Source organism: Electrona antarctica (genome assembly GCF_951216825.1).
Source record: "Electrona antarctica genome assembly, chromosome: 16".
Taxonomy (NCBI): domain Eukaryota; kingdom Metazoa; phylum Chordata; class Actinopteri; order Myctophiformes; family Myctophidae; genus Electrona; species Electrona antarctica.
In genome coordinates this window covers 15,691,046-15,763,134 of record NC_136797.1, presented here as the reverse complement: position 1 = coordinate 15,763,134, position 72,089 = coordinate 15,691,046, and the positions used below count along the sequence as shown (strand labels likewise).

The 72,089-nt window shown below is 42.8% G+C and overlaps 3 protein-coding genes across 7 annotated transcripts in view; 2 read left to right on the top strand and 1 right to left on the bottom strand.

The window, feature by feature from the left end:
- Positions 1 to 4,000, top strand: part of rnf208 (ring finger protein 208) — an 18,618-nt gene extending 14,618 nt beyond the window's left edge. Inside the window, exon 2 of the mRNA XM_079524673.1 lies at positions 672 to 4,000. Coding sequence (XP_079380799.1) covers positions 1,771 to 2,592 — 822 coding nt within the window. The 5' untranslated portion in view covers positions 672 to 1,770 and the 3' untranslated portion in view covers positions 2,593 to 4,000. The remainder of the gene's footprint in view (positions 1 to 671) is intronic.
- Positions 4,001 to 12,806: 8,806 nt separating this feature from the next.
- LOC306939317 (uncharacterized protein) lies at positions 12,807 to 17,434 on the bottom strand (the record flags this gene model as incomplete). The annotated part of the gene is made up of 5 exons (XM_079523905.1): positions 12,807 to 12,908; positions 13,161 to 13,240; positions 13,365 to 13,548; positions 13,909 to 14,064; positions 16,325 to 17,434. 5 exons carry the CDS (start codon positions 17,432 to 17,434, stop codon positions 12,807 to 12,809), a joined length of 1,632 nt encoding a protein of 543 aa, XP_079380031.1.
- Positions 17,435 to 35,236: 17,802 nt separating this feature from the next.
- On the top strand, positions 35,237 to 69,878 carry LOC306939955 (kelch-like protein 23). Of its 5 annotated transcripts, XM_079524795.1 has the most exons (22): positions 35,237 to 35,282; positions 39,280 to 39,449; positions 39,548 to 39,679; positions 39,896 to 39,979; positions 40,716 to 40,907; positions 41,085 to 41,219; positions 41,307 to 41,498; positions 42,451 to 42,612; positions 44,179 to 44,347; positions 45,188 to 45,325; positions 48,003 to 48,134; positions 53,545 to 53,745; positions 53,879 to 54,004; positions 55,329 to 55,509; positions 55,609 to 55,759; positions 57,706 to 57,751; positions 58,019 to 58,057; positions 58,950 to 59,027; positions 62,351 to 62,428; positions 63,668 to 63,720; positions 67,327 to 67,420; positions 69,170 to 69,878. In XM_079524795.1, the coding sequence occupies exons 2-22, from the start codon at positions 39,300 to 39,302 to the stop codon at positions 69,268 to 69,270; spliced, it is 2,634 nt and encodes an 877-aa protein (XP_079380921.1). In that variant the 5' UTR covers positions 35,237 to 35,282; positions 39,280 to 39,299; the 3' UTR covers positions 69,271 to 69,878. The 5 variants fall into 5 exon arrangements, with proteins under 5 accessions (XP_079380921.1, XP_079380924.1, XP_079380923.1 ...); XM_079524798.1 differs by lacking the exon at positions 40,716 to 40,907; XM_079524797.1 differs by lacking the exon at positions 45,188 to 45,325.
- The last annotated feature ends 2,211 nt before the right edge of the window (positions 69,879 to 72,089 follow it).

Sequence of the window (72,089 nt, the reverse complement as noted above, 5' to 3'; positions counted from 1 at the left end):
TCTGGTTCTAGACCTGAGGACGATTCTACAAATGTCCTGACAGTTTTCTGAAAAGCCCATGTATGTCAGTCGTTCTCAAACATTTTCATGTCAAGGACCCCCAAAAATATATGTATTTGGCCACCGACCCCCATTTACACAAATCAGTTTACATTCTCCATGAATGAAACAATTCACGGATATTCCCGACCGGCACTTCCGCCGATAGCGTCTGTGCCTTAGGTTGTGACCATGCAGGCTTTTCTCTTTGCAGATGAGTAAGGCTAGGACGGAAGACAGCCAGGTGATTGCCAGCCAGGACATACACCTCCCCACATGCAGAGTGCAGCTCCAACTTACTGGACAAACAAGCAGAAGTTATCAAAGAGACAGGACTGGCCACAGGCCAGCTGCCATGACATCTACTTCTTTCAGATTGGCAGATTGTAAAAGAATTATGTTAGGATCATATGATACATGACGTGGGATATGTATACAAGTTATGAGTTGGATAGCCTACCTATCATGAAATCTTGTTTCCCAACGATAATATAAATGTCGTCCTCAAATCAATCAAGTTCTTCCTCCTCTCTCTCTGTTTGACACTTAAAATGGTGTTCCTGTTTCTTATTGTGTTCATTTGGGACGTTGTGTAATCACTAATCAGTCATCGTTTCTCTCTGTCCCCACAGACTGCAGGCCCGATACATCTGGGCGACATCTGGGTTGCTGACAGTGGCATCCTTCAGACCGTTATCAGCCCTCTTGCTCAAGTGGGAGGACTTGGTCTGAAAGTCAAGCAAACCGGCCTTCACTCCCACCTCCGCGGAGCTGATTGGAGACATCCCAAGAGGTTTCCGTTGCCCCTGGAACATTCTCAAACGCCTCTCCAAAAAAGACCTCCTTCTTAAGTTCTTATCAACAAGTTGCCAAGAGGGGTCATAGGTCACCTGACCATATTGGTACAAAAGCAAAGAGGCGAGGTCGTGGGGGTTGTCTTTCTTGGACACTCAACGCCAGCTCTAACACACGCGTATAAGCTTAAAATAGGAAGGAACTGTTGGTTTCGGCAACCACCATCGACCACGTCGCTCAGTCTGGTTTGAAAAGACAAGAGTTCCCCTTAAGAGGTGTGAGATAATAACTCTTGAACCTTTTTCAACTTCCTGTTTCTTCCCTCCATTCTGTGAACAAAGACCGTTACTATAATATATCTGTATGTGTGAACTTCACTGTATGTGCATTTGAGAATATTTATTGGTGTTATGTCACTGAATGGAAACACGTCTTTGTGCTGAAGTGCTAAAAAAATATTTTGTTGTGTATATATGAACATACATTTCTGAAAATAGTGTGTGTGTCTCTGTGTTAGGCAACAGCAGTCTATATCAGTAACAACAAAAGACTTTATCTAGTTGACGTCACTGGTTGACCATAGCAACCACTAAGCTGAAACTGTTACGTCAGAGTTATTTAGAATAGAAGTTACTACGTGAGGGGCTATAGAAATAGGTGCTATTGCTGCGTCCTTTTGTCTGTCTGCCAAAAAGCATCAACGTCGAGGGGGGGAGGAGGGGGACTCTGAAGGAAACATGGACAGAACCATCCGTCCTCATGTGCCATCGAATGGCTGACTGTGAACACCAGTGCAGCTCCCAACCTTACCGCCCACGTACCCAGAACTAGGAAGGGCTGCCCAGCGCGGACTCCAGCCACAGCCCCCCCCCCCCTCCACTCCCCATCTCTCTCTCTCTCTCTCTATCTCAGACCCCCGGCCTCCTACACAAGCGAATGTCCTGCCTCAGGCGCCAGACCGTGACCATCCCCATGGACACCGTCAAGATCATCCAGTCGGAGAAGTTCCCCAGAGAGTGCCCCGTGCCCGTCACCCAGCCGCGCTATGCCCCGCCCCCCAGAGTGGCGTGGGACGGCGGGGGTGGCGAAGGCGAGATAATCGTCAACCAGGCCTGCAGCGACCTGGCCCTGGAGATGGCGGGGGCAGCCATCGTCCCTCCTCCTTCCTCTCGCGCCATGGTGGTGGTTCCCGCCGCCATGGCGACGGCCCCCGTGACGCGCCGGGAGCAGGGCTTCCTGGCCCAGCGCAAGGCCAGCGCCTCCGACATCTGCTACCACCAGTTCCACTACAAGATGGAGGACGTCATCGTGAACCAGTACGTGCTCCGCTCGTCCTCCACCTCCTCGTCCTCCGCCTCCTCGTGCTCGTCCTCGGGGATGCCCGTCATGCCCTGCGAGCCCCTGGACTGCCCCACGTGCGGCCACGCGTACAACTTCGCCGGGAAGCGCCCGCGCATCCTCTCCTGCCTGCACTCGGTGTGCGAGGAGTGCCTGCAGATCCTGTACGAGTCGTGCCCCAAGTACAAGTTCATCTCGTGCCCGACGTGCCGGCGCGAGACGGTGCTGTTCACGGACTACGGCCTGGCGGCGCTGGCCATCAACACCAGCATCCTGAGCCGCCTGCCCTCCGACCCCAACGGGCCCGTGCAGTGGGGCGTGGAGGCGGACCGCAGCTGCTACCAGACTGTGCGCCAGTACTGCCAGTCGGCCTGCACCTGCCAGATCGCCAACCCCCTGTCCTCCTGCGGCATCATGTAAAGACACAGGGTGATGACGCCCAGTGGTGGACAAAGAAACTTCATTTGCTTCATTATTTATTTTTTGGGTTGTTATTATTATTAATATATATTTTTTTTCTTCACTCACTTTCACTCCGCTACATTTCAAATAGAAATATTGTACTTTTTTGACTTTATCTCCAGGATGAACCTTTTGGGAACCCAAACTTACACAAATATATTTATGAATTAACCACTTATAAGCCATATTTCAAAATTCAAATATAGCCGAGCTACAAGCTCACACCTCATCAAACCTTGAAGCGTTGTGAGCTTGTAGATCTGCTATTTTCACTATTTTGGACATTCTAAATTTCAATAGAGCAATGCATTGATTAAAATAAATGTAGGCCTACTTCCTAATTTGTACTTTTGAATACTTGAGTATTTACTTGAGTATATACTTTGTCCACCACTGGGTCACACTGGCATGAGCGCTACCCCACCCCCCCTTGAGCCTGATAGCAGATCTACAAGCTCACAATGTGTCGCGATGCGACGCATTGTGAGCTTGTAGATCAGCTATGTACTATGTACTATGCTATGCACAATGGTGTCGCACTCCGAAAATAGCCAATCTACAAGCTCACTGTGAGCTTGGCTACTTTAGGCGCGCGGCACCATCGCGCGGCAGATAATAAATTAAGCATTAGCCCCCTCCCCCTCCCACCCTCTTCACCAATTCCTCCATCGCTCACATACATAAATCCACAGAGATGTATATGTATATATTTAATAGCACAGATGGATGCTGTGTGGGACTGAAAATGGATCCTTGACGGACGGGACACTTGCAGATAAAACAGGGAGAAATATAGCAAATAAATGTATTTTATGTATGGACTTGAAATCCTATTCACCCCTCCCTCTTGTTGGGACGTGTTTGTCATTGACATCTCTTTACATGGGAATGCCAGGGGAGCTCCATCCCTTCAACCGGATACAGGGTAGGTGGGCACTGCAGTGCACAGGTGGCATCTGGGCACCTCCATGCAAATATATTGTCTACTTTGTCCAAAATGTTTAGAAAAAATGGTCTTATATTGTAAAGTATACATGATGTGTGAACATGCACGGCAGGCACATCATTATCAGACTTAATTTTAAGCTTAAACTTCTTGTTTATGCCCCAAAAATAACAGCATACTTGTACACAGGTTCTGTAGCAATTTGTAGCAATTGTTGAAATACCGGTATTACTACCTTAATTGTCGAATGTTTCAGCATGTTCCAATCACATATAATTTACTTTATATATTTTTTTACATTTTGGGGGGGGAAAAAAATAGTAAGTTTAACACCGAGGTGCCCACTCCCCCTTGGTGCTCACCTATCCTGTTATACTCTTCAACCTAGGTGAATAAAGATTAATCTAATGATAAAACCTATAGATGTTTGGTCTCGGCTATTATTTGTCTGTTGATTCACAGTCGTGGCATTTGAGATGACTGAGGAGGGCTCCTTTTCAGATTTTGGAGGTTGAACAGAAATATGCTAACAATTATAACCAAAGACAATGAGCATACCAAAGGAACTATGGTTTTCCTTTGGGTATATTATCTCTCTGACAATCTCTCTGTTCACGTAAAGCGACACAAAGCACCATAACAGAATGCTTCTGACAGCCTTCAGCATGAGTCACAGCATTAAGGCACAGGGGCGTGCACAGCATAGACATCAAAGGGGGCTTCAGCCCCTGCCCTTTTACCCGTCTGTAAAACAACTGCCTTTTCCAAACCACGAATGCAGCATTTACTACATGGTGAAAGAAATGCAAATGCCACTCCTTTCCTTCCATGCCATGCCGGAAGGCATGCGCATTCAGGAGAATTGTTTTTTTTCTCCAGAAGTCTCCTGAACTTGAACGCAGTATTTTGCGTTGAACAAATTTGTTTAGAAATCCATGTCGTATATGCACCGCATCTCCACTAGCTAAAGAGTGCTGAGTTGCCCCCCGAAAATAGATCTATAAGCTCTCTTGTGAGCTTGTAGATCTGCTATTTTCGCATTTTTTTGTCCAAAAGTGCCCTCTTACGGGATTTCAGCCCCTGCCCCTCTAACACTCTCTGCACGTCCCTGGCAAAGGCACTTTCATATTAGAGAGAGATCCAGAATGAAAAACCACTGTTATTATATGCAACAAGACTTCGAGTGTTAACCACTCTAGTCTTAGTGAAATGTACCTGAGTTGCAAATGTACCTTTTTCGTTCTACACCAAATCTCTTTGCCAAAAATAGCCAATTGGGACGAGTTGTGAGCTTCTGTGAGCTTCAGATCTGCTATTTTCTCGAACGGTCCCCCCCAGAATAGGCACGCTGCTACTCAAGTGTCATGATGAAAGGCTAATGTATTCTGCATTCAACTACTGTGCTCCAAAAACAGAATATATTTTTCAGTTTAATGTGCGTCATTTTTGCCAAACAATACACTCGTTCCATGAAGTACAAATGAGCCTTTATAACCATGAAGAAAAGTACAAAGACACAAGTTTTTAGTTGTGTGTAGATCCAGCATTATTGTAACCATGGACAATATGTTACAGGGAAAACACAACTAGGCCACTGTAGAAAGTATATACACATTCACATCAATCATTCATTGCCATGCGTGTCATATAGTGTAAACACATACAGTACGCACACACACACACACACACACACACACACACACACACACACACACCACTTAAGTATAAATAAGGCGGGGAAGCATGCGTGCCATCAATAATAATAAATAAATAAGCATGGCAGTAAGTTACATTGCATCAGCAAGGATGGCATTTTTCCACAGTAGCATTACATTACATTACATTACATTACAGTCATTTAGCAGACGCTTTTATCCAAAGCGACTTACAATAAGTGTATTCAACATAGGTAGGGAACAAAAACTACTAATCACCAGAAGTCTTTAGTGCATTTTCTGCAAAAACAAGCAACCAAGAGTATACCTAGCGCTAAGGTAAAAGTGCAATATATCAGCTACCTATTTCCTTAACCGGATGAGACAAAATAGCTAAATCAAATGAGCATGAGCTAAAACAATTAAGTGTATCGACTAAACAAGCTCCAATAAACAATACAACAATAGAAAACAAACGTTCGTACAACTAGTTAACAACAAGTAGGTCAGGCAGAGAGGAAGGGTAGTGTTTCCTGAAGAGGTGGGTTTTCAACCTGCGGCGAAATATGGGCAGTGACTCTGCTGTCCTAACATCAGTGGGGAGTTCATTCCACCACTGTGGGGCCAGAACAGAAAAGAGTCGTGACCGTGTGGATCGGCCAGAAGGACCCTTGAGTGACGAGGCAATCAGTCGCCCCGAGGTGGCAGACCGAAGTGGTCGGGCAGGGGTGTAGGCATCGACCATAGCCCGGAGATAGGAAGGAGCTGTTCCTTTCACTGCCCTATAGGCTAACACCAGGGTTTTGAACTGGATGCGGGCCGCTACGGGGAGCCAGTGTAGAGAACGGAGAAGGATGGTTGTGTGGGAGAACTTGGGGCGGTTGAACACCAGACGAGCCGCAGCTTTCTGAACAAGCTCCAGAGGTCTGATGGCAGATGCCGGAGCACCAGCAAGGAGAGAGTTGCAGTAGTCCAGGCGGGAGATGACGAGAGCCTGGATGAGCACCTGGGCTGCCTTCTCCGTGAGGAAGGGGCGAATCCTCCTGATGTTGTAGAGGAGGAATCTGCAGGACCTTGTCACTGATGCGATGTTTGCCGAGAACGTCAGTTGATCGTCCAGGGTCACACCCAGATTTTTCGCAGTCCGAGTTGAGGTCACCACAGCATTATCAATGGTGATGGCCATGTCTCGGTGCGGACAGCCCTTCCCCGGGAGGAACATCAGCTCGGTCTTGTCCAGGTTGAGCTTCAGGTGGTTTGTCGACATCCACGCCGAGATGTCAGCCAGACAAGCAGCAATGCGTGCCTCCACTTGGGTATCAGAGGGGGGGAATGAGAGGATCAGCTGGGTGTCATCGGCATAGCAGTGGTAGGAAAAGCCATGGGAGTGGATGACAGCACCCAGAGATGTAGTGTAGAGAGAGAAAAGAAGAGGACCCAGAACCGAGCCTTGGGGAACCCCAGTTGTGAGCCTGTGTGGTTCTGACACAGACCCTCTCAGCATCACCTGGTAGGAGCGACCCGTCAGGTAGGATGCAAACAGGGAGAGTGCAGAGCCTGAGACACCCATCCCCTCGAGGGTGGAGAGGAGGATCTGATGGTTCACCGTGTCGAACGCTGCAGACAGGTCCAGGAGTATCAGGACGGAGGAGAGAGAGTTCGCTCTAGCGGCATGGAGCGACTCCGTCACTGCCAGCAGGGCAGTCTCTGTCGAGTGACCCACTTTGAAACCAGACTGGTTGGAGTCCAGGAGGTTGTTCTGGTGGAGATAGGAGGACAGTTGTTTAAAGACAGCACGTTCGAGAGTTTTAGATAGGAAGGATAGAAGGGAAACCGGTCTGTAGTTCTTGATCTCAGAGGGGTCAAGTGTCGGTTTCTTCAGGAGGGGGGTGACTCTGGCAGTCTTGAAAGTAGAGGGAAAGTAGCCAGATGTCAGAGAGGTGTTAATAAGGTGGGTTAAGAAGGGAAGAAGTTCAGGTGCAATAGACTGCAACAGAGTGGATGGGACCGGGTCCAGAGAGCATGAGGTGGGGCGACTAGAGGTAACAAGGAGAAGGACCTCGTTAGGGGAGAGGGGAGAGAAGTGGGATAGAGAGGGGATGGGGGGGGGAAGAGGAGTAGATGAAGGTAGAGAGGGGGGGGTGGCAGGCAGACGGGTGTGGGCAGCGCGCAGGGCACCAGCCGGGGGAGGAGGGAAGGAGGATCGGATATCGTTCACCTTCTTGTCAAAGAAGTTGGCGAAATCGTCAGGGAGGAGGGACGAGGAGGGAGGAGGGGGTGGTGGTTGTAGGAGAGAGGAGAAAGTTTCAAAGAGTTTTTTAGGGTTGGAAGCAGAAGCCTGAATTTTAGTGCAGAAAAAAGCAGCTTTAGCAGCTGATAGAGAGGAGGAAAAAGTAGAAATGAGAGATTGGAAGGTGAGAAGGTCCTCCGGGAGGTTGCCCTTTCTCCATTTGCGCTCAGCCGCTCTCAGGCTCCGTCTCTCAGTCCGCACTGAGTCCGACAACCAGGGGGCAGGTGGAGTTTGGCGTGCAGGCCTGGTGGTGAGGGGACAGAGATGGTCGAGAGAAGAGGATAGAGTAGAGAAAAGAAGATCTGTGGCGGTATCAGGGGATAGAAGAGCAAAGGATTCAGGGGCAGGGAGAGCAGAGAGAACAGAAGAGGAAAGATCAGTGGAGGAAAGTGAGCGAAGATTGTGACGTGAGGAAATCATGTGGGTAGGGAGGGGCTGTGAGGGGGGAGAGGAGAGAGAGAGAGAGTAGGACATGAAGTAGTGATCAGAGAGTTTCTTACCCTTTTCACTGGAAAGAGGAGTGACAGACAGGTTAGCAATAGAGCAGCCTCTGGTGAAGATCAGGTCCAGTTGGTTGCCCGCCTCATGGGTAGGAGGAGATGGGGAAAGAACTAGGTCAAAGGCGGCGAGAAACGAAAGTAGTGGGTCTAGCTGCTTCTCAGTCGGGAGGTTGAAGTCACCCAGAAGGATGAATCCAGAGCCATCGACAGGGAAGTGGGAGACTAGATGGTCCAGCTCCTCCAGGAAGCCACCAGCAGGGCCCGGTGGGCGATAAACAGCTGCAATGGTGAGCTTGACTGGATGAGAAACAGTGACCACATGAAATTCAAATGAGGTAGGAGAGAATAGTGACAGTGAAACAGGAGAGTATTTCCATTTTCTGGAAATGAGCAGACCAACCCCACCACCTGTCCGCACGGCTCTGGGAGTGTGAGAGAAAGAGTACACATCTGACAGAGCCGCGGGCGTAGCAGTGTTTTCTGGTCTGATCCAGGTCTCAGTCAGAGCAAGGAAGTTAAGGGAGAGCAAGGAGGCGTAGGCTGAGATGAAAGCAGATTTGCCTTCCACCACAGCCGAGTGGCAATTCCAAAGCCCTCCCGTTACCACTTGCTCGACGTGAGTTGAAAGAGTAGGATAGATGAGATTAGTTGTGTCGCGACATCTGGGTGTAACCCAGTGTTTGTGCGACCGCCAGGAAGAAGAGAGGACAGGAATAGGAAGAAAACACATTGTAGATCACTAAACATATACTACAATACACTACTATATATGTCACTAATCAATGCTACAGCTTATCGTTCAGAAACGAAGTCGGACTTTGACAAAGTCGCCTGTCGCCTTTGTCCGCCTGGCCTTCGTTTGCTGGCCGCCGCTTAACAGCTGACGCTTTCGGCTGGTGGTATAAGGCCACTCCAACTGATTGCTAATCGTCTGCCAGGAGTGCTGGCTAAAGCACTCACTTCACACTTCACAAGGAAATCAAGTGGCCTATACTACTTCTCAAGTGGCCTATGACAGGGTGAAACTAATTAAACTAGTCTACTAGTCTACTGTTTGAACACAAACAATACAACTATAAACTCTGACTACCACACAAGCTACTAATATAATACTAATACAAAAGTACTTAGAGTAACACTAACAGCAGTTTGCTAAAATACAGAATAATGCTACTTACTCAACTAGACAGGTCAGGAGCTCTGGTCACTTCAAATGTTGGTTATACACTGAAGACAATACTCCCAGCCTGGCTACTTATCACTTGAGTTGTGCTGGCTAAAGCACTCACTTCACACTTCACAAGGACATCAAGTGGCCTATACTACTTCTCAAGTGGCCTATGACAGGGTGAAACTAATTAAACTAGTCTACTAGTCTACTGTTTGAACACAAACAATACAACTATAAACTCTGACTACCACACAAGCTACTAATATAATACTAATACAAAAGTACTTAGAGTAACACTAACAGCAGTTTGCTAAAATACAGAATAATGCTACTTACTCAACTAGACAGGTCAGGAGCTCTGGTCACTTCAAATGTTGGTTATACACTGAAGACAATACTCCCAGCCTGGCTACTTATCACTTGAGTTGTGCTGGCTAAAGCACTCACTTCACACTTCACAAGGAAATCAAGTGGCCTATACTACTTCTCAAGTGGCCTATGACAGGGTGAAACTAATTAAACTAGTCTACTAGTCTACTGTTTGAACACAAACAATACAACTATAAACTCTGACTACCACACAAGCTACTAATATAATACTAATACAAAAGTACTTAGAGTAACACTAACAGCAGTTTGCTAAAATACAGAATAATGCTACTTACTCAACTAGACAGGTCAGGAGCTCTGGTCACTTCAAATGTTGGTTATACACTGAAGTGTCCGGCGTTCTGCCTGCATGTCCATCGCGTGTTTAAAGAAATGCTTTCTGTTCATGAAAGCCGAGTCCAAATAAATGTCCCATAGTTTGTGCAGACGTGACCGACAACAGTGTGGTCCTTTCATGTGGGGATACTTTTCCTTCTCCTCCTGAACAGCTGGCTCAGCCGATGTCTGCTAGCCTTTTTCTGGGATGGCTGCATCTGTTGGCTTCATAGAGGGGGGGAGGGGGGGGGGGGGGGGGGAAACAAGGAAGGGTTCATTAATTTAAAACATAAAACCCTTATATATCGTCGATGACGGGTGGGAAACTTGTACGTCCAAAACTGTTGCTTTTAGTAGGGAATGGGGAAAACACATTATATCTGTGTTCCAATGGATCCAATGTAGTTATTATTTTCAATATTTACAGAACCGACAGCCACACTCAACCACTTTCTTTCCCCCCAAAATAGTAGATCTAAAAGCTCACAACATGTAGACCAGCTATTTTTTGCTACTTTAGCGCGAGCGACACTCTTGTGCAACAAAGTAGGGCACTAATTTAAGAAGAAGAAGAACATGAAAGAACATGAAAAGCTTAAATAGGGAGACATATACAAGGTTTCTGCCCGAAAGGCAACAAATATACTTCATTGATTGGGGTCCCCCAGGGGTCTGGTCCTTTTTGTTTCTCTTTATACCAAATGAGTCTACTTGCCAGCCCCATAGAGCCCCATTGTGAACCCGGACATGTTGAGTACACCAAGGTTTCATGTTAGAAATGTTAAGTATGGCCCGGGCGGTTAGCTCAACCGTCTGGGCACCTAGGCTGCCAAGCCAGCCAGACGGTGTGCCGCGGGTTCGACTCCCGAGCCTGACGGTCTTTGCCGCGTGTCACTCGCCAGCTCTCTCCCCTTTCCTGTCTAATTACTGTACCAATTACTGTTCAATAAAGGCAAAAAAAACACAAAAAAAAAAAATCTTTAGAAATGTTGAGTATGGGTCCCCACCCAGCATGTAGAAACTGCCGGATGCTAACTAACTTGCATATGTTGAGAAATGTTCATACTGGCATAATATGTGACCATATGTGACCCATACTCAACATTTCTAACATAAAACATTGGTGTATACTCAACATGCCTGCAGGGTTCACATTCTGGCAAGTGGACTAAATCTCACAACGCAATGCGTCGCAACACATGGCACATCTTGTAGATCTTCACTGAAACTTCACGTATTTCACGCTTTCTACGCTTCTGGTGGGCTCCATGCTAATTAATGACATGTAGAGTACGGAAGCAGGGGTTCATTTAAGGATAGCATGAGCAGGCCATTTAAGAACATGGCGCTGTAAAATCCTCAACGTTCATTTTACTCAGAGACAGGGCCAAATTAGCCATTGGGCCGGTGGGGCCGTGGCCCAGGGGCCATTCAGGGAAACTGGACCGCGCGGTACTGGGTTTGAGGCCCTGAAAAAGGACACCCGGGGACCTTCATTGGCTGTTGATTGTGTTAAATTTAGGTCAAAGAAATTATTTTAAAAAAACGAACATTTCGTGGGGGTTGGTCCGTCCCTGCTCAGAGTGTGAAAATGCAACCAAATGGAACCGTATAATCAGTATGAAAACTACGAGGAAATTCAGCATAGGGGCCACACAGCAAAATCCTGAGTGTCAATTAAAGTCTGAGTGTAAAAGTAAAGCCCCATAATGGTCAATTTTTACAATCCCCGAGATAAATGAAGGCTCAGTATTTTGCAGTATAAAATAAAGTAACCAATAGTGTTCAGGAGGAACAGATGCTCTCCTATGAGCATACTGTGCATTAACTCTGGACCAGTGATTCAGTAAGGCAGGCCCACTGCCACTATGTATAGTCCAGATTCTATACATAATGTCTTCTACATTTTTCAGTTTTCTGAAAAACCTGTTTCTATGTCAGTGGTGCTCAAACTATTTCATGTCAAGGACCCCAAAAATTATATGTAATTGGCCACCGACCATGCATGCACCATCTGAAAATATGTTGTTCCAGGGACCCCCCAGAAGCAAAGATTAGAGTTAAAAATTTCCGCTCTGAAAGAATATACATTCAAAGATTTTCGCCACATTTTCACGACTTTTCAAAAATAGCAGATCTACAAGCTCGTAGCACGGCACTTGGTGCCGTGCTACGAGCTTGTAGATCTGCTATTTTTCAATAGCTAAAGGGAGAGGTAGTTTATAGAGACCAGGATTACTGCATGTTTTTTGTGGGGGTACCTACTCTAGGGGACACGGGGAGAACATGCAAACTGGGCACTGATGACGCGGAGGAGCACGTCCCCAGTGCCCACAGCGTCCCCAGCAGGAATTTAACCCAGGACCTTCGATAGCTGTGAGGCGACAGCGCTACCGACTGTGCCACCGTGCCCCCATATACTAATCCACTATTAAAAAATATAAATAAAAAGTACTGCTAGACCATACATGGGCAACTGGCGGCCCGGGGGTCACATGCGGCCCCTACCATCACTCCACAGGTTAATATCAGAATTTACTGATACATTATTGATTTCAGCTGTTGATTTCAGTCTATATATATGTAGCTTAATTACTAGTATTAAAATGTTATTGTTGCCTTTTTTTATATCCAATGTATTTGTGTTTAGTTCATAAAGTTAACATAACTATAACTAAATGCATTTTAAATTCAATAAAAAAAGGTTACTTTTCAGGATGCAAATTCAAAAATACCAAAAGATTATTCAGGATTTCAATTCAAATAATATAGCAAAAATAGCTTTTCGCTACGACAGTAATATGCAATGTGGCCCTCTGGAGTGAGTGTGGAAATATAGTGGCCCTCTCCATCGTTTCAGTTGCCCACCCCTGAGATAGACATCACTCATGCAAAGTACTGCATCTCACCAGTTTTTCTCAGAATCTGGCAGCGGAGCCGGAGCGGTCTTATCTCTTCTCTGCGTCTCTATGTTCAGCTTCCTGTGTGTTTGTTTATCGGTTTCCTCCTTTAAGTCACGAAGTGAAACAGAAAGCAAAATATCGTATAAAAAAGACAGGCTGATTATCAGATACATAAAATTAATCCCACTTATGTGAACTGAATACTGTATATTATCAAAGCCATAAACATACCAATCAAGTGATTTTGTGAGTAGTAGATGCATATTGAAGTGAATATGAGAGTCACTGCAAAGTTGTACAAATTGCTAAGGCATACACAACAGTATTGTATGATTATGTAATTGTCAATAAGTTACCTGATTTTCATGGTCTTCTGCCTGTTCAAGCAAGTCATTTATGTTCACATGCTGCCCCCTAGAGTTTGGTTTGACCATTCCTGTAACACATACAAACATTACAAACATTAACTACAAGAGCACTCAATACTTGCCAAAGATAGGCAGCCATGAGGGGATACAATAGGGAAGGAAATTACTAAAATGACAAAATAAGTCACTCACTTAAATGGTGTGCCAGAAGGACATTAGTATCTGATGCCGACCTCCTCCGAAAATCATGGTTTTCATTGTTATTCTGCCACTGTGTTTCTGTGGAAATGTGCTCGTCACTGTTCATTTCACAGGCTTCACTAGAAAGGGGTTCCTCTGCAATAGCTTTGCAATCACAGAAGAGGGATTCTGAAGCCTAAAAGGAAAGGCAATGGCGAGATTGTTTGTAGTAAATAAAATAAATTCACTAACAATGCATTAAAGCCCTATTGTATACTTTGTCATATCACTGTGACCCGTTGTGAGCTTGTAGATCTGCTATTTCTGTTAAAAAACTAAGGTTTTACTTAGTTACATATATAAATATGTATATATTTTAAAAATGTTAAGAGACATGCCACAAAGGTCGTGAACCCTATGATGTACAGTATATATGTGTAGACTTTAGAAAGTAGCTTCCATTTTGTTCAATAATTCATAATCACCTCAAATAGACCTACTGATATGATTGCCGAGACCAAATGGAGTTACGGTAATCTCTGGAATCCTATTTTACCTGGACTGACTGCTTGGACTCCAGGAGGGCATCCATCTCCAGCTGTAATCCACGGTTATCCTTCTGAAGCCTGGCAATTTCCTCCAACATCTGGCATACTCGCTCTAGGTAGCTCAAGCCAGGACTGAGTCCTTCCATCTTCTTGTCACCATGGTTCTGCACAGTGCAAGAAGAGCATGTATGGTTCATATATGGAAATCATTTAAAAGGTGCTTTGACTTTTTTTTTTAAATCTTAGAATTAACAATCAATCAACTATGATGTATTTATGAAAATACAAGTCTGTCTGTCTGTCTGTACGTGTGTAGTACGGCTGTAATGCACGTAACTCAAGAACCGTTCGCCCCACCGACTTCAAATCCGACACACACGTTCCACACCCCCACAGGGTGTGCAGTGCCCGGTGACCCACGGTTGTCCAGAACCGCCACAAAAGGGCTCTTCCCGGGCTCTGGACAGCTAGGGCCCCTGGCCAGGGTTCATATATGGAGCTGGCATGTTCTGACACCCCATACTCTATTTGGGCATGCCTGGCAAAGAACTTCCTTATCTAGGAATATAGGGACAAAAATCTCCATATATGGGCATAAAAGGGACACAGACAGATTGGTGGAAAGGGTACTCTGACACGGGTACAACAGGTATTGCATAGCCGGGTGGGGTATGGATCTCCAACTTCCATCGTTACCTACTCAGTGCTCTACAGCCAATTTTAGAAAACAAACTGTGGGTCTGTGGCTATTTGGGCTGCACTTGCAATCAGGGGGACTGTTGGCAAATTAAATAGAGTAATATATTAATATACATCACGTACAGGATAGCTATAAATATAATTGGATTGGAACTTTAGGCACACACAAAAATTATATATTTCTCCCTGAAAATAAAAGTTTCACAAAATATTTTTAATATTTGTGTGTCTGTCACTACTTACAATATGTTGTGAAGGATGTATTTATATTAATGTATGTATTTATCGGGGTCATTACATCACTCCCACCCACACAAATAGGCACACTGACTGATGGCTCAATTCCTCTCATGCCTTCAGGCTAGAGCGAACCTGAACAGACTGGTTTATGGTCTAAAACACCACAGAGGGACTCATGACAACTCGCTGCCATGAAAGGGATTCTGTCCATGTAATGACATGCCTGTAGTCCTGTAAATGTGAAAGCAGGTTTGTGTGTGTTGCAACCTGCTCAAGGTGGAAAGGGAAATGGAATGAGAGCATGTCTTTCATTCAGTTCTAAAATGTACCATTTAGGGCAGTGGTGGACATTTTCATGTCCCCAAATTTCTATGAATTTGGCCACGGATTCCTGTTAGAATTGTTGTTTTGTGCGAGGGACCTCCCATAGGAGAAGATTTGTCAACTTTTGTCAATATATATAAAAAACAGATTGTATAGCGACATGTCGTGAGCTTGTAGATCGATATAATAAGAAAGAATTCAATAGTGCTTAAGGTTTCAACTGTTCCCCATTTTGCTGCGGCCACCTGGAATAACCCCATGAAGGACCCATGATGGGGGTCCCTTAACCCACTTTGGCACGAGTGACAGTTATGTAAATTGTGACCAGATTTGACTGAGAGCCTGCCATCGTGCAAATTCCAGCTTTTCACCCCCTTTTTTTAAAAATCCAAAATGAGTTAATAGCACAGGCAGACTCATCACATACTAGAGCATGTCTGAAATAAATGTCAGAGCTGAAATCGACATGTAAATATGAAATAAATGCTTAAACATGTAGCAAGGTGAACCTTTCAAGCCTGTTTTCTCAACTCGCTGTTTTCTTCAAGACATTACTCTATAAGCCATATCTCCAAAACTGGTGGGTCAAACTGAACAACAAATATGTCAATTTGAAGCTATGATTCCCTGCTTTCATATGACTAAAAACTCCAATGGCAGTCCCTCAGTCAAATTTGGTCACAAATGCATAGATTCTATAGAAGCAGCCAAAACAACACAAATATTTTCTCAAATAATATTTCACAAATATTCTTTTTTTATTTCAGTATTTCTCTGCTGAGGGGACGTTATAAAGTAAAAATCACACCCATGTGAAGTGAGGGGCACTAATATATTAAAGTCTAACTCATGTTGATTAGGTGATGAAATGGTGATGTAAAACAAACAGTGCCAACACAAACATTAAACGCCATTAACAATAAAGAGACAATATGACGTAAATGACACATTATGACACATATTTTCCCTTCATTGTCAATGCTTTACAAAACAAACATTGAACTAAAGACAAACATTAAACCTGTGTATAGGAGGGGCTAGCGCTAGCGCCCCTCTAAAACTGCCACATAATAGAACTTCTTCTCTTCCAAGTCTGGAAATCAATTTCAGTTCAGTTCAAACAGCATACATCTCCGTCACGGCTGGTCTGTGGTAGCTCACCTTTGTAATGATCTTAGCAGGCAGGGTATGATGCAGGGACAGAGGTCGTCTAATATGTCCAGATGTGTGCTGCTGGCTCGTGCTCTTTCTGCCAAAACTCCCTGTCCTTTGGCTTGTTGTGTGGTCCTCTGTGACCTGTCTGGCCACTAGTGACGAAGACTTCGGACTCTGTCGCCTGAGAACCACTTGAGGTGAGGGGCTTTGCTTCAGACTCTGCGACCTGGGGCCCGTCCTCTGCAACGCCTGCTCCACTTTGCAGTGCAAGGCCACGGAATGCTCGCGGGACGACTGTGCCCCCCTGACGGGACTGGTGCATGGGGAAGGGGAAGAGGCAGAGGATGGTGGCTGGGACAGGACGGGAGTCTGTGATGTCGACAGAGGTGTGAGTCCATCCTCCTCGCATTGTGTTGGAACTACAGGGTCCGTTTCTGGATTCCCCATTGACAGCACCAAGAAGCACGAAGGAGAAGGGAGTGATGTGTCCGAGCTGGTCAGCTCCACCCCAGAGTCCACCGATTCGGAGCGCACACTTATCCCCATGTCAGACACCGGCGTCAGGGTGGATCCTGAGACAGTAGCTGGATCAACGTCGGCTCTTCCAAACCACGGTTCCTCCTGTGTGTGCGAGCGACTCTGCGACCTGGGGCCCGTCCTCTGCAACGCCTGCTCCACTTTGCAGTGCAAGGCCACGGAACGCTCGCGGGACGACTGTGCCCCCCTGACGGGACTAGTGCATGGGGAAGGGGAAGAGGCAGAGGATGGTGGCGGGGACAGGACGGGAGTCTGTGATGTCGACGGAGGTGTGAGTCCATCCTCCTCGCGTTGTGTTGGAACAACAGGGTCCGTTTCTGGATTCCCCATTGACAGCACCAAGAAGCACGAAGGAGAAGGGAGTGATGTGTCCGAGCTGGTCAGCTCCACCCCAGAGTCCACCGATTCGCAGCGCACACTTATCCCCATGTCAGACACCGGCGTCAGGGTGGATCCTGAGACAGTAGCTGGATCAACGTCGGCTCTTCCAAACCACAGTTCCTCCTGTGTGTGCGAGTGAGGCACCCCCTCAGCCACCCAAGTTTCCAAAAGGTTTCCAAAGCTCCTGTATAGATTCATCTTCCTCACGCCTCGTCCACAGACTGAAAAATGGCAAAACGGCGCATAGACTCTCAAGTCGCTTCTCCAGTACAAACAACACACGCAAATGACTCAGGTGAGGTGAGGTGGTGATGGAAAATTCAAAACATCCCTGAATTTCCGCCTGCGCTTGTTCACCACACGCCCCCATGCACTGTCAACACACAGCTATAAGGTGCTGCTTGTGGGTTCTTGCTCATTCTTGTCACTGTAACACGGGGGCGTGGGTGACTCACCTGAACACTATTTGAACCAGCAGGCTTACATCGGTGGAAAGTTTAACAATAAAAAAGAAAAGAAAAGAAAAAGAAAGAAAGAAAGAAATTGCTGGTTTTTTTGTACATCTCAGAGGCAAATTTAGCAATGTCTTTTTTTTCCCTCCAAAACATACATTAACCAAATAATCCTTATATATTTAATACTTCCACAAGCTCAAAGTGCATCGCATTCAGACTGTAGATCTGCCATAGTTTCGAATGTTTGACAAAGATACTTTCGTACTTAAGTTAAATTATGAATACAGGACTTTTACATTGTGGTATTGCTTCTTTTACTTCAGAAAAAACAAAACGGAGCACTTTCCACCCCTGACCAGAGCTGCATAACCCAGGCTACGGCACACAGCAGGGACAAGTCACAACACGGTCAAACTCATAAAACTTACTCTGTGCACACATACAGTGAATTCCTCAGTGTTCATTTTAACTCTGAGTGTACAAATGTAACCAAATGGACCGCTAAGGGTCCAATCGTACCCTCTGAGTTACAAATGGATGAGCCTACAGTACTGTGTCCAGCGGTGGAAAGTATTACTACGTACATTTATTCAAGTACTAAAATTTTGAGGTACCTTTTTTTTAAGATTTGTTTTTGGCTTTTGTGCCTTTATTGATAGTTACGGTCGTCATGAACGGGACTCGAACACGTGACCCGCTGTCAGGCACCTGGACCGCTAGGCCAGTGGGCGCCCGAGGTACTTTTACTTTACTGGAGTATTTCCAATTTTCTATAGCATACTTTTACTCCTACTCCACTACATTTCAGAGGCAATGTTATTGTACTCCACTACAATTATTTGAACACTTCAGTTACTAGTTACTTTGTAGAGTTTCATTATTATTACAAAACATACATTGATCACTTCAGCCCTGAGCCTTTCGGCCATTTGTAAATAGCCGATCTACAAGCTCACAATGCGTTGCGATGTGACGCATTGTGAGCTTGTACTTTTTCCACCACTGCATACTGATGACCGTGGGATCTTCTGTCTTCTGAGTGGCGATGACAGAATGCAGAGAGGGAACAAGATCGGATTCGTGATAATGTGTGTGAGGATATAGAAACACTGTACGCAGAGGCTGAAACACGACACTGCATTTCATAACAAAGAGATGTATCTCTGAGCATCTGGACTTCTGGGAATGTGTAAAATACACATTCCTTTGTGCTGATATGATCAGCATTCCTGTCCCCAGGTGACTAGTGACGGTATACGGCTCATCACAGACTCATAGATAAACATACCAGGCAGCGCAGCATACAAATATGACACACTTAACACTTTTCTCTGTATATTTTTCTATGCAGGTGCATAACATTACCTTTCCCAGTGGTTCCCAAACTTTTTCATGTCAAGTACCCCCAAATTGACACTTATTAGCCCCGCGGACCCCCAATTGAAAAGATATGCCAAGGACAACCATGAAAGAAGATTTTGACAGCTCTAGTAGTGATTCTCAACCATTTCAATTTCAAGGACCCCCAGTTTGACATTCATTAGGCTATGGAGTACGGACCCCCATTTAATGGCATTCATGTCTCAGGTACCCCAATTTATATTGTAAAATAATGTTAATTTAACTGAGAGTGTACATATGGAAACAAATGTACAAATGTGTAAACCATTCCATGTGTACACTCTCTGCATTTGGTTCCTAACTATCATTTAAGCCACTCGCATGACTGAAGTAAAATGTGACAGAAGTAGCATGTGCTTAAATTCATATTTAGAAAATGTTTCAGGTGTAAAAGAAATTCTGAGATGATGGAATGATGATGATGGTCATGGAAGGGGAACCTTCATGGGCAAAGATAACCAACTTCAAAATATCAAAAAATAGGTCATAATGACCTCTCAGTCATGCAAGTGTTAGCTGGGGACCCCCTGGAACCCCCTCAAGGACCCATAGGGGTCCCGACTCCCCGGACCCCACTTTGAGAAACACTGACCCCTCCAACTGATCCAAAATGCTGCAGCCCGCTTGGTCTTCAACCAGCCAAAATTCTCACACGTCTCCCCCCTTCTCCGCTCCCTCCATTGGCTCCCGGTCGCTGCCCACACAGAATACAAAACTCTGATGCTGGCATTCAAAGCAACCAAAGGCATGGCCCCCCCATATCTCACAAGTATGATCGTACCCTACAAACCCTCCCGCGCACTCAGATCAGCCAACGCAGGGAAGCTGGAGGTACCTTCACTAAAAACGCCGGGACAACGCTCCACACGTCCCAAACTCTTCTCCCTTCTGGCTCCAAAACTATGGAATGCACTTCCCATCGCAGTCAGAACTGCAGCCTCACTCCCAATCTTCCGCCGTAGTCTGAAAACCCATCCCTTCAGACTCCACTATGGCCCGTAGCACTTGCCCTAGCCTAGCCCCTTAGATAGCACATTATGTAGACTTAGATAGTATTTTAAACAGACTTATAGCTTGTACAGTAAAGGACTAAGGCTCAATTTTCAAGCATTTTTCAGTGATGATTTCAATGAAAATGTATTGTTTATTCTTAAGTAAACACTTTTAGCTCTTTCCAAAACATCTTCTCAAAAGCTATTTGTTGTAAACTTGATAAATTGACATGTTATGTTAATAGAAAATGGGAGTCCTAAAAGTACCGAAAATGCAACTTTTACTCAAATTTGACATGCTGCGTTGGACCTGTAAATCTGAATGAATTTCCCCCAAACTTTGCAAATATATTTTATAGCCATTGGAACAAAATTCCAAAAGAACAGATTGATATTTTGTCATTAAATATTTTTGCATTGAATTTTGATGCACCCTAACCTCCAGTGAAGGGTAAAATACTCTTCTCGGTTGTGGGAACAACATATCCAATGATGAGGACCCCAGGCCCAAATATGTCCCCCTGGCAACTGTTTCAACTTTGGGTCAGCCTACATGTAAAAGTGCCCAAAGTTGAAAGAAGGTTGTCAAATGAACTGAAACTGAAGCAATGGTGTAATTATGCCCACATCTGAAGTTAGGTGGTCAAATTAACTGAAACTGAAGCAATTCAGTAAAGGTCAACGCTTCCTCATGGGGTTATTTTAGGGCCTAGGACCTCCAGTAAAGGGTAAAATACTCTTCTTGGTTGTGGGAACAACATATCCAACGATGAGGACCCCATGCCCAAAGATGTCCCCCTTGCAACTGTTTCAACTTTGGGTCAGCCTACATGTAAAAGTGCCCAAAGTTGAAGGGCATAGCTTCAACTTCAGCTACCCAGTACCCAAGGTTGAAGCCCTTCAACTTTGGGCAGATCTACAAGCTCGTAGTGCGGCACAGTGCCACGCTACAAGCTTGTAGATCTGCTATTTTTCAGTGGGGTACATTTAATCACTGGTCCTGGGTCAATCCAAGGGCCTACCACTCCACTCTCTTGATATGTTGTTGTAAAAGGCCTAAATACTTGGAGAGTATTTAGGCCTTTTACTGGAGGTCCCAGCCCCTAAAATGACCCAGGAGGAAGTGTTGACCTTTACTGAATTGCTTCAGTTTGAGTTCATTTGAGCACCTAAATTCAGATTTGGGCACCGTAGCATGTGGTTTTTAAGTGGTGGGCCTCGGGTCATCCTAGGGGCTAGAACAGGGGTGCCCACACATTTATGACGTGAGATCTACTTTCAAAATGACCAGCTCAACAAGATCTACCCACTGAAGAAATAAGTGTACCATTGCTGAAAATAGTTTAAATATATAATGTACCTGGGGGGGCTTTGGAATAGGGAGAAAATATGACAGGCAGTTTGCTGTCATATTTCCTCCCCGTATTTAACTTAAACGCCCAATGCATTCTCAATGGCAATAGCACAAACTTTGGCATGCTACTAGTCCTACATACTTACACCTAGAAACCCCATTCAAACCTATTTAGGTTCATCTTACGGTGGACATGTTTGCCTGAAAAGAAATCTTTGAAATGTTTCATAGTTTTAGAAATATAGTGCTTTCACATTTGAGAAATTTATAATGGGGCTCAATGGCAGCTCTATGGCACGTCAAAAAATTACTTTCACCTAGAAACTCTATTCACACATTTTATAATTCAGCTTACTGTGGAGACACATGCTGGAACCTTTTACTTTGAAATGATTTGTAGTTTCTGAGTTATTTAACTTAAACGCCCAATGCATTCTCAATGGCAATAGCACAAACTTTGGCATGCTACTAGTCCTACAATGTAGGACTTTTCCTGGGGGAAAGGCCTACATACTCTCCAAGAGTTGGGAAAGAACATATCAAGAGAGTGGAGTGGTAGGCCCGGATTGACCAGTGGATGCAATGTACCCCACTTTGAGGTGTCACGTGTTAGGCCTAGATTTAGGGTAGGATTGAACCAGTCGCACTGTAGCCATACAAAGGCCTAGGGTTCCCAGATTGTAAAATGTTGTTCCTCCATCTTGGGAGAGTATGTAGGCCTTTCACTGGACCTCCTAGCCACTAAGATGACCACAGGCCCACCACTTAAAGACCACATGTTAGGGTGCCCAAATCTGAAGTTAGGTGGTCAAATTACCTGAAACTGAAGCAATTCAGTAAAGGTCAACGCTTCCTCGTGGGGTCATTTTAGGGCCTAGACCTCCAGTAAAGGGTAAAATACTCTTCTCGGTTGTGGGAACAACATATCCAATGATAAGGACCCCAGGCCCAAAGATGTCCCCCTGGCAACTGTTTCAACTTTGGGTCAGCCTACACCATGACATACATACATGTTCATACTGATGTAGGAGGAGGACACCATGACATACAGACATGTTCATACTGATGTAGGAGGAGGACACCATGACATACAGACATGTTCATACTGATGTAGGAGGAGGACACCATGACATACAGACATGTTCATACTGATGTAGGAGGACACCATGACATACAGACATGTTCATACTGATGTAGGAGAACACCATGACATACAGACATGTTCATACTGATGTAGGAGGACACCATGACATACAGACATGTTCATACTGATGTAGGAGGACACCATGACATACAGACATGTTCATACTGATGTAGGAGGACACCATGACATACAGGCATGTTCATACTGATGTAGGAGGACACCATGACATACAGACATGTTCATACTGATGTAGGAGGACACCATGACATACAGGCATGTTCATACTGATGTAGGAGGACACCATGACATACAGGCATGTTCATACTGATGTAGGAGGACACCATGACATACAGACATGTTCATACTGATGTAGGAGGACACCATGACATACAGACATGTTCATACTGATGTAGGAGGACACCATGACATACAGACATGTTCATACTGATGTAGGAGGAGGACGCCATGACATACAGACATGTTCATACTGATGTAGGAGGAGGACGCCATGACATACAGACATGTTCATACTGATGTAGGAGGAGGACACCATGACATACAGACCTGTTCATACTGATGTAGGCAGCGGTGGCCGAACGGTTTGCGGAGCGGTCTTGATACCGGAAGGTCGCCAGTTTGTATCCCCGGACTGGCACGTTAAAATTACCACCGCTGAAGTGCCCTTGAGCAAGGCATTGAACCACTACCATGAAATGTTCTATGAGCAGGGCCTGGCTGTAAACAAGTATCTGATGCTTAGTCCAGTTACCCTGGGTAAATATAGTAACTTTGCTCTATGTAGGAGGAGGACACCATGACATACAGACATGTTCATACTGATGTAGGAGGAGGACACCATGACATACAGACATGTTCATACTGATGTAGGAGGACACCATGACATACAGATATAGTGACAGATTTGCATTGATTCATTTTTAAATCATCTCTGAAAAGCAAAACTGGACTGGCTGAGATTAAGTGGAAAATGTTGATACCCTATTTATCTTGACATGGGTCACAAAAACCCTATTTCTCTCTCTCTCTATCTCTCTCTCTATCACACGCACGCACGCACACGCGCGCACACACACACACACACACACACACACACACACACACACACACACACACACACACACACACACACACACACACACACACACACACACACACACACACACACACACACACACACTAAAATATTATTATGGAATTGACATCATATGTCAGAATCAGAAATTATCCTCCTGTTTTTAGTCAGTATTTTAGGCATCTGTGATTCTTTCTATCCATCCATCCATCCATCCATCCACCCATGGCTGATTTTTTACAGAATCAGTGAAGGTCATGCAGTCAGTACTGACGTGTGACACTAGGGGTCATCATTGACCCCTAGTGTGATTTGAATTTTACATGAGGTGCCCAGATCATAATTATGTCCAATTAAGGTGCCCACAGTACACCACACTTATCCTGTTACCGTTATGGGAGATTATCGTTTAGCCTACCTGCTGGAATTCTTGTCTCGTTCCTGAATCCTGCCTTTGAAGCAAGTTTGAATCAATTTGTCCATACCTGAATTTTGGGGAAAAAAGAAGAAAAAAAAGTGCCCAGTTTTCCGGTTTCTGATAAGCAGAGAGTAGGCCTACTCGACCACAGTGTACCAAACTCCATGCTGTACTTTGTAATGCGGGAGCTGGCGAAAACTTGTGGGATTTCTCAGATTGTCATGTCCCAGACCCTGCTAGCCATGGTTCACCCTGCTACAGACAGGGTGCTGGGGGAGAGAGAGCTCTATACATGCCTATGATTGCCTTCAGTTCTGGCGGAGATTTGTGCTTATTATCTATTTATCTTTAATGTTTTGACTGAGCTATGTTTGGCACTGTTTTCTGGCAAATCTAAGCTAGCAAATATAAGACTTCCGGGGGACGATCTCTTCAAAATAAGAGTACCCGAAAAAAAGATTAATTTGCACATTAAAACTATAAATTAAGCATTTAAACGATGCTATAGGACACACATTATGTTTCTGTGTAAAAATAAGTAATAAGTAATGTTTCTGTGTAAAGATAAGTAATTAAAAAGTTATCTAAATGGATAAATGCTATTCACTGGAGTGCATGGACTTTATAAAGTGGACACTGGACAAAAATCCCTGCTATGTATCGACTAGTGTGACATATGCACATGTCCGGGGAGACCTCCTCTACAACACCACACTGTCCGCTAAGCAGCAGAGGTGTAAAAAAAAATTGGCACGCCATACAGCGAGGTGAAACATAAAACATTTTCCCATTTCCAGACTAAAGTCAACTAAAGTGGACACTGGACAAAAATCCCTGCTATGTATCGACTAGTGTGACATACGCACATGTCCGGGGAGACCTCCTCTACAACACCACACTGTCCGCTAAGCAGCAGAGGTGTAAAACAAAAATTGGCACGCCATACAGCGAGGTGAAACATAAAAAAATGTCCCATTTTCAGACTAAAGTCAACTAAAGTGGACACTGGAGAAAAATCCCTGCTATGTATCGACTAGTGTGACATACGCACATGTCCGGGGAGACCTCCTCTACAACACCACACTGTCCGCTAAGCAGCAGAGGTGTAAAACAAAAATTGGCACGCCATACAGCGAGGTGAAACATAAAAGAATGTCCCATTTCCAGACTAAAGTCAACTAAAGTGGACACTGGACAAAAATCCCTGCTATGTATTGACTAGTGTGACATACGCACATGTCCGGGGAGACCTCCTCTACAACACCACACTGTCCGCTAAGCAGCAGAGGTGTAAAACAAAAATTGGCACGCCATACAGCGAGGTGAAACATAAAACAATGTCCCATTTCCAGACTAAAGTCAACTAAAGTGGACACTGGAGAAAAATCCCTGCTATGTATCGACTAGTGTGACATACGCACATGTCCGGGGAGACCTCCTCTACAACACCACACTGTCCGCTAAGCAGCAGAGGTGTAAAACAAAAATTGGCACGCCATACAGCGAGGTGAAACATAAAAAAATGTCCCATTTCCAGACTAAAGTCAACTAAAGTGGACACTGGACAAAAATCCCTGCTATGTATCGACTAGTGTGACATACGCACATGTCCGGGGAGACCTCCTCTACAACACCACACTGTCCGCTAAGCAGCAGAGGTGTAAAACAAAAATTGGCACGCCATACAGCGAGGTGAAACATAAAAAAATGTCCCATTTCCAGACTAAAGTCAACTAAAGTGGACACTGGACAAAAATCCCTGCTATGTATCGACTAGTGTGACATACGCACATGTCCGGGGAGACCTCCTCTACAACACCACACTGTCCGCTAAGCAGCAGAGGTGTAAAACAAAAATTGGCACGCCATACAGCGAGGTGAAACATAAAAATGTCCCATTTCCAGACTAAAGTCAACTAAAGTGGACACTGGAGAAAAATCCCTGCTATGTATCGACTAGTGTGACATACGCACATGTCCGGGGAGACCTCCTCTACAACACCACACTGTCCGCTAAGCAGCAGAGGTGTAAAACAAAAATTGGCACGCCATACAGCGAGGTGAAACATAAAAAAATGTCCCATTTCCAGACTAAAGTCAACTAAAGTGGACACTGGACAAAAATCCCTGCTATGTATCGACTAGTGTGACATACGCACATGTCCGGGGAGACCTCCTCTACAACACCACACTGTCCGCTAAGCAGCAGCAGTGTTGGGATAGTTCCCTTTTTTTATGAACTTGTTCAGTTCAAAGTTCAAATTTTTAAAAAGGAACTAGTTCCGTTCATAGTTCATAATTCAACATTTTGAACTAAAGTTCATGGTTCCAAAAAGTGAACTATTAGTTCTTTTTTTAGTTCTTTTTTTTTCTCCAATACATTGCTGCAAGCTATTTGTCAAAAATATTGCCACAGCCCATACAGAACCACAGACAGCAATTATTGTATCCGTTTTAACACTGAATGTCAGATTAATCTTCATATCCAATTTTGAGTAGGGTTTAAATTAGCATTGAGGGGACAGGCCTCAGAATACTGGTATTCAGTCCACACTAGTGGCAGCTGCAGCTTTCATTTCTAGAGTCTACAGTATATTTTCAAAAACATGAGGAAACACTTGTTGCTTGAATGCTGCTTGTGTTGTGATGACGCATTTGTTAGTGCGACTGTGCGAGTGCGACACGGGTGACAGGCAGTCGCTGTGCGGTTGCCAGGTTGGGTGTTTTTTTAGCAGGGTTTTCGAATGGAAGGCTCTATGAAAATCTGGCACCCTCTTGAAGACTTGAACGGTGTTATGAACGTGACAAGCTGCGTTCACAAACACCCAGAATGAACGCGTTCACAACAACGTTCAAAATGCGGAAATGCAGTACGTTCCGTTCACGTTCGCCCATAAAACGAACGCGTTCGTGAACTTTCGTTCTTTGAACGCGTTCGGGTACATCACTGAGCAGCAGAGGTGTAAAACAAAAATTGGCACGCCATACAGCGAGGTGAAACATAAAAAAATGTCCCATTTCCAGACTAAAGTCAACTAAAGTGGACACTGGAGAAAAATCCCTGCTATGTATCGACTAGTGTGACATACGCACATGTCCGGGGAGACCTCCTCTACAACACCACACTGTCCGCTAAGCAGCAGAGGTGTAAAACAAAAATTGGCACGCCATACAGCGAGGTGAAACATAAAACAATGTCCCATTTCCAGACTAAAGTCAACTAAAGTGGACACTGGACAAAAATCCCTGCTATGTTTCGACTAGTGTGACATATGCACATGTCCGGGGAGACCTCCTCTACAACACCACACTGTCCGCTAAGCAGCAGAGGTGTAAAACAAAAATGTAACAACAGACATTGTAATTACTGGTGTTGGAACACTAATGTCTGCATGAATGGTAATGGTAGTACTATTACTGTGAAGTACTATGTAGATCGACCATTAACAGTCATAGTTAAGTACTACCACTGGCCTATAACAGACTACTGATATGCAAAGGCTATGTAGATCACTACTATCACACGTGTGCCATATGTGTGAAACATTGATAGCTCTAAATTAGGGCGTGTTTGACAAGTTGTTAACGGCATGCATGCACACTTGAGTACAGCCATTACTGCCCACACACACACACACACACACACACACACACCAGGTGGAAAGTAACCAAGTACTTTTACTTAAGTACAATTTTGAGGTATTTGTACTTTACTTGAGTATTTCCAATTTCTAGTACTTTTACGTATACTCCCCTACATCTTGGAGCCAAAATGTGTACTTTACTTCACTACAATCATTTTAAAACTTTAGTTACTAGTTACTTTGGAGATTTTAATTTTGATTAGAAAACATACATTTACCACTTCAAACCTATACATTTCGGCCATTTGAAAATAGCGACGCATTGAGAGCTTGTAGATCGGCTATTTTTCAATTGATTTTCTACACATGCTACAGTTTCCGGGTCAGGTTGAACGCCGCTCAAGATATAGTTCTCACACAGAGGTCATTGAGGTCAATCTGACGACATCCCAAACCCAGTAGCATGTGTGTCCATTGCAAGGCTTCTTCTATTTTATGTCATTACATACTTATTATTTAATTAGAAATATAGCTTTTGTCACAAAACAGAGATTTTAACCTGATGTGTGTATGTGTGTGTGTGTGTGTAGGCTATAGTGTAGTGCAGAGGTACCCACACTTTTTTGACCTAAGAACATCAACATGATCTAAGAACATCTACAAACCAAACATTATACAACATAGATCTACCAACCAACCAAGGCATTATAAGACAAAATATATAAAGATAAGATATGAGTTGATTTCATCCCCAACCAAACAACAACCCAACCATCTTTCTTCTGGCTGTCCACCACTGGCTGGGCGGTGCCCAGGTAATGAGGTGACAACGATCAATCGTTGTCACCTCATTACCTGGGCACCGTCACCTGGGCACCTGGGCAATCGTCGTATTACAAATGGAATGTCTTTGTTTCAACGATCAGCTCCCATTTGTTGTCATCAAACATGGGAGTGTCCTCCAGTTTTAATATAAATTGAGGTCAGATAGAACTGACTTTTAATTCCAAGTGACTTGCGAAGTTGCATGTAACATGGCAGTTTTTGGCAAGCGTCACACAGTGCTGCGATGGCCACACTCTGAGGTTTCCAAGAAGCGTCACAGGACAGTGATTCCGTCAGTGGACATCATCCAGGACAAAGAGGTACGTCTCATATGGCTATATATGGTGCGTGTCTTGAGTGTACAGGGTTTGATGAGGTCAGATCAACAACATATGGAATTTTAAAATGCATGTTGTAGTTCCTTTAAAAGGTAACTAGTAATGGGTAATATATTACTCAGAGGTCAGAGGTCAGATCAACATGCAATTCATTCTGTACTTGAGTGTACAGGGTTTGATCAACATATAGAATTTTAAAATGCATGTAGTAGTTCCTTTAAAAGGTAACTAGACATTGAGAATGTTATTGAATTAAACACAAGTCACAAGTCCTTTCCTAAATTCTGTGATATCTTGCATTCTAAATGGATTTTGACTGTCTGTTTCTTTGCGCAGTTTGTTTTGATCATAGGCGATTCACACCTCAGAGCTCTAGTTGATTCGTGGTTCGTTGGTTCGTGGACATGCCAGCCGGCCGGCTGGCATTCGGATTCATGTCAACGCCAGGTGGATCAGCGGACTATATCAGAGAAGAGATTTGCTCTTCAGCCCTTCCCTACTCACCCGACTTAGTCTGTCTTCTTGCACCCAGTAACAACTTGACATCCAGCAAAACGATTGAAGAGGCCGCCACAGCGTTTCAGAGACTGCTTCGCACAGCTGTCTACAAATGGCCAAAGGTATACAACCAGTGAAATCATATATGTCACCAAATACATATATGTCTCTTCCCATGCAGACTGTCAAATGAATCAAATGACACAGCAGGCTATACCTTTGAGCAACTAACATCAGCTCGACATCACACAAACACAGTAGTCACAGGTAGTTTCTATGTCCTGTCATACGAGAAAATAAACAATCAAGAAAGAATCAAGTTTCGGCAGGACAAACAAACGCCTAAATGCACAGACAGATGCAATCAACGCACACAAGTGACACCTATTCCAAAGCTAGAGGTAACTCCTTCACCTGACTTAGCTTGCGTGGAGAAAGCGGACGGGTGGCTGTGTGATAAGACAATCGATCAGTACCATCAGCTCTTGCTATCTGTAGTTGTTGACAAAAGGGCATATATTTGTCCCAGCACTTTTGTAAGCCAACAGTTAAGGAGTATTTATTGTGGTGACATCAGCGTACTACCAGATGTACCAAGAACATCACAGAATTGGTGGAGCTATGAGTTGGTAATATTGCCAGTCAACATAAAGTCTCATTGGGTAGCAATTGTCGTAGATTTCTCCACAAAGACAGTGGAGGGTGATAGCATAATCTTAGATGTTGTTCTAATGGATTCACTCCATAAGTATGAACAAGACATGGTTAATGTATTTTGTCCACTGCAAAAATACTTAGCCTTACAGTACTTTGCAATGCATGGTAGAGGTATGGCTATCACATTTAGATATGAGTGTTATGACAGTTGCCCTCATTTCATAACACAAACTGATAACAGTAGCTGTGGTCTCTACACTTGTTTGTTTTCCAAAGCTGTTCTGTTTGATGTGAGTCTCAACACTTACCAAACAGAGCCTGAAAAGCGAGATTGTGTATTGTATGAGCTGACAGGAAAAAATTTATTGCTCTGAGTACATAGTTTAAGTACTGCACTGCACTAAAAGGCTATGTTTTGTCTATGTTGTAGGAGAACTTCGCCGCCAATGGAGGATGCGAGGGACCCCAAATGACACGTCCCCAAGACCTTGGGTTGTGATTTAATCCAATAGTATTTTATTGTGCTGTATTTTACCTTTTTAGTCTTTGTGCTTACTGTGATCATCTAAAAACAAACGTTTGAAATGTTTGGACTGAGCTGGGTTTGCTTTATATACGTACATCTAACTTTTGATCAATTTATGTGTGTGTGTGTGTGTGTGTGTGTACAATGTTTGCACTTTATGTTTGCAGTGATGTTTTGCACTATAGGTACTTACTGCATGTTGTACCTTTTTATACATTTGAGTGATGTGTGCACTTATAGGTACATTGCATGTTGTACCATATTATACATTTGAGTGACGTTTGCATTGAAGTACATTGCATGTTGTACCTATACTTTTGAGTACAAAAATAATGTTTCACCTCGCTGTATGGCGTGCCAATTTTTGTTTTACACCTCTGCTGCTTAGCGGACAGTGTGGTGTTGTAGAGGAGGTCTCCACGGACATGTGCGTATGTCACACTAGTCGATACATAGCAGGGATCTTTGTCCAGTGTCCACTTTAGTTGACTTTAGTCTGGAAATGGGACATTTTTTTATGTTTCACCTCGCTGTATGGCGTGCCAATTTTTGTTTTACACCTCTGCTGCTTAGCGGACAGTGTGGTGTTGTAGAGGAGGTCTCCACGGACATGTGCGTATGTCACACTAGTCGATACATAGCAGGGATCTTTGTCCAGTGTCCACTTTAGTTGACTTTAGTCTGGAAATGGGACATTCTTTTATGTTTCACCTCGCTGTATGGCGTGCCAATTTTTGTTTTACACCTCTGCTGCTTAGCGGACAGTGTGGTGTTGTAGAGGTCTCCCCGGACATGTGCATATGTCACACTAGTCGATACATAGCAGGGATTTTTGTCCAGTGTCCACTTTAGTTGACTTTAGTCTGGAAATGGGATGTTTTTTGACCTTTCACCTCGCTGTATGGTGTGCCAATTAAATTTGTACACCTCTGCTGCTTAGCGGACAGTGTGGTGTTGTAGAGGAGGTCTCCCCGGACATGTGCGTATGTCACACTAGTCGATACATAGCAGGGATTTTTGTCCAGTGTCCACTTTATAAAGTCCATGCACTCCAGTGAATGGACTTGGGCACTCCAGTGAATGGACTTGGGCATTTATCCATTTAGATAACTTTTTACGTTATTTAATTACTTATTTTTACACAGAAACATAATGTGTGTCTAATTACATTACATTCTAATAATGTAATGTAATAATTATTTAATTAACTACGCTTTTATTCTGAAAGCAACCGGATGTCTTAAATTTGCTAGCTCTCAAACAGGAAGTTCTAGATTTGCCAAAAGAACTTGGTCCAAATCGCTGTCCTTTTGACCCAGCAGACCCAGACCACGTTGCTTTCTGTTTACAAGTCTGACGGTGGGCGGTCCCCCCCCCCCCAAATGCACAATTCCTATGTTTTTGTAAGATCGATTTCTCTAGTTACAACTGTTTACACACGTCTTTATTCCCTTTCAATTGCACCATTATTTTGATTGCAGTTTCAACTTTTACCTTGAATGATATATGCCAATAAATAACGCCTATTTGAGAAGAGAGAGAGAGAGAGGCTGTGTGTGTGTGTGTGTGTGTGTGTGTGTGTGTGTGTGTGTGTGTGTGTGTGTGCGTGTGTGTGTGCATGCGTGTGTGTACTATCTGTAGACTTACTGCACATGTAAACAGAGCTGCTATAGGCTACCTTTAAACACATCTTAAATCTGATTTTTGTAGGCTATACTATTTAAATAGTTTTGAGAAAAAATGCTATTCCCAAAGTGACTGCAAAAACATGCTATTTGTATTAAAACAAAGCTTGATACGGTGTATAACATGTGTATAACGGTGCAATGTGACATATAGCTCTGTTTACAAAATGCTGTACCTCCTCCAACTGGAGTAGGCCTACTTTCCACATAACAACCACTAACATGAGGAAGAGCCATTGCTGAAAGCGCACCCCCCACGCCTCCGCCTCCCAGTTCTTCTGCCCCTTTTTCCATACGGTTGTCACGTTTTCCTTGACTTTATACCTGATGTAAAGAAGCCTTATAGTGCCTTTCTGGTTTTATCCTCGTAGCAGTTTTTGTATTGACCTATTTACAAATGTCAATCAAGCTTGTTTGTTAAATGTAGGCTATTATTGTACAAATCTGCAAAAAAAAATTGTACAATTTGTATTATTGTACAAATTGGCAAATCTGCAAAACAAAATGCTTACCACTAGCTTTCTTCACAAATGTGTTCATAAAGGTGTCTACTATCACAGAAAACTTTGTTCCAACCCAACTCCCTTGGGAAACTTTGTGACAGCTGCTGAAAGTTGAGGTACCCATTAAGATCCAATATAAGGCAAAGTGATGAGGTCAGCACATTTGGGCACATTTGGGCAAGTGGCTATGGCCGAATTTAGCCCAAGGAGTGTTTTCAGGCAAAACTAATGCTTGGAATGGATTCAGCATAATGAAAACCCCCTAGTTTGACATGTCACATGCTACTTAAAGCATAATGACATTTTGCCTTATATTGGATGTTTATGGTACCCCAAATTTCAGCAGCTGTCACAAAGTTTCCCAAGGGAGTTGGGTTGGAACAAATTTATATGTGATTGTAGACACCTTTATGAACACATTTTGTGAAGAAAGCTAGTGGTAAGCATTTTTTTTGCAGATTTGCCACACATTTAGCCAATTTTCTCTAACTAAAAGGACACCTGTGTTGCACATGCTCAGTTGCCCTCTAGGCCGCACATGAAGCCTGTGAACATAGACATTCTGTGCATAGATGTGCCACGCAATGGTAGGCCTCAGGCCTGAGGCCTGGTATGGTAGGCCTCAGGTCTACCATTCTGAAATGTTATTTAATAATATTTGGACTGCTGGACAGCTGACAGTAGGCTCTCTTCACTCTTAAAAAAATGTAATTCAATTTAATTTCTTTGACGCTGAAGTAGGCCTTAATTTCAATGTTTTTATATTTAAATGAGATGAAGAAAGTCACCACTCGCACCACACATTTCTCTGCGAATGGTTTTAATACTGCCACATGTTGACAGGTGTGTGTAGGCTAAAGAGGCTTTAGGGAAACAGGTTTGTGTATTCATGCAGGAGGCCTTACGTGCGCAATGAGGACAGGTATGGCTGTGCTCTAGTCTAGGTTGTGTATTTCTATGTTGTTCTTGACAGTGTTTCCCAAAAAAGGACATAGTGTTTGATTGGCTGCCATGCAGCCAATTAGGCCGCACACAGGCTTCATGTGCGGCCTGAGCATGTGCAACACCATACCTCTTACACCATGGTGTAAGAGGTGTCCTTTGGGAAATGGGGCCAATGAGAATGGTTTTGCACAGAATCTAAAAAGTGTATCACTCCGGAACACTAAATGTACAGTATGCTATATAATATTAACACAATGACATAACTATGGCAGTAGACGTTTGTCAGAGAAGTTGGAGGCCAAGTCTATGACACACCAACTTTAGGAGAGTTTGAGATAGGCCTACTTGATACACCATACTCTATCTACACAGTATACCTGTAATATATATTCCTATAGGCTACAACGCTACATAATGCATCCGTGATTCTCAACCTTTTTCATGTCAAGGTCCATTATTCGGCATTTGAAGCAGATATTTTGCCTCTCAGAAACGTTTGTCCACAATTCCATGCTTTATATTGATGTTGGTATATGGGACAACAGGCAAACGTGTGTGTGTTCTAAATGCAGGGTGAAGTATAGGCAAAGTCAAAGGAACATGGGAAGAGTTCTAAATAGGAGATGGATGTCAGTCAGTCCACACCTGGTTGATTCTAATTCAAGACAGATTAATTCTAATAACAACAAATGTATCCAAATGGAAGATTGATTCTGCACTCATTTTGTTTCAATTGTGAATGTTATTCTGTGTGATCCTCGACCTCACTCACCTCAACATAAGATTTGATCAACATTCATCACAGGCTCAAATTATAAGTATTGCCATTACAACAAATTATAATGATAAGAGCAGCAACAGTACTGTCTGACACCCCCCCCCCCCCCCCAAGAAAGAAAGAAAGAAAGAAAGAAAGAAAGAAAGAAAGAAAGAAAGAAAGAAAGAAAGAAAGAAAGAAAGAAGAAAAACAACTTTCACCGGAGCAGTGGATATATTTCAGTCTTATAGCCTTTTAAAACACAGCAGTAGGCTACTAATATTTCTGAAATATAAAGTATTTTCGCTCTCTTTCCATATAAAGTATTTTCGCTCTCTTTCCATTGACCCTCATCATCAGTTATTATATGTGTAGGCCTATATTCCATGTTCTGTGTCTTCTTCCGTCTGCTCCAGGGTGAGTTGAGCTTTGAGAAGGACTGTCCAACGAGGATCCCTTCTCCTAGCTATTAGGCTTGTATAGCCTACTTGGCTGAAGAAAATCACATTACTAGTAGGCCTACAGACTTTGTAGATTAGTACTTAGTAGTACTAGTACAGTAGTACTAGTACCATATTATGCGGAAGAGCCATTGCTGAAACCTTTGGTCCTGAAAATACCAGTGTTCACATTAACCAAACTACACAAACACAATAGTCAATGTAAACTATATCAATAATGTGAACGATTCTGTGTTCATTCCCTTCTGTAGATCAATGGCTCCATCTACTGGTGGAGTGAATCATCTACATCTATCAATACTAATAACATTCACACGTGTGCAATTGTGTTTAACTCGTTTCATTATCATAGCACCTGTGTATTCTCTGCTGCAGTTCAGCGAGCGAGCACACACACTTCTTTCACTGACGTGAGTTAACCTTTATATTATGTATTCTTTATCTGGCTGTTCTCCTACGTTATTGTTTGACAAAAGTCAAAAAAGTTGTGGATCACTGTTTATTCTGTTCGTCGTTTGACAACATGCGAAGAGTTGTGTGCAGTCTAGTGTTGTCTGTTGTGTAATGCTGTGTTGTGATGTAGGGCGGCTACTTCAGTTGATGAACATTGTTTTAATCATGTTTACATGAATGATATCCATATATTACGTTTGTTTACTTAGAGTGTCTGTGTTTACAGACGTCATCGTTGTTTTGTACTATGGCTAAAGCCTATATGATCCATAGCCTCAAGGACTTTTAATGGAAAAGTAATCAAAACTATGGACCAAGACCTAGGCTAAGTATTAGTTGGCGGTAACTTGTACAACATTGTGTGTGATCCTTCATTACATTGTAGACCTGCTGCAATTCGAAACTGGCCCCTGTACAATCTGGATTCCCCCTTCCCCCGTATGTTTCTTTTCCCTTTTTACCTCCTTACATGATTTCCTGTTTTTGAGGGGCACTAGCCCCTCCTATATAGGTTTAATTAAGACTTGGTGTTCATACATTGCCTGTCAAGTGTTGACTTTGGTCTGAGCACATGCATGGGTTACACATTTCAGATGAATTTGCACAATATGCTGATCTGCTAACTGTGAACTTACAGTGTTTACCTGGTGGTAACTTATAGCAGGCCTATCAAATGTAGGCCTACATGTTTTTTATATGACCTGTTTAGACAGCTGCTGTACTCTCATTGGTTCTAAAACCTTTTCATATCAACAACCCACAAATGAATGTATTTGGTGATCTAATCGGACACGCCCACATCGTTGTGAGCTTGTAGATCTGTCATGTTCCAATGTATAGGGTTAGGACTGCTTCAATGACTCCGTCTCTGACATCACTTGTTGACAGACGATAGGATGAGGAATGTGATCGTGGTTCCATAGGGTCTTCAATGTTGTTCTGACCATATCGTACTTTACAGGGGTCTTCAATGTTGTTCTGGCTAAAGATGAAGCAGGGACCCCCACTGATATTGTATAAAACTGGTTTTCATAGATAATATCTGATCTACAAGCTCACAACCAGCAGCACTGTGACACGTGAGCTTTTATTTTCCAGCTAATGTTTACTGCATTGCAGAATGGGGATCCTATAGGGTTCAAGTTGTTAATGTAAAACATTAGCCTGCATCCTTAGACTCACTAAATTGAGAATGGACGCAATCAATCAATCGGGAGTCCTGGGATGCAATGCTGTAGCCTACTCAGTACTGTAGGCCTACTCTAACGTTGTTGAAGTAGGATTCATAAAATGTCCCTGGGACCCATCTAAAAGACCACCCGTGGGTCCCAGGACCCCATTACATTGCTCTGTGCTCACTGAGGCTCCAGTTTCTTTGCAAGGTTTGCTGCAGTGGTCCGTCTCATCCCTCCATTGTCATGGAAGAGAGAGGAAGTGGGACAGCAGCCACATCATCTCATTCACCTTGACATTGCTTCATGTTGCCCTGTCTGTTGCCCTGTGGCTGTCTTGACCCTGGGGTGGTTTCCTCTGTCCAAATATGTGTGTATTTGAACATGGGCGCTTGTGCTAGTTTCCCCACATACCTGCATGCATGCCCCACCCTGTTATCTCCGTATATGGAGTTATTTGTCAAGCATGCCAAATGAGGCTTTTGTGCTGGTTCTGGACAACCGGAAAAGCAGAGTGTCCACAACCCGTTTCACCCATCTGTCTGTGTCCCTTGTATGCCCATATATGGATATTTCTGTATGTGTCTGTACTGGTGCCCGTGGGGCCTCTACGGCGGTGTCCCTTTATTCCTATATATGGAGTTTTGTGTCAGGCATACCGGTACCCAAATATGGAGTATACTGTCCAGAGCCCGGGCAGAAGCCTTTTGTGGCGGTTCTGGACAACTGTGGGTCTGCCCGGCTCGAATTTGAAGTCTGTTCCCGAGTTACATGGATTACACACATACGCACACATACAGAGACTTGGTGCATTTAAGTCTCTGTACGTCTGTAAAATAAGTTGAACAAGCATAATGCATTAAGCCATAATCATCTATTTATAGATACTTATGGCTTAATGCATTATGCTTGTTGAATTTCTGTTTTATTCTGTGAAGGAGGGAGCAATCTTCATTCACAACCCATGTCCAGATGTGATGCATGCTTGTAGATCATTATCAATTATTTTCAAATGAAGTTGAAACAAGTGTTTGGCACATCTTTTCAGATGGGGTCAGGGTCAGTTGGAAACTACATATGAATTTGGGGGTTATTATGAGTGCAATTGCGATACCTCAATATTTAGAATAATTCAAGCGTAGCGTTAGTTCATTGCGGCACGGAGGGCAGATGGTTTATATGTGTGTACATGGTTCCCCCTCATTCATTCCCCCTAGTGATCTATACTGCTTCTTTAAATCTGCTGCCTCTATAGGCCACAGCTCTGTTGATATCAGAGCTGTGTCTTGGTGCACCAATTCTTGTTTAACCAATTCTTACAAATTTGAGCATGTTTTACTTTGGTACAGTAAGTACAGTAGTTGTGATGCCAATACATTTGTACTTTTACTCAAGAGAAATGTAGATTTATGACATGCGTAGTAGGAGTTATCACTAGAGATGTGTTTTAATTTAATCCATTCATGGAAACTCTCTTCCCTCATGTAACAATGGCCATCCACCCACCTCTGAACCTCTTAGCTCAACCAGAAGAGGGCACTGTTGTTTAACCAGTTACTACTAAGACAATGTCAATGAATAGCATACTTTGGGGGCAGTCTTGGACACTCAGGTGTGTCTGTTTCAGGGCTGGATTCACTTGCTCTGGTTGCTTGTAAACCTTGGTTAGAACGAGCTGTGCAAGCATTGCTTGCATCATCTAAGTGTCTGCAGTTCGATGTGAATAAAAAGTCAGTTTAGCTTTAGATGTTGTAAAGCTGCCACCAACTTTTGCATGCTGTGTCCTTGCTTGCGCATGCGCATATTTCAATTTCTTTATTTGAGTCCACATTAATAAAATGCATTATCAAGGGCACACATGTTTTTCAGTTGCTTCTGATATCCCACACACTCGAAACTATGGAAGCATAAAGCTGCCAAAATTCAAATGAAATGGCAAATACAAAAAGTCAATTGAAATAAGAGAAATGCTTTTTCATTTTCAGGTCATTAACGCATTTCTTGTGACGACAAATAAATCTAAAATGCAATAGCGTTTACATTTAATTTACAGATGTGCTCATTCTATGACACAATTGAAATTATACATAAAAGATCATTTGATTTTCAATTTTCAAAAAATGCCCTGCTAATTAGTGGAAAATGAAAATGCGATGTGCTTTGCTTTTGCTTCATCTCCAAGTGTGCTCATTCTATGACCGAATGAAAAAGCAAAAGCAAATCATATTGCACTTTCATTTTCAAATCGTACACACGCCAATTTGAAAATGAAAATGCAATGTTATTTGCTTTTTCTTTTTCATTCTGTCATAGAATGAGCACACCTGGAGATGAAATGTAAATCCTACTGCATTATATATTCTCTTAAATGCGTTCATTATCTGAAGGTTAAAAAGCATTTCTCTTATTTCATTTGATTTTTTTAATAATGTCCACTAATTAGCAGGGCATTTTTTGAAAATGTTGTGTCATAGAATGAGCACATCTGTAGATTAAATGTAAATGCTATTGCATTTTAGATTTATTTTTGTCTCAAGAAATGCGTTAATGACCTGAAAATGAAAAGACATTTGTCTTGTTTCAATTTACTTTTCGTATTTGCCATTTCTTTTTGCATTTTGGCAGCTTTAAATGTTCCATACACACGTGCATACAAATACAGTTGTCAATCCACATGGCCATATCGATAATACAAATATTACATCATATTACATCATTATTATACATCTTCATTTTAAATGTAATCTAGATTGACAAGACATGTTGTTCTCTTTTGCACCAGTATACATCAATAGCCTAGAGATGTTGGATCCCTGCCATCCAGTCAAGGTCTTAGAGGGCCTCAACAGGCTACGACTCAACTGTTCCTTGTGTGATGTGATTTTGAGCTGTGGGGGACAGGAGTTCCCCTGCCATCAAGCCTTACTAGTCTCATTTAGCACCTACTTTGAGGTAAATGTACAACATCTGCTGTTGTTCAGGGAATGACCTTCATTTCTGACTTGGCTTCCACCTTAACCGAACTAACTTTAGCTTTTCAACCTGCACAGGCTCTGTTTAGATCTGTCCCGATGGAGTGCACACAGGAAAAGCTCCAAATCTGTGATATGGAACCTGAGTTGGACACATTGTTGAACTACGCCTACACCTCGACAGTGTCCATCTCCTTGAAAAATGTGCAGGTAATGTATGATCTCTCTAGGTCGTCCTCAGACGAGCCTTCCATCGTCGCTTCCAGTCATCTCGGTTCTCCATACATCCGGCCAGCTCGTTGGTGCTTTGCGCTCCTGCATCTTTCTTGAGTACATCCATAAATCATATCATCATAAACCATATTCATTGTCTGTGTTTTTGTCCTGCATCTGTACTGCTTACACGTAATGTTTTCTTTGGTCTAGGCCCTGCTGGCAGCATCCACCTTGTTGGATGTCACAGCTGTTCAAGAGGCCTGTCTTGACTACATGGAGCGTCACGTGGAGAAGGTACCAAGACTGAATTAATATTTAGACGATTTTTATAAACATGGCTAGTAGTTAACTTGTATTGCCATTCATATTCATTGACAGACAATTGCATCACATTGAAAAAGTGCTACAAGTCATGTTTTTACATAGATATAGTATAGTATAGTTACATGCCATAATATGCTATATTATAGCATATTATGTCAGTTACATAATACATTATAAAGTTACATGTTTAACGCATTCAGGACGGGAACCCCTTTTTGGTGTTTGATGCATTATGTTATACTTTAGCGCGGCTACGAGCTTGTAGAACTGCTATTTTGGAAAGATCTTGAAAATGTGGCGCAAATCATTGAATATGTATTCTTTCAGAGCTAACGTTTTTAACTAAAATCTTTGCTCATATAATTCCTAGGGGTCCTTGACATGACATAGTTTAAGCATCACTGACAGAGAAACATAGGTTTGTCAGGAACCATTTTGTAGAATCGGCCACAGGTCTAAATGGGTTAAGTAATAACAATCATTCTCCCATGAATGTATAGACTCAGGTGGGGTCCCTGCTAGGGGCTGCACTGTATTACTATGTTGCGTAGGGGAGTCAATTACTTTCTTCCTGGCATTATGCCAAGGCAGAACTGCCAGTCAAAAAGAGGACGTCCTCGCCGGACATGCTTGCAGAGACTCTTGGGTATTGATGTCAAAGACGTTGGGCTGTCAATGTCCCCCCCCTTCCCCCCATGTCATATAGGCTGGTCTAGCAAAGGGACACATGGATGGAATGAGTGAGATGTTTGTTGATCCCAACCATCCCAAAAAGGTCTTACTGGGCCTAAGCAGGCAGTGGCTCAAAGGAGCCTCGTGTGATGTTATTCTGTGCTGTGAGGGACAGTGGTTCCCCTGCCATCGTAGCGTACTGGCCTCCTTGAGCACTTATTTTGAGGTAAATACACCCATTTATTGATATGGGAATGACATTCTTTGATCTGGTGTTGTTATAGGGGAATGACAATCAATCCTGCCTTGCTTTCATGTGAACTGGACATCATGCTATATCCAATATAACACAATGCACATAAAGGTCTAATAATCCAACCATTCACCTTTCCAACCTGCACAGGCTATGTTTACATCTGGGATGATGGAGTCCACACAGCACAAAGTGACCATCAGTGGCGTGAAACCTAAGATGCTAGGCCTGCTGGTGAACTATGCCTACATCTCAGAGGTCTCCATCTCCAAAGCAAATGTGCAGGTACTGTCTTAACATGTATTATTCTTTGTTAAGCACCGGTGTATGACAAAAATGCAGACAAAAATGTGTTGTTTCTTTGGTCTATAGGCCCTGCTGGCAGCATCAAACTTTTTGGATGTCACAGCTGTTCGAGAGGCCTGCGGTGACTACTTGAAGCGTCACATAGACATACATAACTGTGTTGGGATTCACTGCCTTGCTGAGACCCACTCCTCTGCAGTGCTGGAGCAGCACAGCATGGATTACATCTTGGAGCACTTCAGTGACATCTACCGGCAGGTCAGTGATTCTTTGTCTGTTGACTGTTGTTGACTCGTCCTCCTTCCTTTTAATAACTCAACCTGTTAGCACCACAGCAGTCACAAACCTGGGTAAAATATCATTCCATCAGTCATCATTTGTTATTTACACGCACGCACGCGCGTGCACACACATTTTAATTATTTTATTTGGATCTGCACAAGAGGCGCAATACAATAGACCCAAACACTGATCAGAAGTAGGTTGCATTATATGGTCCAACCAGATATGACTGCACATGTTTAAAGGGTAAGACCACTTTTTTAGAGGTTTGGGTTGTTTTCTTACCTTATTATGGGCAAACTAGTCCATTCCATGAGTTATTTCGCTCCGTTGTGTTGTTTATTAGAGATTTGAGAAATAAAAAAAGTCGCTCATTGACTAAAAGGGTGACTTTGAGAGCTGTTTCCCCGTTACAATGGAAGTCAATGAGCGACTTTTTTTATTTCTCAAATTTCTAATAAACGACACAACGGAGCGAAATAACTCATGGAATGGACTAGTTTGCCCATAATAAGGTAAGAAAACAACCCAAACCTCTAAAAAAGTGGTCTTACCCTTTAACACACAGAGGAAAAAAAGATAGCACATTGATGACATACTATTACTTGACACTACAAGACAGGATGTTTTTTTTTTTAAGCCACCTAGGGATAAATGAAACAACGGCTTCTCCAGATAGACAGACTGCCCATAATAGCTGAGACAGAACAGTATTTAGCCAACTTTTTTGCATTTGTCTTTTGCAATCCACCCAATTGCAGACCCCTGAGCACAACTTTATGGACATGGCCCAGACTTCCAAATACAAGGGCAATAAGTTGACACACACACACACACACACACACACACACACACACACACACACACACACACACACACACACACACACACACACACACACACACACTGATTTTGTTTCTGCCAATAGGAGGAGTTCTTGTCTCTCTCTGTGGAAAGACTGACGGCAATCCTTTCCAGTGACCATCTCAATGGTCAGGAGGACATGGTGTTTGAGGCTTCCATGGCGTGGTTGATGAAGTTACCTACACACGGGCAGAGCTTTGAAAGCAGAGCGCAGTCATTCTTTAAGGTAGCTGCATTCTACACTATAACAACCGACAAAAGTTCAGTTCGGCTGGGTCCCCCGAACCAAAGAAACGGTGGACTGACAAATGTAATTTCATACTGCTCGCACTCACGGCTTGCACTGTTGGTGGTGAGTGGAGACTTGCTTAAGCAGTTTGTAGGCTGCACTACAGCCAGCACAGCACTGCTGAAAGTGGAATAGATAGCTGAATTAACACAATAAATTTTGCAACACGCTGTGGGACATTTGTGACAGGTAATGAGATAATGCTCTTAGTTATTGTTTGTGATAGACAGACAAGCTACAGTAATACACAAGACATCGTAGTTCTTTGTATGCTGGCTGCATGTGTGAAAGCAGCAGATTTTACAATTTACAAGTTATGTTGAGTCTGCTTCTTTTCACCTGTCCGGGGTGAGTTTCCCTGGGTTGGATGTAGCACGTGGAAGGAACACGTTATTCCAACCAGTTCCTTTCCCCTCCATCAGGTGCCCAGGCTGGCTAGGGGGAGGCAGTATAGAGACCAGAATTATTGCACATGTTTTGTGAGGGTACCTACTAGGGCATTCACTTCTAGTCATTTTTACTAGTTGACTAGTTGCCTTTTTTATCAACTAGTCAACTAGTACCAACAAGGTCAACTAGTGGATTTACTAGTCGACTGCCCTAGTACCTACTACCCTAGGGGACACGGGGAGAACATGTAAACTCCACACAGAAAGGCCCTTTTGCCAACCCCACCTAGGGTATGGGCGCTGATGACGTGGAGGAGAGAACACAACCCCATTGCCCACAGCGTCTCCAGCGGGAATCGAACCCAGGACCTTCTAGCTATGAGGCGACAGTGTTACCGACTGCGCAACCATGCCCACACATATTGCCATCTTATTGTCATTTTACCTTCTTATTAATTCTTATTATGAATTCCAGTTCTTGTGACATGTTAATGACAGTTTCACACATATAAATCATCATGAATAAACAAACAATGAATGTTCATCAACTTGCTTACATTTGTTCTTCTCCCAGACGCACACAACACAGACGTCTGGGATAGTTTCTGATGTTATGCTGTGTCGAGGTTACAATATTAACGCATCTGTAGAGAAATAGGCTTTTTAGACGGGGGGGGAGTGACTAATGGCGGCTTTCAGAAACGGAAGCAGGTGTGATGCTAGGGGGAGGGGGTCGTCTACAGACTTCCGTTCGCCAAGACTTCCGTCACCAACTTTGTGTGTTATATACATCTTATATAATATATAAGATGTATATAACACACAGAAAGCTATCACAGATGCAAGGCTATCACATTTTTCCTAGTACTAGGGGTGTATACCTTCCCAAAAATCATTCTGATAATTATTCCTCCCAGTTGATACTGACGACCCCACATTTGGGGGCCTGGCTCACAGACTATACAGTATATGGATACTGTATGTCTGTGGACTTCGCTCCTAGAATAGTGCCTGCTGTCTATACTACTGTACTATGTATGCTGCTTCTAATAATGTTGTTCACCCAATAGCAGGTTGTACTTAATAATTAGTGTGATCTAATGTGTTCTTTAAGCTCTTAGAGCACATCCGTCTGCCTCTTATCAGTCCCTCCTACCTCCGTCATGTGATCAAGTCTCTGGATGAGGTGAAAGAATACCAGGGCTGCCAGAGGTTCATCTCTGAGGCCAAGGAGCGGCTGGCAGTGCCTTACTGTAACAAGGCACGCACACGCAGGACCACGGGTAAATACACATTTTCAGGTCCGGATACCAATTTTATCCAATCAGGATGGAGAAAATAATAGATAAGTATAGAACATTATTATAACCTAGTATATCTATTAATCTAGTACACAATTATTAATGTTATAACTATATCATAACCATATAAAAAAACACTTCTCATGTGCGACTCTGGATTCTGTGTGATCAAATCTGTCTTCTCCTGTGTCTTTCTGTTTTCGTTTTTTTGTCCTTTGTGGGTTTTTTTTTTGTTTTGTTTTGTTTTGTTTTATCCCCCCTTGGGATAGGCATAATAAGCCATTGGCTTCAGCCTAACCCCTTTTGGTCTCTACAAAAATAAATAAATAATAATAATACGACGAAATGAATACATGTAATGTTTATTTTATGACCAAAACAAAACAACTGAACTGAACTGAACTGAACACAGTCAGGATAGAGATTAAAGTGGAATTGTAAGTGATGACACAAATAAATGAGCAGACAAAATTGGAACTACCTTGTTACTGAACAAACGCTATAGCAATAATTGCTATCAGAATATAGTGATTTAGGCTTTAAAAAAAATAGCACTTACCCTACCTTTAATTATACAGCTCATAGTGAAAATAGCAGTTAATAGTGAAAATAGTAGATCTACAAGCTCACAACCCATCCCATTGCAATGTGTTGTGAACATATAGATTTTTTTTAAATCTTGGTGGTGCCAAACTGAAACTCCCATCTATTCTAAGGCCAACATGCCCCTGAGATGGTCCTCTTTTATTGAATTATGTTGGTGTCTCTTTGAACTATTACATGTACACTGGCTCACCTACTCCTTCTTCCTGCTTGTTGAAGTGATTGTGACGGTGGGAGAAGAGGAGTACCGAGAGGAGTACCGAGACACACTTAAACTCTTTAATCCCCTGAATAAACAATGGAAGATTCTAGGAATTCTGCCCACGAAAGTAAGCGGGTATGGTGCCGTTATGTCAGGTGAGGACTGAGGAGTACCACTGGGACCCATAATGTTTCCAACTCTGTTTTGCCTCTGAATTGAGGTAGCAATGAAATGATACAACTGGTCGTTTCGAGGAAGCAATCTGATTGGTTGAAACAGCCCTCTAGCCGTGCCCTAAAGTTCCTAAACGAGCGCAGTGGTGAGGCAGTGGAGTGAACGGTGGGTGGCTATAGGCAGTGGTGAGCTGGCGGTAGGGCTGCCCAGGGCGCCGCCCCGGTAGTTCAGAAGCTGCACCCACGCCCCCCACATGCAATTCAAAGGAGCTTTATGCACGTGCGTGCACAATGTACGTTGACAGCACAGTGAACAACACCTAACAAAGCGTCTACCTCGCTGCTTTGTTATGCTTTGCATAACATTACCCGAGAATGTTCTCACTATGTCTTCAGTTCCACTGTAAATAAACAGTCATGCAGGTAGCTGGCCTCGACTGAGAGATTGGCAGTCGAATCAGACTCCCTCGATCGATTAGTCGACTATTCGACTAATCATGGTCAGGTCTAAAGTACATTGACAGACACAGACTGCCAACCCCCCTATAGTCTCACGTATCCAGACAACTATTCCACAATCTCTGAATGCTATATAGAGTCTGGAACTACAGTTCCCGAAATCCGAGTAAGAAAGCTGCCATTTCTGTTCACAAAAAATATATTTTAGCTTATTTTTTTCATTTCCTTTTCTGCTAAGCAACAAGCTAATTATGCTTAGATGATTTCTATTTATATTAGGATAAATGTGCGCGACTGTAAAGACGAAACGGAAGTGTGGAGGAGGCTCCACTTCCACTTTATATTTTGCTCATGATGGAGCTTGGACCGTTGCTCATGACTGTAGGATGGAAGCATTTGGAAATTGCAAGAGGCAACAGTCTGGCAACACGAGAATACCAACCCCCCTAATCCACACAGACCGAGTGGGATGGTTAGACGGTAATGTCATTGATTGATTGTAGTGAATAGAAACGGCGAGATAATACAGGTTTACATACCTGACCCATTATTTTATGGTCCCGACAAACCTAAAATGCTGTTCTTCTAACACAGTAGGCAAGATGTCAGCTATTGTCCATAATATAGCAGTCTAGAATAAGAGACAATATCATTAAATTGCATATTTTCACCTCGAAGAATCCATAATCACACATACCACAGTGCACTTGGGCGATAGGCCAATTTTTCCTATCAGCCATTGTCTACCCCAAAATCGCAGATTGACAATATATTTGCGCTATAAAATAAATTCAGTCAGATAACTAATAGATTTAACCAATATTTATTATAGAATGAGAATACCATGAGCATATGAGCATACAATATGAATGAGCATATCATATTGTATCTTATTTTATAGGACGTAACGTGTTGTAAGCTTGTAGATCTGACTTTTTCCGCAGTGCCTGTGTCGGCTGATGTCGTGACTGCACGTCAATGGACAAAATAAATAAGCTATATCCTAGGCGGAGATGAAGTTGAAGCAGACAGTAGCCTAGTAGCCATGGCCATGTTGTTAGCATAGCTTGTTGTTAACACGGAGACCTCCGTCCTATTAATGAATTACATCGGATGCCCAGGACAGAGATTGATCAAAAGACGGAGAATCAGAGCGCACCACTCTATAGTCTAGGAGCGTCTATTGGGCAACATTCAATGTCATTTCCGGTTGGGCTGTCATCCAAAGTGTCCCCCCTCCATTTTAATGGATGGGATTAAAAATCTAAAAACGTGAATAACTGAATTTAAATCAATGATTTCAATTCTAACGAAATATTATGTTTTTGACGGCCCATCGCGGTCCCGTCACGAGTCGCGTTAGAAGTAATCATGCCTTGGTTGGTCGGCGATCCTCCCGCAGGTGTTTTGGCAAGATGCTATGCTAGCTGCAAATCAAGATGTCTTGTCACCTTGAAAGCTGCAACCTTGTCACCTCTGAAGCTGCAAATCACTGGGCACACTGATTTACTGGTTCCAAATGACCCTGGGCTTTAAATGTGGCAACAAGCTGCTGCTGCTGCTGCTGCGCAGTGATGGGAACTTTCATTAATTTCATCGTTCAGTCGTTCAGTAAAAAGATCCGTTCATTTCGGTCATTCAGTTACTGCCGTAATGCTCCCGGATCTCCCGCACAGACCCAGCAGTCACTCGAACGAGTCGTTCAATCATGTTCCATACTCACCAGCCAGACACCACGTGATGTTTACCAGAGGCAGAAGGCATAATGACTCGGAGTGACTATTGTTGACATCACGGATCGTCTGACTGCCTCAATGGAACAGTTACCCTTAAAATAAAACATCTATTCAGCTTCATTGTAACTAAGACATGCGACAGAAATTCATATGTTTTAGCAATTACGACCGCAAATGTCAGATGCCAACTGACAGTGCTACTACTAGCAAAGATTAAATTCCATCTCCCAGAGACAATATCCTATAGCTTGGAAGGACGATCGCCCAATCGAGGTAGCGCACAGGGCGCCCCTCTGTGGATTTGTCCATACTAAAATGAATTGTGTATAACGTGCGGTATTACTTTAAAGTAGTACAAGCTATGTTGTCAAGTTCAGTATAGGCATATTCAAATGTTTTATTTTAACAAGAAATAACTCAGTTCAACAGGTAACAGGTTTAATTCTTCTGTCCTTCCACCTTAGGCTCCACTCTGTATGTGGCCGGAGGACTTACAGGCTCTGCTGCTAAATGCACTGGGAAGATGTGGCGCTATGATTTTCACCTTAACTCATGGATGGAGATGGCTCCTATGAACCTGCCACGCTGGAGCTTCAGTAAGATTGTCAAACTGTGGCACGCACGCACGCGCGCGCGCACACACACAGATAAGGGACAAAAGTGGAAAAAACATGTCCTACACATAAGAGCCTTATTTATGTTAAAAATGCATTCATTCATAAAAATAAAAGTACTTGCAAAGTTAAATGTAATACAGTTGTGTATTCTTATGACATTTATTTAATTGTTATTTTTTAATATGCCATCTATTTGGTTAAAATGCAGGCTCTGTACCCACAAATGCATGTATTTAGCCTGTCCTCAGCAAGTGGTCACAATTTCAAACTGCCAAAAAAGTGTCTAATACTGTCACAATCACATGAATATAGGCCTACATACTAAATGAAAGTAGATTGTCAACAACATAGCAAACAATATACACAGTTGATTTTAATTTATATTTTCCATTAAATATCTCATATTAAATGTGTGTCCTACGTCTCCGTCAACTCCGTCAGGTTTTTTTAAAGTCTTAAATTAATCAGAAAATATTGTCGACAGTTTTAGCCTTTTCCAAGTCCTGTTTATTTGTTGCAACAGTGGAGCACCTCGTCTGACAAGCATTCAATTGTTTGATATTTTAAACAAACCATGTTAATATCAATGTGGTCACAGCTTTTACTCCGTCAGGACATTATTATGATCTTTGTTAATAATTCCAAAATAATGTTTAGTATTTTAGTTTAGGGTTAGGTTTAGCTAACAACTGAAGAAAAAACAAAATGGCTAAATTGTACTACAGAGGGTTAACACTTTAATTGCCTGGAACTATTTAACACTAGGATGTCTGAAAAAAATGCACTACTACTATGACGGCTAACGGTCAGGCTGACCGGTGTTTTTCGTGCTATTTGATTGGCCATTCTCTCCCCCACTGTCTAATGATCTTCACACCTCTCTCTGCACCCGTTGACGGCTTGCCATTGTCTTCTAAATGTTACATTCCAACGAATTCAAGGCAGCAGTTTCAACTAGACAGGACAACTCAAGTTATTTTTTATTTCAGTTTACCAAACTATAATTATAGTGACGGTGTGAGCGCTATATTTAATACCCTTGCGCAGCAAACACTGTCCGACTTTGTATTGAGTCAATAAAAAAAAAAAAAAAAATAGAAACAGAGCCAGGCACATTGCTCAGACGAAATACGACATTAGTTATATATTGTCATTTTATATAGGGGGAAACATCGATGTAATTAATATATATTTGATTGATTGTGCCAAAAAAAAGGAAAGATGTGCGTGCGTGCGTGCAAATCAGTTTACAGACAAAGGAGTTGGGAGTTTAAGAGCGGCTAGCCTTCTATATAATGCTGCGCACATATTAGCCTATATATATTTTAAAAATACCCAGCATAATTTTTGGGAAGGCTAAGCCTGGCCTAGCCTTACATACCCGCCGCCTATGATCGATGTCATTTATATATATTTGATTTATTGTGCCAGCAGAGAAGTCCGTAGCAGCAGCACGGTTTATATATATACACCATAGGATAGATCAAGTCATGTGACACATCACCGCCACAAATAGTGCTACAGCGTTATCTAAAATGCACTTCCGCATACCTCATCGTCAGTTACTTGGATATTTTCTCCCTCTCCACGAGAGAGAGAGAGGGATAGAGGAAAAAAAGAGAGCCGTGATGCGTGGAAATCAGTTCCACTGGTCGCGTGCAGAAAAGTTTACACACAAAGAAGGACGGACAGAACTGTTCTTCTGACTGACAAAACATTTAGAAGTTCGGGACGTCTATCGGGTTGGACTGATTTCAAACACTGTCATTTTTATTTGGCATCGCGCTGATTCACGCATCGGCGAGCATTCTAATGTCGGTCGGGTCAAACAGACCATGCTATAAACTTTATTATTCCAGGATAATTGATTCATTTTTATCATCGCCACCTTACATAATTATGCTATAAAGATGCCGTGTATAGTCAACATGTATTTATATATATTGAGCTATGCGTTTGGTTGAAACAATACGCCAGTCAGTCAACACACCATATTTCACCATTTTTTTTTTTTCCGTTTCGAGAAATAAAGTCAGACATCGTTATTTCTGCAAACCGCATATAACAAATATAACATCTAAAACAACAAACTTACATTCGTAATGTAAGTTTGCCTACATGTGGAAGTATAGTTGGAATGCAAATGACACATTAGCTTGAACAATGCCCGTCTCCAGCCGGGAGGGAGGTGTGAACAGCACTGCTTGTGGGGGAGAAAGGGTGAGGGCTCTAAGAGCGGTCCCACGGACCGAAAAAGAGCAGACATTTTAGTAGAATTATGTCTAAAATCATATTTCCAAAACGTTTCAGATGGAAAAAAAAACAGAGATGGTTTGAATCGAACATTTAGAAAAAGTAATGCAAGGGGAACTTTCTCAGGACTTCATGGGCAAAGAAAATCCACTTCAAAATTTCAAAATCGGTCAGCCTGACCGCTCCGACGCGCTAGTGTTAATCCATTACATTCATGCGCCCAGTCGATTTATAAACACGGACGCCTTTTCCGGACGGACCGGCCGGAAGATCATGATGTTGTGTAGCAGCTAACAATAGCCACAGCATTCTAGAGTCGATCGACAACAACGGGAGACGAGAATAAATCTATCGAGACTAGCGACTGGACCGCGGAGCGCCGTCTAACACAGGATCTTTTTTCAGAAAAAGACGGGATGATTTAGATCGCGATTTATGAACGTTTTAAGATTTTCGTTTTCATCAGCTAAACAGAGGAGGGAGTTTTTCGATGACGCCTCACTCTTGCGCGTCACCGAGGAGAGCCTAGGAGGCTTGCCTGGGCTATACAGCCATGCGATCTGTTCTCGTATCAATAAACTTCGTCTTTTGGACAATACTTCGTCCGGGGCGACGGGCGTTACTAATAGAAAGGACAAAGAACTTCGTCCTGGGCGTTCGGAGTGTTAAGATGAAGTGTCGTGGTGACCATGGCAGCCATTTTCCAAAATGGCCACCACCTGCTGTTATTTTACAATAACTCAAGTTCTACACCACCTAGGATCTTGATTCTGCTGACTAATCCTACATTTTGAAGGATGAGGAATACAATGCTATTTAGATTTGTCTGATTCTGATGGCCCTATGTGATCTACCACAGCGCCAGCACCACTTCTTGGTTCGAATCCATTCTGTGATCTGTTCTGTCGTGAGTCTCTAGTGTACACTGACTGAGGAAGTGTTCCTTATTCTCACAGGATGGGCAGTAGGCATTCGCTTTTCCTGTCTCTTAGGGTGGGGCGGTAGCCTCACACTCAACTCTGTCTTCGGCACCATGCAGAACCGTGGCGTATTGGCCCATTTTCTGAGGTAGCCAATGTTTTGGCTCATTACTAGGGAGCTGCACATCGAAGTCGTGGCACTAGGACTCGTGCTTCAACCACTCCGAGAACTCCAACACGGTGTAGGTTGCTCCTGGGACGCAGAGCATTGTGTGGTGGAAGTCAGCTCTCATCTCTGGTGGCAGCTTGTTGAGGAGTCGTGCAACATGTGAGCCGCATAGAATAATAATAGAATCTGGCAATAATTTTCTTCACCAATGTGTTTGTAAGGGTGTCTACTAACATATCCCACATTGGTTTATATTCAACCACCCTAGGGGATTTTGACAGCTGCTGAAAGTTGGTGTACCATCAACAACCAATATAAAGAAAAAATTTCATTATGCGTTAAGTAGCATGGTCAAACTAAAGGTTTTTCATGATTCTGAATGCATTCCAAGCATTAGCTTTGCACGAAAAACACTCCTTGGGCTAAAAACGGCCATAGCCGTCATCACAAATGTAATGAGGTCAGCACATTTGGACAAGTGGATATGGCCAAATTTAGCCCAAGGAGTGTTTTTCGTTAACTAATGCTTGGAATGGGTTCAGAATCATGAAAACCCCCTAGTTTGACCATAGACCCCCTAGTTTGGCCATAGCCACACCCAAATGTGCTGACCTCATCACATCTGTGATGATGGCTATGGTCGGTTGTAGCCCATGGAGTGTTTTTTGTGCAAAACTAATGCTTGGAATGGATTCAGAAAGATGAAAACCCCCTAGTTTGACATGTCACATGCTACTTAAAGCATAATGAAATTTAGAACATTTAGCCTTATATTGGTTGTTGATGGTACCCCAACTTTCAGCAGCTGTCAAAAAGTCCCCTAGGGTGGTTGAATATAAACCAATGTTGGATATGTTAGTAGACACCTTTACAAACACATTGGTGAAGAAAACTCTTGGTAAGAAATGTATTCCCAGATTTGACATTATTCTGATAATATTCCCTGACTAATTGGTAAAATAATAGCACGTCCGACATTTTTGTAAATGGCTGCCATTGTCACAGGACAAATCTAAATAGTACGGCTGTATTCCTCGTTCCTTGAAAATGTAATAGTCACCAGAATCAATATCCTAGGTGGTCTAGAACTTGAGTTATTGGGAAATAACAGCAGGTTGGTGGCCATTTTGAAAAATGTCTGCCATGGTCACAGGACAAATCTAAATAGTACCAATGTATCCCTCATCCTTGAAAATGTGGGATTAGTCACCAGAATCAAGATCCTAGGTGGTCTAGAACCAAAATCAGTTCAACTTGTCAACTCCGTCAGATGTTCGTCAACTCTGTCAGATGTTGGTCACATGATGTTTTTGTTAATTTCCCAAAAAATAGATGATTCAATGTCAAATATTTTGTGCTGAAACACCAACTGAAATAGGCCTTGATGACTTCTTCTTTTTTTTTTACATGGTTTTTATGTTATAAAATTGAAAGTAAAGGTTGCAAATGAAGGAATTTAGAAATGGGAACAAAACAATGTTAAATTAATTGTATTACTTAACTTGACTACTGAAAGCCATTATAAGATAACTGAGGACTTAAATTATCAAATTAAAATAAAAGGGATTTTAGTGTGTCTGACAGAGTTGACATGAATCAGTTATGATTGGTAGTTGAGACCTGTGTCTACAAATACATCCATTTCATTTTAATGATTCTAAAATCTGTTTTGAAAAAAGTTTTGTCCCTTATCTCAAGAATGAGTGACTTTCATTTTGGGGTGCTGGTATGTTGGTTAGACATACCAACAGTCCTACAGTCATTAGTCAGACAAACCCGTGCTGCAGGATAAAAATCACCTGCTGCAGGATCAAAATCGCCTGTGCTGCAGGATCAAAATCACCCGTGCTGCAGGATAAAAATCACCTGCTGCAGGATAAAAATCACCTGCTGCGTGTGAAAAATACCCTCTTGGCGGGTTAAAAGAAATCCGTGCTGCAGGTTAAAAATCTCTCGTGGCTTCCTGTGAGTTTTGGGTTTGGGGAGGGTGTCTGACTGTTGGTATGTCTAACTAAACACAACTTTATTTTTCCCACATGGTCCATAGGCCTGCTGATGGCGGATGGATATTTGTTTGCACTGGGCAATGGGCACTGGGTCGAGGGTGTCGAGGGTGAGATGGAGACTGCAATGTCAGTAGATCGATACGACCCGAAAACCAACACCTGGGAGTTAACTGAAAATATGCTTGGGCCATACTACAGGCCCACGCTGGTGGTCGCACTAGATGGACTGCTCTATTTTATTGGTATGTGTTTTGTAGAATATTGTATGTAAAGAACACTGCATAACTGAAAATGCCCAAAGACTTTGGTATTATTACATATTCATCCTCCTACTGACAATTTATAATGTTTACCATGTGTCTTTTTGGGCCCTAGGTCACAATGCAAATTATGCATACAGCCATCGAATGGATGAATGGTCAAAAATCCCTCCAATGCGAAATCCGTGCTATGAACGCTCTGCAGCTGCCTGCAGTCTCAACGGGAAGATCTACGTTATAGGTATCGTCAGGGGTTGTGAATAGACTATCTTATATATCTTAAATATCTTTGCACCAAGTCTCTGTACGTCTGTCTGTGTGTAATCCACTTAACTCGAGAACTGTTCACCCCACCGACAAATTCGACACACACGTTCCACACCACCACACCACACCACCACAGTGGCCGGTCGGACCCACGATTGTCCAGAACCGCCCCCAAAAGGCCTCTGCCCGGGCTCTGGACAGGGCCCCTGCCCAGGGTTCGTATAGACCTGGCCAGATTACAAACATAGCAAATTATGAATAATAGGTGGTGTAGAAACTCCTCCCTCCTGCCCAGTCCCAGGTGGATAAGTGAGATTTGGCCTGAATGAGGCACACCCGAGCTAGTTAAGCCAGGTCTTTAAAAGGCAAATTCCAGTACTTTCACTTGCACATTGCGTCTTCTCACATTATCCACTGACTAAACAAATTTTAAATCTGGTAGCGTTGCACAATTCATGATAATCTTATCAGATAATATTAAAGGCATCACATCACACAGTACCCAGATTCCCCGGGTTGCCCAAACACGTCAATAATTGTAATATGTGACCAAATTTGACTGAGGGGCTGCCATTGTTTTTTTTCATCTCATATGAAAGCAGGGAATTATAGCTTCAAATTGACATATTGGTACCATTGCGAATGCACTGAGCCAATGAGCCATTACTATGTAAGCCAGGCAGAACATCTGTCTGTCTGTGTGTGTGTGTGTCACCACTCGCGGGCGCAGCTGTATCACACACAAAATAACGCACACGCACATTTCTGTGGTCTCTAACATTACACCTAGCTACATGTTTAAGCATTAATTTAATATGTACATTTTCAATTTAAGCTCTGACATTTATTTCATAAACATGTGAAGAGTCTGCCTGTGCTATTAACTCATTTTTCTCCTCTGGTGAAAAGCTGGAGACTGCACGATGGCAGTCCCTCTGTCAAATCTGGTCACATACTGTATTGTATTGTATTATATTATATTATATTATATTATATTATATTATATTATATTATATTATATTATATTATATTATATTATATTATATTATATTATATTATATTATATTATATTATATTATATTATATTATATTATATTATATTATATTATATTATATTATATGTCATTCCCTTGTCTCCAATCAGTCATGCAGTCTGGAATCCACAATGACTTACTGTAGGACACCCGATTTCAAGACATAGTTGTGTAGTGTGCACAGCAATCTGACGCCTATGAAAGTGAATGCTGTGTGTGTGAGACATAACAATCGCTGTACTGTTAATTCTGTTTTATCTATAGGGGGTCTGGATTGTTCAATACCTTGGTCTTTAGTAAAGGAAAAAAAAACGATGGAGTGCTACAGTCCCCGGACAAACCAGTGGACTCTGTGTGCCCCCATGCAAAAGCGACGCCAGAAGCCTTTCATGGCTGCACTGGATGGAAAGCTATATGTGCTGGGAGGGCTGAACTCGAACAACAAGTAAGACAGTGCTGGGTCATGAATGTTTGGGAAAAGGGGGCTTGTTGTCCACAAAAGACAATTGTGTTCTAGCTTTTGGTCTCTCTTCATGCACTGTAGGCGCATCCCTAGCATCGAGCAGTACTGTGAAGAAACAGACTCATGGGAAACTGTGGGAGAGATGCCCCCACATGATGCCTTCAAGTTCAGCATGTGTGTCAGGCTGCGGGATGATCATGCACCCACAGAAGATGACATTATTACTACAGGGGTATGACGATTATGGAAATGTATTAGATTTGAGTCATTTTTCATTTCCAGGTCTGGACCAGTACGGGGAAAAAAAACTATTGCCCCAATTTGGCCGATAGCATTGCAAGTATGTTGTTTGACAAAACACACTCCTAGATAGAGCGTCCCAGTCACAGCAAGCAACACTTTAAAAGTGTGAGGAAGGAATGCACTGGAGCAACTCAGACAGTTTAAGCCCTTATTTTATTCACAGGGTGCATACTGTAAGTAAAAATGTGTACATTTTTAGGCTTGAGGTGCGGTTGGAACTCCCTTTTACTTTAAAAGTGCCTTATATAGTATTGGTATATTTTTGTTTTAGTACTTAGTCACAATGGCCCTGTCCATGCAAAACACTGTTTGGGCCATACCGAGACTTTTTGTATGCAAGATCATCACAGACGTTTTCTTGCACATTACAATGAAATGATTGCATTTGGGGATACTGCATCACGCAACAGTGTTGCTTTATTGTCAAAACAAACAAATATATGTGTTTATAAGTGTTAAATAGCTTTATATGTGTAATCATTACTATAGTGTGTTTGTTCAGTAACAGGGGTATCCCTGTCTCTTCAGATCTCCAGTGAAGGGAAAATGCATTTTCAGGTCTGAATACCAATTATATAAAATCAGGAGACCGCTGCCCTGTAGTTGCGGTGTTGCGGTGTGACCGCTGACAAAGCGCTGCCCTGTAGGTGGGGTGTTGCGGTGTGACCGCTGACAGAGTGCTGCCCTGTAGGTGGGGTGTTGCGGTGTGACCGCTGACAGAGTGCTGCCCTGTAGGTGGGGTGTTGCGGTGTGACCGCTGACAGAGTGCTGCCCTGTAGGTGGGGTGTTGCGGTGTGACCGCTGACAGAGCGCTGCCCTGTAGGTGGGGTGTTGTGGTGTGACCGCTGACAGAGCGCTGCCCTGTAGGTGGGGTGTTGCGGTGTGACCGCTGACAGAGCGCTGCCCTGTAGGTGGGGTGTTGCGGTGTGACCGCTGACAGTGCTGCGGTGTTGTGACACTGCAGTTATGATTGAGTACAGAGCGCTGCCCTGTAGTTGCGGGGTGACACTGCAGTTATGATTGAACCTGTAGGTGTGGTGTTGCGGTGTGACACTGCAGTTATGATTGAACCTGTAGTTGCGGTGTTGTGACACTGCAGTTATGATTGAGTACAGAGCGCTGCCCTGTAGTTGCGGGGTGACACTGCAGTTATGATTGAACCTGTAGGTGTGGTGTTGCGGTGTGACACTGCAGTTATGATTGAACCTGTAGTTGCGGTGTAGCACGAAAACAGCATGGTCGTTTTTCACCACCTGTGCGCAACCTAACACACACACAAACGCACACATGCACATATTAACTGTATATGATGATTTCGGGTGTGCCACTACAGTACCGTACCATACCGTACCGTACCGTACCGTACAGTACAGTAGAGGGACCGGCACACGGTAACTGTCATTTCTCAACCGTTTCGGACGCGGGGCGGCTCGCCGGAACCGGACCGGCACCCTAGGTGCGTTCCTGTGGGTCTGGAACCCCCCCCGGAACCCCCACACGGAGTTGCACCACTCACTTCACATGGGTGTGATTCTTTTTTTTCTTCACTGGACCATTCTCTCATGTCCCAGGAATGGGTGGACCAAAGGAGAACATCCCAGCTCCATTTGTTTTTATTTTTATGAATATTTTTGAAATAATGTGCTGTTTTTCAACAATTGAAACTCCATGAGATATAGTCATAATGAAATATTAAAGAAGAGTACCTCCCTCAGGTTGCCATGCATTGTATTGCTGTACTTCAATATATTTTGATGAGATGAGATTTATTTTTTGCAACTGAATGGGTGGAAAGTGGAACTCTATATAATGCCTAAGTGCTTTACAATTGTATTACATTGTCTCTTAATCTCATTTGTCTATTATTCTTTAAAGCCGGAGAGTGAGGAGGATGATGATGATGATGAAGACGATGATTCTGGTAAATAATGCTCTTCGTTGTTTGAAAACATATATGAGAACTACTGGACCTGCTGCTTTTATGTGAATGGAGAACAGACTTTATTGTCAAGACTTTACAACTTTGATCCAAAAGAGTTACACACTGGTATGAAATCAACATTAATAGCCCTGACATCCTTATTTGGGTGTGTGATGTCACCTTTTCCATTGATGATGGCAGCTAATGCAGGATCAGTGGGTTGGAATGTGGTCATATTGATGTACCTGTATGTGTTGTGGCTTTTAGACTCTGAGGTCAAGACCAAGGCGGAGGATGAGGAAGAAGGTGAGTAGTTGGAATAGCTTTGACAGAATAATATGCAAAACTCTAACTGACGTGAATAAGCCAGTGCTATATGTGAGTAAACTCCTGAGGTGCAAAGATACAAAAAAGAATAACTGATCCTGTTTCAGTCACAACTTAACTGTGTTATTGCTCTTAAGAACGACTACACTGAGTCTGCATTTTCCGTATTCCTTTTCTTTCATTTATATTTGATAAAAAATGACAGAATGCTTGAGTGCCATCAAGCAGTGATCAGAATCAGTTTTAATGTCACATCACAAGTTTACAAGTAAATCAATGGGTAAAGATGATGATTTTGTGGTCCTCATACTTACTGTTGAAACAGAAAAGGAAATATCCTGAGATCCTTATTTCCTGATGAATACTGTCTACCCCATCTGAATAGCTTATGTGAGCATAATAAATAATAGCAGAATCATAAATTACTATCCAAAATAAGTCAGTTTCACATACAGACATGGGCTATTACCTATATTTTAGTCTCGTGTTCCCCAGCCCAGCATGCTGGGGTTCATATGGTTACTGCTATGATCATAATGATGTTTTCAGATTTGTCAAAGTGCACTAACCCATTCTGGGCGGGAACCCCTTTTGGTGTTAGCATTATGTTATGCTTTAGCTATTGAAAAATAGCAGATCTACAAGCTCATAGCCACTGAGGTGCGCACTACGAGCTTGTAGGTCTGCTATTTTTGAAAAATCGAAGAACGACTGACATGGAAACATAGCTTTTTCAGAAAACATTTTTAGAATGACATTTTTAGAATCTGATCTCAGGTCAAAGTGCACTAATGATTTCATATTTCTGGATAATATTTGAGATGCACGATATTGAAATGATGACCGATATCCAATCTCTGATTATTTGCAGGGTCATATCAGCCGATATGGTGGACACCCTACACAATGGATATGGCGTGCGAGGAAGCCCTCCAACGACAGAGTTGGGGTATGTTATCCCAGGGGACTCCGGAGGCAGTTGCTGCAGGGGCACTGACAGGCCCGGAGGGCAGCAGCCACGGCTGTGACTGAGGCTAATGGCCCCTACACAAGTTGTCGGCGAGTCATCAGATCCTTATGTATTTCACACTACAAGAATCTTTATTTTTATTTTTATCGGCAGTCATATTATCTTTGTGGCTTTCACACTAAACGATTGATCGCCGACAAGGGATCACAAACTGTGATTGTTTTTTTATTCCAACTCATTTTGACATCTCTCACACGTGCAGGATACCGTGATACAAGCGCGAGACCGACACGCATCTCTCTCTCTCTCTCTCTCTCTCTGCGTGCACGCCACACAGGAATAGTGCAGGCTAAGGCTACACAGGGCGAAATGTTTGTGATAGGGTATAGCGAGACAGGACGTTAAATCTTGATTTTCATTAAATAACTATGTCTCTCTCTGTATGTTTGCACACACACACACACACACACAGCGCACAAGGTCCAAAAGTTTGCTCTGCACTGTTGATTCCAATGCGGTTTTATCAACATCATTCAAGTGAAATGCAACATTGCGCTATATAGCTACCAATATGTACAACACAGCGATTTACCCAAGGAATAAAGGTTATATATATTATCATGATCATCTATCGATACAGTCGACAGACAGACCGACCGACAGACAGACAGACAGACAGACAGACAGACAGAGTGTCAGTGAGCACAGCTGTCCTGTGGTCTCATTGGCTGTAATATGGCCTTCTCGAGGACGCGGTCGCAACCCAGTTCATACTGTACGATGTCCAGTCCGTGAGAGAGCCAAATATCAAACCTACTAGATATTCAGAAATTGTCGGGAAGGCGTCGGCGAACGCTTTTATCGGCGCTACAGTATCTTAGTATCTTATCGCAGAGCCGCTCACACACAGCGAGCAAAACCTCGGCGATCAAAGCCCGATCTTGCGTCAGATCGGAGGTTTTGTCGGCGAGCGCCAAAAATGGTCCCCGACAGCATAATTAGAGAAAATATTGGGCAGTGTGTACGAGCCATAAGCAGCGGGTGTGGGAGGAGAAGGAGGCTTTGTTTTTGGAAAAATAATTTATGATTTATTATTACTTCAATTATACAGTTGTAAATACTATTTATATCATATCTTTACAGCAGTGGTTCTCAAAGTCTGGTCTGGGGACCCCCAGGGGTACTTGAGGAAGTTCCAGGCGGTCCACAGCAAAACTGTTTTACCACTTTTAACCCCATTATATTCTTTGAAAATAGCCAATCTACAATCTCCTATTGCCCATTTTGAACTTGTAGATTGGCTATTTTCGAAACCGTTCTTGAAAAAAATTCCCTAGCAGAAAGTATTTCCATGTGGGGGTCTTCGGAATGCATGCCAATGTGGGGGTCCGACTCCCTGACATGACCATGTTTGGGAAGCACTGCTTTAGAGTTTTTGACGGGCCTTAACATTACAATCCAACCCAAACAGACCGGTTGAGTTGAAGCCAGGCACCACCACATCATCCCCCCTCCCTTAGTTTAGGTATTCTGGACTTCATTCTCTCAACTGTATTTCTGTTTGATGTTCTGTGATTTCTGTGCAGCAATCACACACAGGGGTAACTGCAGGCAGGGCCATGGAGTCATGCTAAAACATGCCCCCTGGGCAAAACACTTGCCTCCCCATGCCCTATATGGGGATTGGTGGGGCAGCTCCCTATGGTAATTAGGATGAACTGGCACACCCCTTCTAGTTACGAGGATTGGGGTTCATCGTCATAAGAACATTCTGCCTTTTAAGAACGTTTCATGAATCTGACTTGAGTTCACTTAGGAAGAAATGTCAGAGGAAAGGTTTGGAACCTTTTGGCGCATGAGGCCCAATCTTTATTTGTTCTAATATATTTTGTATCCCACCATTTTGTAACCCATTTTTCACCCCTGTGTCAATTATCTAATGTGATCCTGGGCTCTACACACCCTCCGCCAACCTAGTCCCCATATATGGGGGACATGGGGAGAGCAACGGACTTGAACTCATGCTTCCTTCATGCCTGAGTGTCCAAGTTGCTCCTTTACACCTGACAGGGGGGAGTTTCCCTGGTTGGACGTAGCACGTGGAAGGAACACGTTATTCCAACCAGTTCCTTTCCCCTCCATCAGGCGTCCCGGCTGGCCAGGGGGAGGCAGTTTAGAGACCAGGATTACTGCATGTTTTTTGTGAGGGTACCTAGAGGGTATGGGCACTGATGACGCGGAGGAGGAAACACGCCGCCAGCACCCACAGCGTCCCAAGGGGGAATCGAACCCAGGACTTTCTAGCTGTGAGGCGACAGCACTACCAACTGTGCCACCGTGCCTGTTATGAGGCCCAATCTTAATAACTAATAATTGTATTAATTGTGTCCTCAAATTTGAGGACGAAATGTCTGTGCTGTCATTGGCTGAGCATTGCATAACAAGTGTGCCACATTAGCCAATATAAAATCTAAGTAGCAGAGGGGGAGAGATGTCATTAGACATCGCGCAACACTCTCCTCGTAACGTGATAGCTCCCTTCTCCTCTGTGGCTGGAGCAATTGATCTGAATTCACACACAGGCATTGACAACAAAATCCTGGGGAGTGTGGTTGCCTATATATATATATATATAGGCAGTATAATGTGATGTCACTGTATATTGTCCAAATGACTGCAAAGTGTAGTCCGGGAGCCGTGGGGGTGAACGTGGTTTCGTGGTCAGATAAAGTTTTTATTTTTATTTATTTTTTTCAACCGACTCTTGTAGCTTGGGGTCACCTCTTAAAACTCATTCACTGCCAGATGAAATACATAAATGATCGTCCCACTGCCAGCTTTTTTGAGTGGTGTAAACCACTCCTACAACTGGCTTTTGTGTGCATAAATGAGTGGTGTAAACCACTCCTACAACTGGCTTTTGTGTGCATAAAAAAATGACCATGGTTGCTATGTTCAAAATAATTTCTGACGTAATTAAATCACACCCGGGTGAACTGGATGACCGTAGCAACCGTGGTCATTTTCTCTGCACAAAAAAAGCCAGTTGTGAAATCACATCCGGGTGTGATTTAATTACGTCAGATCAGAGCTGATCAGGCTATATAATACCTTATTACGTCAGACCACAGCTGATCATGCTATATAAAACCTTACACCACTCAGTTCACACGGGTGTGATTTTTCTCATATTTCCTTTACCTTTTAAGTAGTCAAAAAACGACAAAACAAACTTGGGTTGAAACACGACCATGTAAGTAAACTATGCACACCTCAAAACTAAAAGGTTTTTATGTTCATAGGAGCTCCTAAAAGGAAGGCGAAATCCAAGAAGGCCAAGGAAGTCAAGTCTCATGGTGATTCTGATTCTTCTTCTGAAGGTAAGACTGGATGTAGGCGTCTCATTTAGTTAGAACTGAGATACAAGGCCCTATCTTGTGCGGAGCTTAATGCTATTCGCCTTTTTTCTTAATTTCCCTTTAAATAATATTCAACAAAGTCTTATGCACACCTGTATGCTCGGAGGCAGAGATGCCTGAAGATGCCTTTGTGCACTTGTAGAATCATTTGATTTGAATGTCTTTTTTCTAATATAAAAAAATATCTCGGCAAGGAGAACAAACAGCTGTGATCATCGTTGCATAGGCAAAGTATGTGTGCGGTGCTAGCGTTTATTATTGTGCGGTTATGGAGGAAATGGTTAACCCTTTGTAATTCAATTCAATAGCCTTTATTGTCTCCGAGGAGAAATTTGTCTTGGGCACCAAGAGACCGCGTTATACATTACATCAGGGGTTCCCAAACTTTTTTGGACCAGGTACCCCTTTAGGGGTAGACATTTTTCCAGGTACCCCCTCATCTGAAGCGGCCGCAGAAACCTTTCAAGTGTCCTGAGTCTTTTTGTTGTTTCTGCAGCATGCGTCCTGCTGTTACTGTCAGGTTGACTGATGTAGATTTAGTAATCATGTCAGCTATTGGCCCAAAGCAAACATGGGAGAAACACAATGAACAACACAAAAAATACGTTTATTGCACAACTTGGCAGAAATTACCACGTAGATTAACATAATTTTAATGTTAAAAAAAGTTTTAAAAAAAAATATATATATATATATATATATATATATATTTTTTTTTTTTTCTGGGAATTATTTCAGGTACCCCCTGGCTATGCGTCGCGTACCCCTAGGCGTCCGCGGACCCCACTTTGGGAATCGCTGCATTACATACATACATACATACATACATACATACACAGTTCATAGTACAAAAAATCACACCTGTGTGAACTGAGTGGTGTAAGGTCTTATATAGCCTGATCAGCTGTGGTCTGACGTAATGAAATCACACCCGTGTGAACTGGGTGACCGTAGCAACCATGCTAATTTTTTGCGAACAGACAGACAGACAGACAGACACGTAAACTAACAAAGCCAGTCGTAGGAGTGGTTTACACCACTCAAAAATAATTATCCTACCCACACTGTGCAAATATATCAAGGTTCAGGTATTGCAGTATTGCACTCTCCCAGTAGTTAGTTATCTGTTATTGAGTGCTTTGGTTGACAGTGGAACAAAAGAGAATTTACATCTGTTGTAACCCTCTCATCTGCCTGCAGCGGACATAGAGAGTCACTATGAGAAACCCAAGAAGAAGACTTACATATGCCAGGTACTGTATGTACACACTACACATATACATCATGAGGGTTCATTTAAAGGTCAGAGTGATCACATTTGTATGTACATGGATAATATAAACAAAACTATATCCACTTTTAAAATAAATGTTTTCACACACAAAGCATTAGCATTGTGAAATAATTTGAATATTTTTGTTGAGTCCGAAGTTATTGTTTTTGTTTACGTTGTAAGCTGATGGCTGCCATTATCCATGAGATTGTTATGGGTCCATTTGGTCAGTGGCGGGCCGTGCCGAAATGAACTAGGCCTTCAACTCCCCCCCCCCCCCCCCCCCCAACAACCTGTCATATGTTCTTATACACCATTAAACCACGCCAAAATTGGTGGAACTGAACCACACTCATATCAGGCTCTGTAATATCCCAGCTATGCTCCACCGGCGGGGACTAAACACACGCAGCGCGTGCACACACACACACACACACACACACACACACACACACACACACTCAAGTGGCTCCACAGCGCTCGGCCACACACACACTGTCAGCACGGACAACCACAAGTCCTGAAGTCCACAACCATTGCCTATAAAACGATCAATCATCAATAAGCTGCGTCGCATCGCGATCGCATGTATATAAATATTATATAAAGATCCTTACCATGGCTGCCTGCTTCATACCAATGGTCTACCCTGCAAGCTTTTCTTGAAGTCCTTCCTTCTCGAAAAATGCTTTGACTGTAAATCCACCACTAAATCTGTTTCTTCTCCTCCTTCAGCCATTTTCCGCGTTTGTCTGTGAGTTAAATCTATTTAGCTCCTCAATCAACCCACATATGGGAACTCGCGCAGAAAGTTTGAAACACCCAGTTCTCTTTTCTCATTTGACAATATTTCCCCCCAGCGATGGGATCCAAGCAAGACGTTAACGTCACCAAAGGCCAGCTAGCTGGCGTTGGTACTTGAAAGAAAACGCCCAGCAGGGCAAACTCGAAATCTCATTGGCTAAGGAACCTGTCAATCTCTATATTGCTCCCTTTCATTTCAACAGCAAGGGGATTCACTGGAGTTTCTGCAGGCCTCCCGGTAGAGAATTTTACCCGGAGACAACACAAGAAAATAATCTCATTGGTTAAAAAAAAAACAAGGGCTGTTGTACCTGCACAGAATGGAAGCAGAGCATCCAGCCTGTCTGAGTGAGAAACAGTGCAGTGGCAGCGAAATAAATATAGTATATATAATATTATAAGATATAATATTTGTTAAAAAGAAAAACTTATTATAAAATATAAATTTCTGCATCAGGCAAGTGGGCCAGCAGAGAAGGCATTGCTGGCTATAGGCAACCTTAGGTACCAGTGCCAACATTGTGGCATAAGTGTATGAGAGAGCATTTTTGGTTTAAAATAAACTATTTAAAAAGATTCACTCATTCACACACACATTCATACACCGATGAAAGAGGAAAACATGCAAGGATGCAACCTGCACATCGGGAGCAATAAGGGCCTTTCTCGGCCCCACCCCTCTCCCATTTGTTTATATTGTGTTTAGTATCCAAGATGGCTGCAGCACCAGGAGGGGGTGGGGCGGAGGTGAGCGGGTGGGGTCGACATATGCCCTTACTGGTCTGCATTCACACATTCAAGACACCTGTCTTGTGTTTGTCTTGTGTCTGTGTTTAATGGCTGCTCCAATGCATTTCCAATGGAGCCCATATGGTTTGACCAAACATTTTGTTTGATGGGGGGAGGGGGGCAGAACACATCCATCAAAGCTTCAGACACAAGGCAAGTGTCTTGAATGCAGCCCAGTAAGGGCATATGTCGACCCCGGTCGGTGGGTTATTGTTCTGAGTAATAATGATCATTATAACAATGTGAAAGAAAATATAAAAAAATAAGGAAACATGTTATATTCCTGGACAATCAAAATATGTTAGATTTTTGTATGTGCTGTCATTAAAATTAGTCTTGATATGGCACACCGGGGAGCCACAGACCCAAAAGCTCAACGGTTAAGGGATTAACCTGTGATGTCATGACATACTTTTTATTTGTGTTTTTTTCTATTCACTTGGTCATTAAGGACCACAGAATGAGAGTCTGCTCTGCCGGAAACATTGCGGGAAAAAAAAGCCGTCATCACAAATGTGATGAGGTAAGCACATTTGGGCAAGTGGATATGGCCGAATTTAGGCCAAGGAGTGTTTTTCGTGCAAAACTATTGCTTGGAATGGATTCAGAATCATGAAAACCCCCTAGTTGGACATGTCACATGCTACTTAAAGTATCAAATGTTTTATATTGTTTGTTTTATATCTTATATTGGTTGTCTATGGTGGGGTATACAAAAATGGCCATAACTTTTTCCAGCAGAGCAGACCTCATTCTGTGGACCTTAATGACCAAATGAATAGAAAAAATACAAATAAAAAGTATGTCATGACATCACAGGTCCTCTCAAATTTCGGATGGCTGGCTCCCCGGCTATGACTATCCCTAAAATAAAAAACATGGCACGTAATTTAAAAAAAAAAGTTGCAAACCCCTGGTATGTAGCCACTTCTTTTGGGATTATTTTCATGGACCTGGTTACTTATTTCAGACACAATCTGGCAACACTGCTCCTCAGTGGCTGCTGGCTTCGTCTATCCATAGAGATAAAACAACACTGCAGTTTTAACTCTGCCATAGATCAGTCTTTTCTGAACCTTTAAAAAAATGCTGTCAACCGTGCTTCTATTGTCTCCCAATTAAATGCTATCAAGCAACACAATATCAATATCACACAATATCAAGCAAAAACATAGCGTCGTATTGGACGATGTTTGCCACATCACGCACGGAAAGACAGCCCTAACTCCGCAGGTCCATACTTCCATTCCATCTGATCTGTGGCATTTCAAAGGCTTATTCCTTCATGAATCCAATTAAATATAATAATAATATAGGAGAGTGTGTATGCAATCTCTTCTTCCTTGTCGGGATGCTTCCTCACTCTTAATTCTCAACAATGTCTGTGATAATATTACTATAATCACCATTTTATTATTAATGTACGGACTATTTAAAAAAAATAATGTAGGTGGTTCCACAATTAAATAAATTAAATTTTATATTTTAACAATTTGTTATGTTGAATTATTAAGATTAATCAAAATCTAAAGGCTATCTTCCATTGAGACATTTGGATTGTGTCAAAGGTCATGTCTCACCTAGACACAGGGTCTGTCACAAATTACAGATTACATTTATCTGGCTGATGGGCAAGCAGCGGTTCAGGCACCTTGGCCGGTAGTCCGAGTCTGGCAGTGTGCCGCGGGTTCGACTCCCGATCCCGACGGCCTTTACTGCATGTCACTCCCCCATTTCCTGTCAGCCTATACTGTCTGTCCCTCTATAAAAAAATAAATAAAATAAAGGCGAAATTAAATTTATCCCCTAAGCAAGCTTTGCTAAAGAATTTGCACAGGAAACCGGGTTAAAATCCAGGGTAGAAGAGGAAAGTTACAAAGTTACATGCATCTTTAAGAGTTTGCAAACGCTAACTCGAATGCACTGTCGGACGCCATAGCAGCATATTGTTGATATTGGTTTGATTAATTAATGTATGAATGGTTTCCTACAGGTGTGTGATGTGATGGTCCAGTTCAGTGGAGAAGAGGAACACAATAGAGGCAAAAAACACAGGAAAAACCTCAGTAAGGCTGCTGCCACAGCAGGTAGGAACTCTACCATTTCACCTGCATGACACACACTTCTGTGCTGACTGAGAGTGAAACAAAGACTGCCGAAGCAGAAAACCTGCAACACTCCAATTTAGGGTGAATTATTGTAGGTGCAAGGCTCAAAGATACTCAATTAAAAGAAGGAATGCCAGCATTCATTGAATGTCCTTTTTCACATGTTCACAACGCTGAGGAAGGCCCATCTGGCCGAAATGTGTAGTTTGTGTACGTTGGCTCGTCAGAGGTAAATAAACATGTGAAAAAGGACACACACACACACACACACACACACAGCCATAAGGACTCTTATGAATATTGTCAAATTAATTGTTGATTTAGAACTTTAGACATTTAATATTCGTCTTTCTTTCTTTCTTTCTTTCTTTCTTAAATTACAACCAATTTTACTTAATTTGTACAACATGGCAGTCCAGTTCTTTCTAGATTGGGGCCAAAGGTAGTAAAAAAAAAACAACCTTTATTTGGTAGAAATGTAAACAATACAGAGTATAGTCAAACAACATTCATAATCATGACATTAACCGTTTCCGTCCATCCGACGTGTCAGCACGTCCTAGGGGTCCCAATCGACGCGTACATCCGACGTGTGAGGACGTCTTAGCGCATCCTCAATGATACGGGGCGAGATAAGAATATTCTGAATTTTTTCCCTTTTCTTTATTTGTCAGTTCGCCTTTCGGCTACCGTATGCTCCGCTCTGTCCCCATGTTAGCTTATCATTGAGTTAGCCGTTAGCGCGGCGGAAAGAATGACTCGTCTCTCCTAATTTAGGGCGCTCTCCGTGGTGTTGAACTGATCGATATACTGGCGCTTCATTTCTGCTCCTCATCCGTCTCTCCCGCAAAATATGAACGCTTTTTGGATCATATATCGTATAAACTAAAACGATCGCAATGTAAGCTAGCTATATGTAAAGTAAACTTTTTTTAGTGGATTGTTTCCGGGTCATGGGTTTCCGAGTAAAAGCGGCCATGTTGTTCCGGCACCCCAGAGCTCCTATTTTGAAGGACTTCCGGCACTGATTGTGTTAAGAATAACAGAATTCAAACAACCACCAAAAAAAAGACATGTACAGGTTGGGGGGAAAAGGGCTTATAAAGACGTGGCGGGGTAGTCACTTGACTAAGGGAGGAGCGATCATTTCATCTCCCTTTGGCTGAAAGGTGGATTTTCAGGCTTGTTTTAAAGGATGCCAGTGATTTGCATTTTTTGAGGGAAGGGGTCAGGGCATTCCACACATGGGTGGCAGTGATGTAGAAGGAGAATTTACCCATGTTTGTTTTGTAAGTGGGTGGTACCAGATTGTTGTTCTCGCTCCCTCTAGTATTGTAGTACATGCCCCAAAAAAGGCATGCGGGACCCCTCGGCCCCCAAAAAATGTGCTTCTGCTTTGGTTGTTCTCATGCCAATATCCAACGTCTGGCATCATGTCTGGATTAGATATTTTCGGCTACGAGGTTTGGTGTAGAGACAAGTAGCAGACCATGCAGTTTAATGAAAGTAACGGTTAAATTGCTAAATGTCATCTATCTAGCAATCTAGATAGATGACATTTAGCAATTTAACCGTCCTTCTTTTCATTTCTGGCCTTTTGGAGGGGGGGGGATCTTACATCTGGTACAAGCTTAGACCCCGCCACACATGCATGCACGCATGTGTTTTTGTCATGCGATGAATGGACGAAATGGTTGTAACCGCTGTAACCCTCTCGTCTGCCTGCAGCGAACAGAGAGAGTCACAAGGAACCCGAGGAGGGACGCAAGAAGAGGAAGATTCCTCCACCCGCCAGACCCTCATCCACCAAGAAGAGACAACAGAAATAAATGTCTCACACTCACTCACTCACACACACACACACACACACACACACACCGTCAAGCATGGCAGATTTGACCCATCATTTCTTCTCCCAGACATTTTCTTTCCCACTCGTATTACACACCACGCGTGCATGCGCACACACGCAAGCAAATAAAAAAATATACATATATTAAGTAACTGTATAATTAATAGAAATAGAAAAAATAACACTTTACACCTTATTCAGCCTTTCTCTCAAGTTTTTTTTTTTTTATTTAATTTTTGGGTAGATTCATTCTAAAAATAAATGCTGTTTTTTGTTGGCCGTGACCCATTACGGAGTTTATAGTTAGAGATATTCAAAGTCCAGCTGCCGTCCAGCCTCTCCCACCCCTCACTGGGGAAACCTCCGGGAGGAAAACAGAAAAGGGGTGACTTGTCCTGTTACCCTCAGAGTTACTACAGGGGTCCACCAAATATGTGTTATTGGAACTTTTTTTTTTTTACTTTGTATGTATAATAACTTCAACCCTAGCTTCCCAATTGTGTGGGGAGCATTTGCCATCTAAGAAATTGTTTAAGTAATAGAGATAGAAAAAGAAGACTTTACACCTTCTTATTCCTCCTTTTTGTTTGTTCCGGGTAGATGGACTTCATTCTTGAAGAAAACAAATGCTGTTTTTGTAATAAATAAAGTATTGTAGACTACTCTTTGGGGATGTTTTGATTGATGATGTCTTCATAGTCCTTTGTGGTGAACAACACATTGGGAAATGTTATGTCAGGCTATCAGTGGGGCAAAGTTTTTTTTTTTTTTACTTAATAGTATCAATTTTAAGTAATAGTATCAATACTGTATTGTAGATATACTCACTGTTACACAAGTAGAAGTACCATATTGAAAATGTACTTGAGTAAAAGTATCGGCAACAAAATATAATGTAGCCTACTTTAACCTACAAATGCCTTCTAAGGCCTCTTTCAGACGGCAACGGCAAAGTCCCGTTGCGTTCTTATTTTGTATTGACCCTTTACACGAGAACGCACACTTTATGAAAACTGCTTTCTACTAAGCATCGAGTAACACACAGGCTAACAGGCAGCACAGAGTCATGGAGGCAGCGCACGCCATGGGATGTGGTGCAACCACTCCCTTACGGAGCTATGTGTGTGCGTGGGTGGCTGGGTGGGTGCCTGGCTGGGTATGAGCACGAAAACAGCATGGCTGTTTTTCACCTAACTGTCCTAACCTAATACACACGCACATATTAACTGTATGATTTTGGGTGTGCCAGTACAGTAGAGGGACCCCCACACGGTAACTCATTTCTCAACCGTTTCGGACACGGGGCGGCTCGCAGGAATCGGGCCGGCACCCTGGGTGCGTTCCTATGGGTCAGTACAGTGACAGTACAGTACAGTAGAGGGACCCCTACACGGTAACTGTCATTTCTCAACCGTTTCGGACGCGGGCGGCTTGCCGGAATCGGGCCGGCAAGGTCTGCCTTGGTCTGGAACTGCCTGGGTCACACCCCGAAGACTCTCGTCTAAAATAAACAATACTTTATTTTGCCGATTTCTATGAACACCGTTCTCGTGTAAAGGGGGTGTAGTCCAGGATCACTGGAACTATCTAGGAGAGAAATCGGAGTATTTTAGAATGTATTGGTCTCGTATGTCAGTGCGACATTCAGACATAGTCCAGTAATAATGTAATTTGACCTCTAACTAATTGCAAAAAAAACAAACTCAACTGATTTTGCATCTTCAATATATCCTGAATAACAGATTGGGCTAAATTTGGCCATAGCAACTTGCCAAAATGTAATGAGGTCAGCACATTTGGGCAAGTTGCTATGGCCAAATTTAGCCCAATGCGTGTTTTTATGCAAAACTAATGCTTGGAATGGATTCAGCATCATGAAAACCCCCTAGTTTGATATGTCACATGCTACTTAAAGCATAAGGACATTTAGAAAATATTACCTTATAATAGGATGTCAATGGTGGCCACACTGTACAGGCTATTTTCAACACTTTCCCCTCAGACAATTCCAGGCAACTTTTTTTCTGTTATTCAGGATATATTGAAGATGCAAAATCAGCTGAGTTCGGGTTTTTTGCAATTAGTTAGAGGTTGATCCTGTATTTTCCATAGATTTCCTGTACTAACATGACATTCCTCAATACAACAGCTGTCAGTATAAAGGGTGAAAAGTACAGCTGAGCTCACACAACCCTGGGGAGCACCAACATTAGTTTAGTGCCGAGGAGAGGGCTGTGTTCACCTTCACCCTCTGCACTCTGATAGTAAGAAAATAAGCATACCAGTGAATTAAGTATGGATTCAGTTCCAACTGTACCATTTTTGACACTAGTATATCAGACTGTATTATATTGAAAGCTGAAGAAAAGTCTAAGAATAGCACCATTGCATGATTCTTATTTGACTTATCTAGGTGTTTTGTAATTAAGTGGACCAGTGTGACAACCGCATCCTCTGTACCGCAGGGGTTGAATTTATCTTTTGTTATACTAACAAGATGTTGTAACAGTATTCTTTCAAGTGATTTCATAATCACTGAAGTGAGAGCTGTGGGTCTATAATCCTTATGTTCTTTTGGACTTTGGATTTTGGGTAGTGGTTTTCCAAGACAAGGGAAATTGTTTTTTGTTTTAATATAATTAGGCCTATGTTTTTATTGGGTGATTGAGTGGTTACATACATTCTTGAATACATGATCGTAGTCAAGGAAGAACAAGGAATGGTTTTACGTAACAATAGAATTATTAAACATTACGTATTTCAGTAAAGTTATGGCTTCACCCACCCAATGGTTTT

Coding starts and splice junctions, on each gene's coding strand:
- LOC306939955 (XM_079524795.1), top strand. CDS start 39,300: ATGTTGGATCCCTGCCATCCAGTCAAGGTCTTAGAGGGCCTCAACAGG. Junction 57,752..58,018: donor TGATGAAGACGATGATTCTG/GTAAATAATGCT, acceptor TGTGGCTTTTAG/ACTCTGAGGTCAAGACCAAG. Junction 67,421..69,169: donor TAAGGCTGCTGCCACAGCAG/GTAGGAACTCTA, acceptor GTCTGCCTGCAG/CGAACAGAGAGAGTCACAAG.